Raw genomic sequence first — 72,089 nt, 5'->3', positions numbered from 1 at the left:
AGAAGCTGGGAATCCAGTAAGTTGGCAAATCAAATAGAACACCCTTTAGCCTTTAGGCTTCTAAACTGACCTTACTCAACCTGTTGCTGACCTCTGCTTGCAGCTGCGATGTTCTCCTTACAACGGTCGCTGGACTGAAACTGCTGCGTTCCTCTTTCTGCGATCCCAGCTTCCAGTTCCTTACGCTTCTCTTTACACTCATTTTTTTCCACTTTGACTGTCCACATGCCTCTGAGAGCTTCCTGCTTGACTTCTTCATCATGTCGATTGTCTTCCACAAGGTAAGGCACAGCCGATCGTATCCCGGGAGCCTGGTTCAGCTCACATCATTCAACATCCCAGAAACAGTTTAAGTTTAAACCAGGAGTTTCCATGGAGTTAACCTTTCCCACCCTCAGTCTCACTGCAGCCATCTTCCTTTCAATTCTGGGGAAAACTAGTCATGCAGCAATTTTCCTCAAAGTTTTTTACTTTCCTTAGCAGCGAGGGTACAGTCATGTGAGATTATAGGACACCCCACTCAACAAGAAGTGCAATGAAGTCCTCATTAAGCAAAACATAGAAACAAAGTTATATAATCTGAAATAATCTGCAGCTCGGTCTCTGAGTTGTGTTTGTACCACTCCCACTCGATTGAAAGGCCTCTGGGTGAATTTATTTATATATTTTAAGCCTTTTCCAAATTAGACCTTCCAGTATCTTATATATTTAAAAGATCATGTGAAGTTTAACAAAAACCTCAATATAATGGACTCTTCTATAGAGGAGAAGTTGTACATATTTTTTGTGAAACTGTTTTTGTGTTTCTTTAATTCTTTTGGTTTATCCTGAAAACATCTGTAACAAATGCAGCTACTGTGTTATGTATATAATTGCTCTTTTTGCTTTTTCGTCATGTGACACTGATGTGATGTTACCTTTGCACTCTGTTCCTTGTTGGATTGATAAAGGAATATTTGTACTGTTTTTTTATTTAAGGGGTTGGCATTTATAAGCCTTTTGCTTCAGTCAACTCCTTTGAGCAGAATAACTGCTCAAATGAATAAATAAAGAAATACATAGATAATGGTGGGTTCTATTTTGGTGAGTAGGCCACGTCCCTCACAATAAATTATTCTTTAAAATAAAAGAATGACAGCCTGTTGTAGAAGGGATATGAACATGGGGCTTGAAATTATATAAACACAACAAAGGTGCATTGGGCTGCATAATAGGGAGAAAAATAACATTAAAAGATATGTTAGGATAAAAATATTAAGCAAGCATTAATGGGTTGATGTTCACTTCAAGATAGGAAGAAAAATTAATCTGTTGCAGGATTTGACACCCATTTTCAAAGCTTTAATCTTATGTCCGGTTTTCCACCTGATTTGAAATCTTGACCTCTAAAGTCTGAGGGAGTGGAGCTCATATGGTTTTAGAAACCTCTGAGGTTATGTGTGTGTATCCCCTCAGCATACCATAGACGTGTGATGAAGTTTAGTCTGTTTTCTGTGTTTGTGTCCAGATGCGAGAGCTGCTGCTAAAACTCCACTTCATCCTGGTTTACATCGCTCCCTGGCAGATCGCCTGGGGCAGCGCCTTCCATGCCTTCGCTCAGCCTTTCGCCGTGCCTCGTATCCTTTCTTCAAACGGCACGCCATGTGAAAGCATTAGCAAGATGCAAAATGGGTTTCTGTTTTGGCTTTTTGGTCATTTTAAGTTTTCAGATCAACAGTTGGTTTTTTTGGAATAACAGAAATACAATCAGATTTCCTCAGACTATCAATGATTTATTATGGAGTGAAAAAAATTAAGTCCAACAAAAATTGACTTAAACTGGTTGACAGAATATTTCTAATTCAGCCAGACTGGCTGGTATTTAACAGTCTGTTTAAAATGTTAATAGGCTGAATATTTGTAGAGAGCTTTTTATTCCTACTGACACCTCAAAAAAGCACTTTATACCATAGCCACATTCACCAAATTGCACTCTTTAATGTGTATCTTATGTTTAGTTGTCCTTTTCACCTACTTTAAAGTCTCGCCTTTTGCACATTAATTAGATGATTTAACCACAGTTTTATTCATTGTGTCCGTTTTTTTAGCCATTCAGACTAGTTTGGCCTGCTGCTTTGATCTGGTTCGTGTCTTTCTTTATAACCCGAATGTACTTTAACTACTGTCTGGGCATTCTCCTTTTGGATTGTAAAGGTATAGTGGAGGATTTTCTTTTTCTGGGTGGATCACCAAAATAAGTGGTCCTTATCATTCTTGTGATATGTTTACGTAAGGCCGTCCTACGTGCTTGTCCCCATTTTCACTTACCGGTGATGAGTGAAAGTAAGCTTGTATGAGAGATGCAAACAGCAACTTTTAAACAGAGTGTGCACGATGGGAAATGGGCTCCGGTATGCTCTTGCACGCATATAACAGGCGTTCCCTCTCTGGAGTGGGTATAGGGTTGTGCATGTGGATTAAAAAAGGTACAGCCTGAATTCATGGCTTGCTGATAAAATAAACCTATTCAGAAATGCTCTGATGTAACACGCCTGTGCACGCCTTCTGAAAAGCTGCACTTATATAAAAATGTTCTACCAAAAATGTCAGAGAATCACTGAGATCATTTTGATAGATACACAGACAGACAGACAGACTGACTGACTTTGTGTTGTCAGATAGGTTCAGTTTATTAGCTCATTAGCTCCTAATTCTAGAGCTTAATTTCCAATCAGGTCAGGGTCTGGCCTGTGAAAAGGCCCCATATATTCCTTATTGTTATCAATTTATCATATAACAGTTTAAAATCGGACCATGATGATTCTGTCAACATTTGTCCATTCAAAAATCATAATAACACCTTTATAAAGCTACACCTACTCTGTTAAAATTATTTTATTGATCTGAAACCAATAACTAGGACAAAAAAAGCAAAGGATAAAAGCAATGTTTCAAGAGGAAGCTACTTTTTCACAGCACAACACACCAGGACCACCAGCTCTACCTTTTATTTTCCTTTACCCCCATCTGCGTGTGTCCAGACTCAGCCATGTTGCTGCTACAAACTCTGCTCACCACCGTCTTCTACACCCCGCTGGCTCCCTTCCTCGGCAGCGCCATCTTTATCTCGTCTTACCCGCGGCCCATCAAGTTCTGGGAACGAAACTATAAGTAAGGCCGTTACTTTGGGCTGAAAGCTGAGGGTTTGGAAAACATCCTTTATTTCCATACAGCTCAGTTTAACCATGAAGTAATATAAACCAGACATCAGGGGAAAAGGTTTTGTTCGTCTTTCTGCTTTTTCTTAATAAAAGGTGTTTATGTTTTCATAAAGGGAACGAGTTTATTTAATAGAAGATCTGCTGAAGGGGAAAAACAACCTTCTGTCTCTTTCCAGACTTAGCGAACCCGCCAACACTAAACAGATGTTCCCACTCTCACTTATTGATGCATATTTCTACTACAGACATCTAAAAATACTCTGGCGGCTTTGTTACGCAATCTCTCTCAGAGATTATATTTAGATCCAGAATGAAATCCTTGATGTTAAGAATCTCGAGCAGGCTCAGCTCAGCAGGAGTCTAATGAAAACAGCAGACAGTTTGAGCCCTGTTGCTGTGGTGACGGCTGGAGATTCTTTATTTCACTCTAAATATGGTGCCATGCATTGTGTCTGAAAATGTTTTTATGAGAATTCATGTGATAAACCGACCGAAATTTGAGGAAAATGGATAGAGGGCCTTTTTAAAATACAGTGTGACTTATCTTGATGTAAATTATTAACCTGCTGGAAGGTCAACCACCACCCTGGTGTGAAATCCTTTGCAGCATCTAAGAGTTTTTCTTCCAGGATTGATCTGAATATAACTTCATACCCATTTTACCAACATCTATGTTCAGCTTTTATGTTTAAGTTGAATAAAATGTATTAAAATAGATTCTTGCTCTAGCTGTGCGTTTCTGCTAGTGTTGCGCCAATGCCATTGTTTGGCCCCGATACCAATACCCGAGCTGGCTATGCAGTATCGGCCGATACCGATACCATCTGTTTGAAATTGATGTGTGTGTGTATATATTAAGAACTGCATACTACTCCGATGTAAAATAATTGCCATCATGGCTTTGTCAAGCTGCTGCCTGCCTTTGTGAAGCAGGAAAGTGAATCCAGTAGAACTTTTTATTGCCTACCTGGAATGGGTGACCATAGTTGAATAAACTTTTGGCTCTCAAAATGGTATCGGTGCCCTATTTGTTGGTACTCGCCGATACCAATATCACCATTTTAGTGCTGGTTTGGGGCCCTGTCCGATACTGGTATCGGTTTCGGTGCAACACTAGTTTCTGCAGCTCCTCTAGAGTCACCATGGGCATTTCTGCTTCCTCCTTCTGTTCTTGCTTCCTTTTAGATTGTTATATACTGCTTCATGAGCAGATTGAATCGACACTAATTTGTGTTTTTAATTCTATACATTTTTCAAGTTTATCTAAAGTTTTTCTTTAGACTTTGGCTGCACTCTAAATAGAAAGTTCAGCTCCAACTTAAATTAATAGCTTCGAATGGTAACAAGTAATTGAATTAAATTTAACTTAATTTATTTAACCTTTCAACTTATAAACTTAATAAATTAACTTAAATTAACTTGATTCAATTACTTGTTACCATTTCTAGCAATTTATTTAAGTTGGATCTGCATTTTCTTTTTACAGTTTTTTTAGTTAGATTCTCCGTCTAGTATCCTAACTGATTATGACCACTAGTCTCTAAAAATTAACTTATGGTGAGGAAGAGAAAAAAAGATGGATCATCCTCTGTTAATCATCTATTTTCTGCCCGGTTTTTGGCTGGATGTCTCAGGGAAATTCTCGATATACTATGGTATTTAACTTTGCCGTGTTTTTAAAAATCAGCTAAAGAAATTAAAAACAGTTATCTTTGTGACTGCTGATAAAATGTTTCATGTCCTGTTCTTCTCAGCACTAAGCGCATAGACAACTCTAACAGCCGGCTGGTGTCCCAGGTGGACAAAGAGACAGGTTGGTTCTCTCATTGATGGTTTCATCATTTATATTCTGCATCACTTTTAGCTTCTCTGTCAGCCCTTCACATCAGATACCATCAAACTACCTATGGGGGAAAAATAAAGAAATAAAGCAGCACATTGTGTGTTTTCTCCTGGCTTTCCTTCAGGTTGTGACGACAACAACTTGAACTCGATTTTTTACGAGTACCTGACTCGCTCGCTGCAGCACTCTTTGTGTGGGGACCTGATGCTGGGTCGCTGGGGCAACTACAGCACTGGAGACTGTTTCATCCTGGCTTCTGACTACCTCAACGCCCTAGTCCACCTCATCGAGATCGGAAACGGCCTTGTCACCTTTCAGCTCAGGGGGCTGGAGTTCAGAGGTACCGCACCACCTTCTGCTTCTCTGTGACAGCAAGGCGAAAAAAATAGCCTTTATGTCATGTTAAGTTTTAATAGAGAACATTGTTGAACGAGCAGCATCTTGGGGAGTAAGGGATAAAGTGGACATGTCAGGGAGAAGGTTGTGGTAAAATTGAAGGCTGGGTTGGGTTATTTCAACAATAACTTCAATTCTGACAGGCTGGAAAAGGGAGCAGTAGTTGGGTAATTAGCTAATGATAAATAGAGAGTGCAGAGATCCACAGCTCCAGTAGAAAAACGTCAATTAGTCTTGTACTCCGAAGAATAGGGGCATGAAGAAAGCCATGAGCTGAGTTTGCTGTTTGCCATAAGCCATGTAGGAAACACAGCAACACTATGCATGACTAACAATGTGCTTCACTCCATATATCAACATATTGGAGGCAGCATCATAATGTGGGAATGTTCTTCCCTGAGCAGGAACAGGGCAGAAGGCCAGACTGAATGTGAATACAGATGGAGCTTAGTAAAGAAAAAGAAAACACAGTACAGTTGTTGGAGCCTGTAGAAGGCCTGAAACTGAGTAGCAGGTTTCCTTTCAGTAATGCAGGGACCCATAAACATGTAGCAGGAGCTAAAGTAAAATTACTCAGATCAAAATGTTAGACCTGTGCTTCCTGTGCTTGTTTTTCTGGTTACAGTTTTTATGAATACAAAAAAGTCCACTGCAGTTATTACATAGTGCAAAACAATAAACCAAAAAAACCTTTAAATCACAAATTAAAAGTTTCATTGTTTAATTTACTGTCTAACAGAACACAAATTTATTAATAACACATAAAAAAAACCTCTCAAAATGGGGCGTTTATTCAGTTCATTTCTACAACACCAACATCCAATCGTAAAGCCAGCTGAGAACCTAGACTGCAAAAAGATCTAAAAATAAGTAGACAGTGCTTTAAATAACTGTATTCACCTCAATTTTGCGATCATTTGACATTATGAACTTAAAATGAGACAATGCAGTTGATTTTCCTTATTTCCAATGTAAATTGTCTTATTCGATTGGCAAAGGGTCTCACTTTACTGCTTAATTCAAAGAAAAATGCAATTATTTGAAGAGAAATTGACTTGCTTAGATTACATTTTTTGCAGTGTGAACACTAAACTGATGATACAATGCAAAAACGACCTAGAAATAATTAATTTGAGTAGGTAAATAAGATGATCTGCCAATGGAATGAGTATTTTTAATCTTTAAATAAGATAATTAGATAAAATGCACTTAAAATAATAAGACAATGCAATTGTTTTTTTCTGATTTAAATGTAAATTGTCTTGTTCCATTGGCAAAGAGTCTCACTTACATCCTCAATTCAAGAAAAAATTAAGTTATTTAAAGAAAAAAATGACTTATTTAGATTTAATATTTTTGCAGTGTAGGAGATTTTCTCCAACCGTCCTTCCTGAGCTGGAGCCGTCTTTACATTGATGAACGAGCAAATTGGTCTCCAGATGTAGGGAACTAGTACAGATTTACTTCAGAAGAGGCAAAAAGGGTTTTATTGAATATTTACTCTTGCTGAAATAAAAACACACACCACAGCGTCTGTTTTTTTTTCAAATTTGCCAGAGTTTCTTGAAAACATATAACATAATCTTTAGGCTGTTAGATATGTGAATAAGAAATGGGTGACTAAGTTGTGCAAAAATTAAAAAATAAATAAAACTTTATTTTCATATAGAGGTTTTTATTTTATTAGATGGTGAAGTATTCCTATATGTTAATGTAACAGTTACCCCAAACTGTGCAGTAGTCAGCAATGCAGGAGAGGTCTCAGGAGGGATGGAGGATGAATACAGAAGGAGGGATGATGGAGAAGACCTACAGTATGTCCTCACCACTGACCTGTCTGTTTCAGGTACCTACTGTCAGCAGAGGGAGGTGGAGGCCATCACAGAAGGCGTGGAAGAAGATGATGGGTGCTGCTGCTGTGAGCCGGGCCACCTGCCTCACATGTTGTCGTGCAACGCCGCCTTTAACCTGCGCTGGCTGGCCTGGGAGGTGACGGCCACAAAGTACCTGCTGGAAGGCTACAGCATCAGCGAGAACAACGCCGCCACCATGCTGCAAGTGTACGACCTCCGAAAGCTACTCATCACCTACTACCTGAAAGTATGTCCGCTCTTTATTTCACAGGCTCCAAATAGGGAGAGAATTCAATCAAACCCACCCTCTGCCTCTCTCTCTGCTCACAGAGCATCATCTACTACCTGGTCCACTCCCCCAAGCTGTGCACATGGCTCAAAGACGCCAGCATCCAGGAGGCGCTGCAGTCCTACACCAAGTGGCATCACATTGAACGGGATCCGCAGGTCTTCAGTGTGAAGATCGACGAGGACTACGTCCACTGCCTTCAAGGGGTGACAAGGGCCAGCTTCTGCAACGTCTACCTGGAGTGGATCCAGCACTGTGCTGGAAAGTTGGAGACGGTACCAACTGTTAAATACGTCTCACACATCAACACATGTCCTCACAGAGATTCACACCTCGTTATGTTTCTGTTTGTACCAAATGTCCAGCCGGTGGACAGCGACGAAGACTCTCCTCTGGTTACCTTGTGTTACGCTCTTTCTGTCTTGGGGAGGAGATCCCTTGGCACAGCATCCCACAACATGTCCAACAGGTAGAGGACTGCAACACAAACATGTGTAAAGATTATACATTTTCACAGGACTTTGTGTAAATGAATGGAAGGAAAAAATCTGGATGAAAAAGATGGCGGCTTTACAACAGCAAGAAACTTCAAGAAACACTTTGCTGTTCTCTTTGCTGTTTATTTCAATTTTGTTACTTAATGCAAAACTATATTTAACCTTTCAGAGACAAGAACTTTTTTTCAAATATTCTAAAACTTAAGCAATGTTCAATAAGGTCAGTTGAAATTTGTGTTTTGAGATGGATCTTCACAGGGAATATTTATTCCTCCTGAACAGAGCTGCTTCCATCCAATATTAATATCTGTATTGGTCATGATAACCAAGAAAAGTTTAGATTGGGTAAAACTGGGTCTGATCCATCAGGGCAGATCTATTCAGTCTATTTCTATGCAAAAAAAAAATTCTGCTTGAAACCCTTTATAGGCATCTTCTAACAAGATTTTTATTGCTTTATTTTCAGACTTTATACTTAAATACTTATATCTTTCTTATACTTGCCTTGGAAAAAGTTTCCTTTTTCCATAAACATTTTTATTCATATGCACACTTGCTTGTAGAGAGGTTATTGAAAACCTCCTTAAAAAAAAACAAAAAAATATAATGATAAGATTAAAGCAAACAAAGCTCTAGTATTGGAAAAGGATTGGGAGCTGCAAATATCCAAATGTAAGTATCTTAAAAAAAAGGTGCATCCCTAGCCTGAACAAACTCCCAAAAGTTCAAATTTTAGGTCAGTGGTTCTAAACGTTGACATTACAATGAATCATTATTCACATTATGAATGTGATACCTGACGCTGAGGTGGAATCTGACCAGAAGGTATTAAAAGTAAATTGAGTAGAAAAAAAAAGAAAAAATTAAAAATCCATAAACAAGCATGAAAAATTTGCTGTCATAATTTCACAGGACCGATATAGAGGAAGACAATTAGTATGAATCACTATTGAGTTTATATGTATTTTCAAATAGAGGATAAATAAAAAAAGCTAACTTGGTTAATATTTACATTCCTATTTTTCTATCACTGAGGTATCACCTTACTACTAGATTTTTTTTAAATTAATAGAATATTAAATACCTACCAACTGTAGGTCTGGACTTGATTAGTCACTATCTTATAGCTCTATAAACAGTTCACACTGTATCTAGAAATAAAGATGCAATAACTCTCTGCCAATCAGTGGGTGACTCTAGGATATTATTTTCTTGTCTTTTTGGAAAGTACGTAGATAAGAACCAACCAAGTAAATCTTTGTGACATCTTAAAAATCTCTCCATATCTGATGGAGCCATGTAGAAATGGATTGTGTAAATGTTCTTTTAATCCTGACCTGCAGCTAAAAACAAGGGCCAGAAGAGGGCGCCAAATCCTAAAGAAAATGTAACATTAAACAGATTTCTTTTTTTTTTTGCAGTAAAGCTACTTATTTTTCATACACTTTATTACCAAAAACTCTCATAATATTAAAACTACTAATTTTTTCCCCCCTGTGTTGTTCTTGCTGAAGCCTGGAGTCCTTCCTGTATGGTTTCAACACCTTGTTTAAAGGGGACTTCCGTATTGCAGCCAAAGATGAATGGGTTTTCACTGACCTGGACCTGCTTCAGAAGGTGGTGGCTCCAGCTGTCAGAATGAGCCTCAAGCTGCATCAGGTAAAGTTTACATAACTAGCTTCCTTATAATGATCTATATTATCACTGTCATTCATAGATATGGATTGGAGATCCTCAAGGTTGTGGTTTCCTACAAGTAACAAGTGCACATCTGGCTGAAAGTGTTATTAAAATGCTTCAATAAATGTTTTTTTTAATTATTTTACTAATTGGAATTCAAAAGTAGAAAAAGCTTTAATTTATTGTATTAATTGGAAAATTATGTTTATGTAATTTAAATTTCTGGATGTAATTTTAAGATGGGTTTTCTGCCCCTACCAGCACACATATATATACATACACACATTTATATAAATTTTGTTTCTTAACATGCGGTAAATAAAACTAATAAAAGTTTCCAGTAGTTCAGTACGCCTCTCCTGTCCTTCAGGATCACTTCACGTGCCTAGAGGAGACGGAGGAGGCGTCCATCCTCTACGAAGCCATCACCAACTACCGCAGCAGCCTGGTGATCTGTCATGAGAGCGACCCAGCCTGGCGTAAGGCGGTGCTATCCAGCCGCGACACACTGCTCACCCTGAGGCACATGATCGACGACGGCACGGATGAGTACAAGATCATCATGCTGTACAAACGCCACCTCAGCTTCAAGGTCATCAAGGTAACAGAGATAAGCATCGGCTGCAGCTTCCAGTGTTGGATAATCACAGCATGCTAGAAAGTGGCAGATATCTGGACCATCCTGGAAACTGTTTATCACATAAGTTTGACCCCAGCTGTTTGGAAAAACTGAACAGTTCCATAGATACATTTCAAACATAATCAGTAGTTTGCTAAAATCAAATGTTTGAAACATGGATTTTATGTGGTTCTATTAGGTAAGATTAATATTTGATCTGGTGGCTAACATTCAAAATGCTTTTTTGTGCACCCTACTATGAGACATGTTGATGCTTGTCATCGGAAAAGACATGGAAGCTGGTTAGAGTGGATGGGAGGTTTGATGGAGCTAAATACAGAACAAGAAACACAGTTGGCTGTAAGGAACCATTTAGCAGCACAGCCACAAGCATTCAGTCAGAGCTGAAATGGATGGCTTAGATCAAAGCTTATTTATGTATCATAGTGGCCTAAAACCTACTTCTGATTCTCAGTCCTGGATTATTATTTTGCAAATGGATATTCGATATTTTATTAAATAAAAGAAAAAGAAGAAGGAAAAAAAAAAAAAACGAGATTTCTAGTTATTAAACCAAAGTGTTTTTAAGTCTGATTAAACCCCCAACTGATCGATGTAGTCTTAAAGGTCTGAAACTGTCCTGTAATTTTTTTTACGTTAAAAGATGTTACAGTTTACTACAATTTCTCAAAAAAGTCTTGACAAGAGCACCCCCCCCCCCCCCCCCCAAAAAAAAAAAAAAAAAAAAAAAAAAGAAATAACTTTACTCTCTTTGGTAAATCAAATTATAACACAACACATTTTCTTCCATTGATCAATATACTCATTATCAAAGAGCAATCCTGAAGAATACTAAATAATAATAATATACTATATAAAATATTTGTAAAACATAATCTTATATATTAATATAAAACTTTATATTGATATTTCATTGCAAAATAAATAACTTTGCATGCATCTCATCCAGGTTGAGTTTAGTTTAAATAGTTATTCATCTGAATAAATATGTGTAATCTAACTGAAAGGTAGTTTTATAATTTTTTTTGGTCTTTGAAGGGGTTATGACATGTAAGACGTTATTGACTCGTCTTTCATGTGATTAAAGGAGATCTAAGCCGCCTCCTATTCATTCTGACAGCAGCTGAATTGTGGTCTGATCCAAGATGGCCGCCCTACAGGCATGTAGGCCGGCGTCCAATGAGGAGTCTCTAGTATAATGTCTATGGTCATGCCTGCTGCCAGCATGTTCTTGTGCTGAATTAAAATTAGCCCCGTTCTCTTTCATTTCCAACTTTGACTTCCCCCTCTGGCAGTTAGGAAAAATCCACAGAGAAGGCGCACCTTTTTTTAAGCTGCACGGTTCAAAGTGTGGGAAAAAAGTAGCGGCTTATAGTCAGGAAAATACAGTAATTAAAATTTTTTCTGAATCAAATTCCAGCAGAGAGCTGCATGAACAAAGGCTTTCCTCCTAAATGAAGTCAGAGAAAAAGTGGACAGAAAGAATCAGCATACTGTGTGAGCAAAAGTTGTAGAAGTCCACATTTATCAGGGTAATTGCAGAACAGATATAGGCTGGATGCAGGCCAAGTAATGCATTATTAATAACAGTTAACCAATAGGAATTCCTTTATGAAACCAAACCAGATCATTCCACCCATGAAAATAAATCACAGTGGAGTGTTTTGCAATTTCTAATGAACCTCAGAGAAGAAAAATAGACAGAGTAGCATGCTGATAACATTGTGATGAGGTAATCATCCACAAAACATCTCCATCGTTCTGTACAGTGGAGCTTCTAGACCAAATTTAGGGGGGGCAGGGCTGGGTCGGTGTTTTTTCATTAAGGAATAAAACAGGCCATTAGTTCATATTTTGATTTATTGAGTTTTACTGATACATACCGTTTCTTGCATATTACCGGTAGCAATAATTTTAGGCATCAGGGGGTTAAACCAATTAGATCTTTTTTTATTTTTCAAATTTTTGCTGGTGATTTCACCTCTAACATATATCCTTTTCATCCAAAACACAGCTTTGTGCACTTTTAACCGGAGTGTGTAAACAGCATAGCAGCAAAAACTTTATCTGTTGGTTCTAGAAGCTATTTTTCAGGTTTTTCTCTGAAGGAAAATCTTGAATATTCCTAAAACAAAGCAGAAAAACCAGATGTGACCTTTACTTACTGTTTTTTTTAATCTTCCATATTTTTCATTCTAAATGTATGTATCCACCTACATGCAAGCCTTTGGTAACTTTTAGTTTCTAATGTGTAAATAAAGTAAATACCGTAAATTCTCTAATATAGGCCCGGGCCTTTATTTCACTCAAGTGCATCGCGGTCCAGGCCTTTATTGGATAGAGGCCAGTATTAGAGACAGGCCTCTATTGCTATTTGAGCAAAACAGACTACCAGTGGAATGAATAAAAATGAGATTTTGTGTCTATTTGAACCTATAAAACACTAGGTTCATTTATTGAAAAAGTACAGTTACCATGTCTCGCTTGGTTTGAAGTAAAAAAAAAATATAAAAATCCTCCAATTCTGTTTAATTCTCCTCCTCAGTTTCCTCCTCCTCTTCATCTCTCCCTTTAATCTCCTCATCACTCGCGCTGCTCCTCCTGTTCTGCTGCGTGTCTGTTCTCTTCCTCGCGCAGACGGGCAGCAGCAGGGCTTGTCGTTCAGCTGCGCAGGGCTGTGGTACTTGTATGTTACTACCACAAGTATAATGTTGAGGTATGCCCAGAAAAAACGTTTATAGCCCCGGCCTGTATTAGAGACCGGCCATTATTTACCTCCTCTGACAGCGAGACCGGCCATTATTAGAGACCCGGCCGCAGCCGCTATTGGAATACAGGCCAATATTAGAGAATTTACGGTATATTAGCTATTTCAGTCTTTGGCTGTGCAGAGGTGGAAGAGGAAAACTCTCCAATAGAGCTGCATTTGTTAATGTATGGTCAGCTTTAAAATTGTAAAAGAAATACATGATATATATATATATATATATATATATATATATATATATTTATTTTAATCTGTTTACATCTGTCTAATAAACCTCATCCAAATACAAGAATTGTTTTTGTGGCTGTAACAAAAAACAGTATTATTAATACTTTTTGGGAGGTTTTAAATGAATATAGTTTAAGCAGATATAGCCTGTCAAAAAAATGTGTCTTGATCCCTCCAAAACAAAAAAATAATAGAAATTTGTCTTGTACTGAACTTTTTAAGTATTCCCTAGTGCTCTTCGTCCCTCCTGAATGCTTTCGTCTATTCCCTGCAGATCAATAAGGAGTGTGTGCGAGGTTTGTGGGCGGGTCAGCAGCAGGAGCTGGTGTTTCTACGGAACCGCAACCCGGAGCGTGGCAGCATCCAGAACTCAAAACAAGCACTGAGGAACATGGTCAACTCATCTTGTGACCAACCTCTAGGCTACCCCATGTAGGTGTGATTCTCAGCTTACAGCTGCAGCGAGGCCGACTTAAACCTGTTGTATGTTTTAAGACATTTGCATCTTTTTTTTTTTTTTTAGGTATGTGTCGCCACTAACGACGTCATTTGCAGGAACGCATCGTACACTCCGCAGCATTGGAGGCGGGGCTTTAAGCTTGGATGCCATTCGTTCCTGGCTGTGCTCTAAGTGGCTACGGTCAGTGTTTGTTTCCTCCCACTAGCAAGTTAAAAGCATGAGCCTGTTCCTCAGTCTTTTTTATTATTATTATGGGGGATCTCTTCATTTATCATTCTTTATGTGCGTAAAATAAACAGAGATTAAGCTTTTTTAGTTTGGACACAAGCTCAATTTCTGAGATTCCTTGAATGAGATGCTGTGCATAAAAAACTAGTCTCTTCATCATGAAAAGAGCCTCCAGAAACAACATGACTAACAAGCTTACCTGAATTCAGCTAAATTATGATTTTAGGATAACAATATTAACACCACTACAGATGCTGTTTAACTGCACCATCAAGCAAACCCTTACAGCTAATGCAGGAAAATGTTGCTAATTGCAATAGATGCATTTGGTTTTAATTCATTTAGATGATATTTGGTTTTTGGATGCAGTTCCTTGTTTTTGGTTTTGCATTATCTAAGCATAGTGAGAAATAGTCAGGCTCTCTATCAAGCATGGCCTGGGTTCTACAGTAGAACCCTTGAGCAAGGCTGGACTGCTACTCTGGAGTGTGGAGAGACAGAGGACGGGGGTATGTCTGCTTATCTCCTTTGAGCCCAACCGTCTCGCATTGGAGTTTACCCTGGTGGATTAGAGGGTCACATCTCTTCGTCTTCGGCACGGTGTAGGTGTCTGACTGTTGTTTCGCCCTATGGGCTGAACAGCGGTACAGAGTACCAGGCTTTCTTGGTGTCTTTGGGGAGGGGGTGTTGGATGATGCCCCTCGCAGGGATTTCATCTATCTGCTGGGGTACTTTAATGCCCATGTGAGGAATTACAGTGACACGTGGAGGGGTGTGATTGGAAGGAAAGGATCTGAACTATGTTTCATTTCTGGACTTCAGTGCAAGTCACGGATTATCCATAATGACCACCGTGTTCAAGCATAAGGATAACTTGTAGTCATATGTTCTGATCTTCGGTCGCATGTGTTGGACACTCAAATGAAGAGAGGGGTAGGCTGTCCACTGATGACCACCTGGTGGTGAGCTGGATATGCTGGAAGAGGAGGAGGCTGGACAGACTTGGCAGTCCCAAAGGAGTAGTGAGGGTCTTTTAGGAACTTCTGGTTGAGCCCTCGGTCAGGGACGTGTTCTACTCCCACTTCCGGGAGAGTTTGTCCCAGATTTTGGGGGCGTCTGAGTGGACCATGTTCTCTGCCTCCATTGTCGATGCAGTCGCTAATAGCTGTGGCCGTAAGGTCTGCGGTTCCTGTTGTGGTGGCAATCATATAACTGGGTGGTGGACGCTGGCAGTAAGGGAAGCTGTCAAGCTAAAGAAGGAGTCATCAAACCTTGTTGGCTTGTGGGGCTCCTGAAGCAGCAAGCACCTCTCATGGGGCCAAGCATGCCACTGCCCGGGTGGTTGCAGATGCAAAAACTCAGGCTTTGGAGGAGTTTGAACAAACTGGCCATAGAAAACGACAGTTGGCATTAAAACAATACTGGCAAACCGTCCGGTGCCACCGGAGGGCGAAGCAATGTTTCGCTAACACTGTTTTCAGTGGGAGGGGAGAGCTGGTGGTCTGGGACAGTGCCCCTGGATTGGCAGACCGGGGTAGAGTGTTCCACTGCCTAGGAAGGGGGACCAGAGTGTATTTTCCAACTATAGGGAGACCACACTTCTTACCCTCCCTGGGAAGGCCTATCCCAGGGTCCTGGAGAAGTAGTCTGACGGATTGTTGATTGTTGGCTTCAGGAGGAGTGGTGTGGTTTTCCTCCTGGCCGTGGACCAGCTCTACAACCTCTGGAAGGGGCTTTGGAGTTTGCCTAACTGGTCCATGTGTTTTGTGGACCTGGAGAAGTCATTCAGTCATGTACCCCTTGGTGTCCTGGGGGCGGCCCTCCAGGAGTATTGAGTCGGTGGTCTTTTAATAGGTACTATCCAGACGAGCGGAGCAGGAGTTTGCTCCACATTGTCGGCATCAAGTTAGACTTGTTTCTGGTGCATACTGGTCTCTGCAAGCCCTCCACTGCCCTCTATCACCAATCCTGTTCATAACCTTTAGAGGAAAAGTTTCAATCAAGTGCAAGTGTTTTGAATATGCTTGGTAATAGCAATGTTTAGAGGATCTGGCAGAGCTAAACAAAAAATAAAATAGAGTGGTCTTAATCCAATGTGAAATGTCCTTAGATTCTTGTAGTAGTCTTTTGTTTTATGTCACTTAACATACTACTAAATATAAAGTTGTTTAGTTGTCAGATGAGGCAACCAAATCTTCACCTCCCCATATGTCTGAATCTAATTTTCAGACTCATAGATTATATAATATTTTTTCCAGGAAATCGTCAAAAGTCCAGATAATTGTTACATGTTTTGAGCCATTTCCGAAGGCTTGGCTCCTTAAAACTGGAGGCAGAGTGTAACACGCATTATGCTAACTTCATAAAGCTCTCATTCAGCTGGTTGTGTTTTAGGATGAATTTCTCTGGAAAAAGGCTTCACTGTAATTGTAATGCTCTGGCTCCCTGCAGGCTGAGTGAGTGCTTCAGTGAGGATTTACAGATATTGACTCACAGCACTGGAGAGAGACTCGAGCAAGTTAATGTAGTTTTAAATGTACATACGGGGACAGTGGGGGTGTAGAGATGATTGGATTACAGAGAAGACGGGAAAGCCAAAATGGACTCTCTGCTGTTGCACACGTTTTGCTTTTTATTTCTGTTTTCTTGGCTTTGATAAATCCTATAGCAACTACTACATTATGGATTACTTAAAGATGTACATGTGTTTGAAATTGCACAACATTTTGTGTCATTTTTTTGTTTTATTATTGAAATGATTGGAGTGTTAACCTGCTGAGTCAGCAATCATCTGAAAGGTTTTTTTTTTTATTTTTACTGAGTATTAAAATATTTTTTGTCTCACTGTTGAATATACATTCTCATTAATAGTTATGTAATCTCCCTTTTAGTCAGAGGGAATGTGCTGAGCCACCTGGGATAGTGGGAGCTTACTGAATTTTTTAAGGCCTCCTGCTTCTGTGGCACATGAATAAATAAATCTGAGCTCTTTGTGTATTTTTTTTAATATCCTGCAGAGTGCGTAAGGACAACCTGACCAGCTGCAATAGCGGTGTGAACATGGAGGATGTGGACTGCGGCGCTGGCGGCTCATCGTCGCTGAGCCACAACCGGCCATCCTCCGTCACGTCCAACAGCCTGAGTCTCTACCAGCACAGAGCACGGACGACACACAGCCGCAGACATCACAACGCAGGTACTCTAACACACACTGTCTCTTTGCAAGTTTTGACAAACTCCTTTCAGGCTACCTGAGTAAAATCACTAATTCATTAGCAGGATTCTTTTTTATGTTGGGGTTTTAAAGAAATATTAACAGTTATTACATCTGGTTTAGCTTTCAACTCTTCAGTAGCCTTTAGATGTTTGGTATCAAACAAAGTTAAGCTAAAATTATGGTTTAATTTGTCAGCAACTATATAAATCAACCAGGCCGTATGTGAAAAAAATGACTATCCTCTTTTTTTATTATTATGTAACTGATGCAGTTACAGTTAAAGACACGGAAGCCATACTACATCTTATAATCTTTATAGGTTTTGCTTTCAATGTTTGCATACATGCATTTTTATAATCCATGTGATAGTCCCTCTTTTGTTGTGGTTGGTATTTGGTGTTTTTTATTTTTTTTCCTTCTCATTTCTTGCAGATGTGGAAGCAGATTTACCCTTTTTTTTTAATTCCTGCTCCTTTTATGTCTCTGTGTTCATTATATGTTTGTTTCTTCTCAAAGCCACTTTTAATATAAATAAATTCATACAGAATCACCAGGTGGCATCTTAAGAAGAAAGCCATGATGGTCCACTCATGAAAGTGAATCTGTTGGGCTATTATCCATCAATTCTCAGTGCTATATTGGCCAACAGGACACAAAAATGTAAAAAAGAAAAAAAAAAGGCATACTACAAGCACCAGCTTGAGCCTAATGTCCTTTATGTGAACAAACATGGAAGTAATTTATTTTATTTATGGGAAGTGACATGGGACTGGCTCAGAAATAAGAAGTTGGGATGGAACTGCTTCTCTTTTAGCCGATAAATTAGACATCTCAGTTTACAAGAAAGTGAAATATATTTAAAGAGCTTTCTTCTGACATATTGATGTTCAACCCATTGATGTTCCTGTAGGACTCAATGATGTGTTTCATATGGGCCTGGTTGTCTGCCTTTTCCTTCTGTAGAATAATGTATAGATATGCTTTTTAATACATATTTGCTCCTGATTGGTGATTTGGGTGAAATCAAAATTACAAATCCTGTTTCCTTCTTCTAATTATACAAAAACCCTTTTAAGCTCATGTTTGATTCATTTCTCTTGGTGTCAAATATTTGTTCTTTGGTTTAAAACATTCCAAACTAAACCATTATTCAGTCCAGCTAGAGTGTTGAAATGAAAATCTCTCTCAGAAGCAGCTTTGGTGGATTCTTGTCTGAATTCTTCAAAAGACTTGATTTATATCCCTCCGTGCTTCTGTGTTTCCTCAGGAAGAAGAGAGTACCGCAGTCGATCTGTGCAGCCTCAGAGTCAACGTCCTCCTGTAAGCAGCCAGTCAGGTCCCATCCTGGACTCTGGCTCCGCCCATGGGCTAGTCCAGCGTTTGTCCAACAGTCAGCTGTCTTTTAACACTTCCATAGCCTCAATATTCTCTCAGGTTATACACATTTTTCCTTTACATCTACAAGCGCTTTCCTAAGGTCTGACAGGAAGGAATAAAGAAGAGCTTTTTGTGTCCTCAGGTCCCTCGTCTGTCAGGAGCAGGAGGGATCAGCTCACAGCTCCAGGCGGCGCAGCATCAGCAGCGCTCCAGTCAGGTGGAAACTTTGCCTGCCTCTCACAATCACTCTCTACAAACTTGAAAGCAGGGCTTCACGCTTTGTTCCTGTTTCATGTCTCTCCACAGGTCTCCTCATCTTCATCTACACTCAGCCTTTTGTTTGGGAAGCGCAGCTTCTCTAGCGGCCTGGTCATCTCCGGATTGTCTGCAGCCGAAGGGGGCAACACCACCGACACGCAGTCTTCTTCCAGCGTCAACATCGCTGTTGGGCCTTCGCATAGGTCCAGCAGCAGAGCCACACAGGTAAGAAGATATCAGGGAAAATAAGAACCTTTGGAAACTTTTCAAATACCTCCAAACCTATCACGCTTTGACTTGTTACAACCGTAAACTTTGAGGAATTTTACTGGGAGTCATTTATGATAGTCCTACATTTAATGGCTCCTGACCTGGAAGTGGAAAATAACTTTTCACTCTAATGGTCCTAAATAGAGTGAATTACATTCAGAAAGTCATTATCTTAGCAGACTACAGTAGCAGCCATTCAGAATGGCCCCTTCTCAGTCTAAAGCCCAGGGCCCAGTCTGGCAAATGGCAGAATGGCCCCTCCAACTTCCAGCCACTGGTCTTCTTCTTGGCGTGCATTATTTTTTAACTCTGACTCCACCCTTTCACTGAATTACAGGGTCTGACCAGGAGATGACGCTTCGCTTTAGATCTTAAAGTCCACAAATCATGATAGAAAAAATATTTCAGTACAAAGATTGATGTTTAAAAAGGAATTGTAGGGGATCAGCCAAGGGCCCATCAAGGAAAGTGGGGACATTTTTAATGGCTACTACTGTATGTAGATTATGAATGAAGCGGTTCTGTGAAGGCTTTAGTAAAACTAATATGGTGAACTAAAGGTAGCATGTGAAAGTAGGCGATTTAGTAAGACTGTGACCAAAAGTGGAAGTTTTGACTTAAAAGCAAAACAATGTGCATCCTATTACAGTAGTGCATCATTCCAGTGGTGGCAGCATCATGCTGTGGAGACCTACCTTTTTATCTGACACGGGGGATGCCCAGACAAAATTTGATAAAGCTAAATACAAGGGAACTCTTGAAAGAGAAAGGTAAAGGTTAAAAAATTGGTCCAGTCCCTGAAACCCCCAAAAAGTTTCACAGATATAAAATCTTCTTAGAAGCTCTTGATAATTTCAGAAGAGTCAAAGTAGAGGAGAAAGAAACACTACCTATGCATTCAAAAATCTCTGTGTTCTAGGCAAAAGCGGTTGACCACTTTAAAAATGTTATTAGCTGAAAGTCTTCCTCTTTTCCTCAGTGGACCTCAGAGCCTTATGAGAGTATAGACGCGTCCAATTCCAACGCTGCAGTGACTGTGAGAGAGGGCGCCCAGTCGAGCGATCAAGGCTTCAGCCAAGGATTGGACAAGACCCAGGAGGAATCTGCATCTGCCTCAACAGCTCCAGAGCCAACTGATCAAAAGACCATCAGAGAAGGACTTACAGAGGAACTATAGAGAAAGCAGAAAGGACTGTATGGAGAGGAAAACACAGAGAAAAGGAAGGTTGTACGCAAGAGAGAGAGAGGGAGCACCCATGCACAAACCTGCCTTCTCCCTTTATCCTCAGCATGTGGTCTCGTCTTGTTTGAATGTAAAGTCAGAAAAAAAGTGATCTTTGATTTGGTTGATGAAATAAATACATTTTTGAATGAAAAAGGGTCACTGTGATCATTTGAATATTTTATACTTTCACCAAGTTTCTACTTTTTGCATACTGATCATCAAGGCAGAAAAAAAAAACAAAGTTTCACATCACTTAATGGAGTATTTATGGTCTAAAGAGTTGGTTTAGAAGGATACAAAGGCTTCTGCACTGCAAGTTTTTTTTTTTCTAGGAAAATTCCTGTTGTTCTTTTAAGCATTTTGTATAATAGCCTGCTATGCAGCAGCATGCCATGTTCCAACATCCATTATCACTTCTAATCCTCCGGGACTTGTTGATGTAATGTAGTGTTTCTAATACAGCTTGATGGGAGGGAGGTCTGAAATGAAAAGCTTTCATATGGCTGAGGATTACACTTGACATTTTTCTCCTATATCAATTTTAATATTATAACAGATTTTACATAACTGCAATACGCAAACAGCGCCATAGATATTAAGGAGAAACGATTTTCAGAGAGCAATTCTATCCTCAGAGCTTTCTGCTGTTGTGCTGGAAGTAGTTCCTATGTTAGAGGTCTTTTGATATCAAAAGGAAAATTTTTTGCTTTCTTTCCTTGTTTTTTTTTAATCTTCATACATACTGTGCTTGGTACATTTCTTAAAATCCCAGGTGAATTTGTTAAAAGCTATTGAAAGAAGAAGAGGCCCACAGCATTACAGATTCTTCTTTATATAAAACAATAGGAAATAGGGAATTTTCCATAATTCGTCTTTTCACATCAGGCTGACCCAGAGTGTTGCCAAAACCTCTTTTGACCAAAACATGTTTATGCTTCTGAAGAAAGATCAGAAAAGGCATTCCTTCTTTCAAAGAGTTTGAAAATGCAATACAAGCACCAGAATAATCAAAGCGAACATGTTTTGCCGACGGGTTTCAACATTTTGAGTTAATTTAGGCATTAATAATCCTTTTCAGAGGAGTGATCATAGCGATCTGCATCAGCAGTGCCGTGTCTCTCTCCCTCCAGCTCCCAGATTAGCCTCTGATTGGTTGATGTGGCACGTAGAGCAGAAAAAGTTAAATTTTTCCAACTCCAGCAGCTTCTGCATGTGAAGTGTCAGGTGCTCATGAGACGCTGCTTCGGATGCATCAAGATGCGCCGCTCCTGCTGCTCAAGACATGCTGCAGGACCTTTTAAAGCGTGTCATCCATTGACTTTGCATGTAAAACAGCTGCTTTAATCACCTATGGTGTGAACGTAGCATTAGAGTCATAGCATCAATTTAATCTCTTTCGGTAAGTAGGTAGCATACCCCCCAGTTGCCAGAGCGACCAGTGCTAATGCTAACCTTGGTTTACTTCCAGTATCAACAATAAAAAACCAACACAACAACATTTGGCAAAAATCTATGAATAAAGTCTTTATTGTAAGTTGTTACATTTAGATTTCTCTCTAGCAGCACTATTCAAATTACAGATATTCAAGGGCAGTAACCATAAACTGTAGTTCTCTCTTAATGCAAGATGTCATCATGTAAACAAAGACAGACACAGAAGATAAGTAGAATAAAATGTACCACAACATGGGCAAGCTGCTAATGTGACGATAACTCATTTAAGGTCCAAGGACGACTTTTCGTGTCTTTTGAGATAAAATGTGACTGGTCCAGCACAAAAATAAAGACAGTGTACAGCATCGCGTTACAGTTTTCGTTGGAAATGATGTGATCATTTGCCGCCCTTATAAGGCATGTTTGCAAAATGTATATCACCGCTTTACAGAGGTTGGTTGTGGGATGGTTTAGAGAAATGGAAGGAAGTTGTGACAGTGACATAAAGGGGACATGAAACTGGATCATTTTTAGTGCAACAGAACGTGATTAAACATTCCAAGCATTTCTTTGACCTCTTTACACTAAATCCAAAGACACGTTATAAATATGGCACAAAATATCCACCAGAAGTCTGTTGTACTTTGGATAGAGACACCGACCACAAAATCTCAATTTGTTTCCCACCTTTTTTTTTGTATTCAAACTATATTTTCTACGTTTTTTGAAGAACATTTTTAATATTGCAAAAGTGCTCATTTAAAGTTGGGTCAAGCTAGCAGCTAGTTAGTTTAGCTCAATATTTTCTGTCAAAGGAAAAACTTTTTAACCATGAATAAAAACTTTTGTTGGATAGTGAGTTATTGCCCAAATTGAAAAGGACTAAAAGTTGGAACCTATAAATGCAGAGTTTAAAATTAGCTATGTAGCGTTGGGACTAGCAAACTGCTGCTAGCTTAACTTTTAAGGGAAGAAATCTAAATCGAATATTGATTTGCTTCCTTATCTCAATAACATTTCAACACCAGTCTCTCTTACAATAGCTTTAACAGTAAATGTCTTTATCTAGATGTCTACCCAAGACATGAGTGCAAATGATACCCAAACTGCACCATCATGCACAAATGGCCAATGCTAACCCAATTTAGAAGAACATCTAAATTCTGCAAACAGTGATTTTTACTGTGTCCACACATATTTTTATGTCTGTAAGATGGTGGTAAATGAGTGTTTCATGCTACAGTTTGAAACATTTCCTCCCAGTACATCTGAAAGTCATGATGAAAAGCAATCAAATTTCAGAGAAACAAACCCCAGACTAGTAAGAGCACAATGCTTTAAGATTTTATCACCATGACTCAAATCTTCGATGCATAGAGGCATTAAAACATTTTAAAATCTTACTTCTGAAAGATAAGCAAATTAATGTCCGTGTCTACCTCCTCCAGTTTTACCTTGTCAATATATACAGTTGTGTTCAAAATAATCGCAGGCCAACACTGCAAACAAGATCGATACTTATTTTTTGGTAGAGATTATATTTCTCTTCAAAATGCATGCTCCTGACTCTTTCAATTGAACCACTGTTTGGAAGGGCTAATATAAATGGGTTCTTCCAGAAATCGATTAAGATGTTTTACTAGAGAGGTGAGAATGTATATTTATCTGTTAAGATAATCTCAAACACTTTAGATGGAAATATACCTAAGAGATGTCTTAGAAAATTAAAATAATCTAGAGTTAATTTGGATTGAAGAACAGACAGAATGGCTGAATCTCCTTTGCCTGAACAAATCATTGGCTGAAATTGCCATTTTGGCTGTTCTTCAATCAATCTAGTTTATTTTGTTTTCTACCACATCTTTTGACTGTGCTATAAAACCCAAAAGATGTGATAGAAAATGAAAATAAACTTGCCAATATGGCAATTTTAGCCAATGTTCAGGAAAAGCAAATGGTAATACGCTTAGGAATGATGAAAGCCTTATGACAATGTGTTTGTCAGATGTCCACCTAACTTTGAAAAGCGAGCCACAGCGTAAAGAAGCTCATTATTGGGATGTCTGTCAGGCCATGGTGTGAGGCCTATCCATCTAAGACAAAGAATAATGAAAAAGGTAAAATACATCAAGACACTAACAGCTTATGCTGCTTTACGTTAATGAGGGAATTGGCTGAATGGAGCCTCAACAAGACATAACCCCAAATAGAACAATAAATGAACTGCATTTTAGGTTCAACCCAATAGGAATTTTATGCCCTGGTCAGCGAAATCCCTAGGCCAGGGGTCACCAAGCATTTTTAGGCAGAGGGCTACTTCATGGGTACTGAGAACGTCTACCAATACTGACCAAGGAACTGGAGGGATCAGCGTTCGCCTTAACTTCATACAAAATAAACCTATTTATATTTTTAGGAGGAAGGAAGGAAGGAAGGAAGGAAGGAAGGAAGTGCAACAGAATAAAATCACAGTCACAAAGTCACAACGTTGGTGACCTCGGCCCTACACCAAAATTCAATAGAAACAAACATCTTGTTTCTGAGGGGAAAAAAAAAAATAGAAAGAAAATGGGAAAAGCGTTAACTTCATTCACCACATATGTGTATTATATGACAATAAATTTAGTGAACTATTTTTCAGTTAATATTGTAAAGTGCATTTTGGTGTGTAGGCATAACATTAATTATAAAGATTTTAAGATCTCACTTTTTAGATTCAAAAAATATTTTGAACACAACTGTAAGTTACCATAAAGATGCACATTTTCTACCTTTGCAGCGACAAAGCTTTTAGAATCTCATTAAGTGTACAATAACCTGGGTAAGTCATGAAAACGTGACACAGAAATCTTGATCAAACATCACTGTCATGAAAGCTTTTTGAATCATGCACATTGGAACAGCAAATGACAGTAGATTGTTTAAAACAATGAGGGTCATTTAGTCATTCTGGCAATCCATGAAACACTCAAAACTACAATTAAGTATCCATAACTGTCTCTATTAGTCAAACATACTAGAAGAAAAATATGAACCTCTTAAAAGAGTTTCTCATATTTTGAAATGTCTGCATACTGCAGTACTGGAATACATACTCATACAGTATCGTTTATAGCAAATAACTGAATTATTTCATTTATTTAGCACAAAGCATGCTGAATAGAAAAAAGTGTCACTTTAAATAGTCTAAAGTAACTATTTTTTTTTATATTTCTCGCAGTTCGTTTTTCACCGACTGCATCTATCTACAAAGGCATGACAAAAAGCAAGAATTTTAGGCATCTAAATCAATAAAGAGAAAGGTGATTGCCTAAAACTGTTCATCGCCAACTTCAAGGAGTACCTGCACAAACATATTCTCTCTCCTAAAAAAGCACAAACGCCTCAGGAAGAGGCACAAAAGAGACTGTATGAGGGTATTGGTAATACAGGATGCATGAGGAACACGGTATCAGTTTCATTTTTGCTGTTAAAAAGGATCATTTCTGCTTTCCGGTTTTCAATGATGTCATCTATGACGTGACATGCCACGAAAATCAAAGTGAGGTCCCGAGACACACAAGAAGTGAGACAGACCCAAAAGTGAGAGAGAAAGAGGTCTTGAGGTCTGTTATAAAGCATAAAGAGGCACTATTCTGAACTGAGGGAAACCCAAACCACAAATAGTCAACAAGCTTGATCTTTGCCACCGGTATGCACTATGGGCCAAGGGCTGACTCAGTTGGTATAACATTGAAAAAAAGCTACAACAAAGCAAAGTTAGGGGTCATCATGATACTAGTTGAATGAAGAGACTAGTTCAAAGGAAAATACCTGAATCTGCTCCATAACGCTACTGCATCGACACAGTGATAGTCTAAGTGGATGTGGCTACAAAATGAAGAAAAATAGTAAGCACTGTTTGCTGATGACACTGCGCTGTTCGCTTGGTTACAAACTCCAAACAAATATGCGGTGTTTTCTGACCAAACATCTAGAAGGTTAAAATTTTTCAAAGGAAAAAATAATTTCAATGGAAAGTTGAGTTTCTTATAAAAAGTTTCAGTGACTTGGATATAGACAGTGCTCATTTTTTAAAATAAACTATGAATTACTGCATTTCTTACTTGTTTCCCAGATTTTCTTCAAGTCAGCTCTTCCAAGCAAGACTGCGTAAGTCAAACAAGCGTACTTCTTACAAAATATGTAAGTCTATTTGACAATATAACTCCTCAAACCATTTATAGATAGAATGACTTCAGCATAATGCTGATAACACAAAGGGGTTTATGCTAAATTGTCTTTAAAAGCCAAAAATCAAAACAATTGTATTTGTTTGACAGGTGTTGGATGCTGGTAGTTTTGTCCTGTTGCCATTTTGAATCTATAGCTGGATTGATTTGGACTTTTTTTTTTTTTATTAAAGAAATTTAAAATGTCTGCCAATGCTAGTTTTGTGGTCCCCATGTGTCAGTTTGCATTGATAGTAAGAGTCGATTTGTATTTGTGTTTTTTCTTAAATTAAGCAGCTAAGCTAAATTACCTCTGTGTTTCACGATTTTGATAAAGGTGTCTAATTTCATCACTTTTTTTGAAGATGCTGCAGACTTCTGGCATAAAAGCATGTTTGCACAGCCGGTAGCTAAATTCCCACCACCACTTTACCACCATTTGTTTCAGAGCCAATTTACACTGCAGGTTCTTTGATCTGCATGTATTGGTGTATAATAACAGCTACAGATGATCTGGAAGTCAGACTAAAATAATTGAGGGAGGGACTAAAACAGTTTAAACTGCATCTCAAAAGAAACTTTGGAGGCAGTGAGATGCAGTATTGAATTTTATTGAATCCAGATAGTTTCATGAATTTCATGACCGATGGTGAGTAGTCTAGAGAACCTATGTTTGGTTAATTTAATGCATTTAGTGCACATATATGTTTAAATATATAATTATACATCTAGACAGAATATATGATCTTAATTTGATTTTTTTTAGCAAATAAGCATATTTAATAATAAAACATGACCTCAGAGGAAAATTGTCTTTCGTGAATTATTTTGAAAATATGGATGTTGTGCTTATTCAGTTCTCTGTTGCTGCAGTGATCTCTGTAGACTGACTCAGAGCTGGCTGGCTTCAGCCTCCACCAAAAACATAATCTGGTCAAATTTTGGTAGGTGGCTGTTTGCATGCAGATGCAACTCAGACAACAACTGGGGCAAGTTTACTGCAGTTTGCTGTAGTGTAATGAGCAGTGGGAGTTGTCGTGGGCCTGTTCCACTGCTCAAAGCAGGTTCCAAATCAACAACATATCCACACTGCAACTTGATCACCAAAGCACAAAGCCACAATTTTAGTTAATTGAATCCATTTTAATCATATTTAGGATTAGCCAATGTCAACATTTCACAATGTGTAGCAACGATTAGAGCAGCATCTTAGAGCCACTTATAGGGTAGCCAGTAGCTATTTTTGTACAGAGGAGGTGGCGGCTCTACCAGGACTTTGTTCAGTGTTTTATTGGTGAAGGTTTACATTTCTTAAGTTGTCCAAATAGGTATTGAAACTGCAATATTTGAAAATGGAAACCAATATAAAACCTAAGATTAAATTTACATTCTGTTGTTTGAGGATTTGGATAGTTATTATCATATTCAAAACAATTATTATGAAGACAGAAAAAAAAATCTAGTATAAGCATGTCAGTTCTACCTTAAATGGTTTGTTTACTCAGAAAGTGAAAATTAATAGGAAAAAAATGGCAATGCGCATATACAAAATAAGGAAGAGGCAAACTGACCTGGGACCAAAAACTAATAAGGTCTTACTTTCAGATAGGAAAAAAACAAAACAAAAAAACATGACAGTAGAAATGACACGAAGTCCTAGGTTTCCAAAATACCAACATTACCTCACCCACTGGGAAATATTGTTGTGCTGGAGAAGATCTTGGTGTGGTTGCTCCTTAAATAAATTGGTTTTCTGCCCCCTCAGTAAGCCAATACTGCACAGTTAAGCTACTCATGTTGTAGCCTAAGCAATGAGAGCTTTACTGAAAGTCTGTCAGCAGAATTCCAGTAGTTTGGTACCAAAAACTCAGCGCTAAACCACCTAATGTTAAACAAAACATTTAGTTATTTTCAGTCAAGTTCATTTTTTTGAATCATCCCAAAGGCATATGCTCTTATCTGTTGAAAGTGTATATATATATATATATATATATATATATATATATATATATATATATACTGTATAAGATTGAAGAATATCAGCAAAGGGCAATGTAAACCATGGTCCGTCTAAAACAGGTAAGAGGTGCGCAGTGCGTCCTCTCCGACTCACCCGAAATAACAAATTTGCATAGGCAAAAATGGGATTAGCCCTTAGACAGTGAATTCCTGAATTCTTTATAGAGATGCAAAATCTAGCTGAACACAATTGAAATCAAACAAACATACACATAAACAGAAATATTATCAATAATAATAATGTTGACTAGGCCAAGCTCTCTTTCCTCTCTGGTTATTTACATCGAGTCATTTTCTGTGCACATTTCTTTTTTTTTTTTTACAGTGTTAGGCTTCAAGTAGATCTAAAAAAAAAAAAAAAAAAAAAACTTGTACATTAACTATATGTGAAATAAATTAACCGACATGAGAGGTAGTGAAACACCTACAGAAATGTTTGTCTTCTTTTCTTAAAGGAAAAAAAAAAAAGAATGTGTCAGTAAGGCCAGAGCTTTGCGGGACCTTTTTCTTTTTTAGGCTCTAAAACTAGAGCCATGTCTCAAACATCATCTCACATGGGATCCGTGGGAATTTATAAACAACAATCTGAACTGATCAATCACCCTACATTACTTCACATCATAGTCATTGCTAATTAAACTCCACCTTTGCAATGCAGGTGTTAAAAAAACGAAATCTAAACACCCAAGTACACATCTCCCACTGCTGGAATAGCCTGGAAGCTGAAATACATCAAGAGGAACGGACGAAAGCAGTGCAAGCAAAGGGTTCTGCTTTCCCGTGTCCTTTATGTGCAACACCCTCAGTTTCAAACTCAGACCTGCTGGCTATTTACTCCCCTACTATGCTAAACATTAAAAAAAAAGTACACACATCCCAATATTTATGAATGTAAACTCTGTTTGATTGCACCATGATTTCAACATCTGGTTCCTGGTGAGACATTCTTGTGTTAGTTAATATATAGACAACATACAAAGTGTACTGTGCAGAGGAGGGGTCGGCCAGCAAGAGAGCTTTATGAGTGACTGAAAGGAAAAGGTATTGCAAGATTTGAAAAATTTGCCCTTGAAATAAAAGCTGTTCCAGATGAAAATAAACTTTTATTGTTAGATTTAAAAAAAAAATGTATTAACTGTATTTCGTTTGCCTGCATTTGCACAGCTCTTCATTCAAACAACCAAGTGACAGTCCCTATCTGGTGGAAATGTATTTCATCTGGATCTACGTTGTTCTGCAAAATATTCTGGGTAATTTATGTGGACTAGAGAAACATTGAGACTTAAGATTTATCCTTACGAGGCATGGGCCGGTCACGCTGTAAAGCTAAACCAAAGTATGAAAAAAAGGCTTAAAATTGCTGGATTTACCCCAAATCATGAGACCAGAAGCATGGCTAATTGGCATCAAATTCTAACTGAGCTTTTATAATAATTTTCTCCTTTTGTAATAATTTTAGTGTTACTCTTGTTTTGGGCAGTGTTGGCAAATCAGTAAATCTGAAACGCTTTTTTGAAGACCTTATTACAACTCAGCGGAAAATTATCTCTTTACACCCGGGAAAAATATTCATCGTCGCCTTACGTTTAGTTGATGGACATTTTTTTGGGTTTTTTTTCAGCTCCGCTCACCTTTTTAAGGCTGAAATCATCTCACTTTAACATGTGGGTGTAATTTTTATTTAAAGACGAAAATCTATTTTGGAATAAAGTTCTACTACTACCAAATAATTTATGTTTATCAATGAAATTTTAAATCCAAGAAAAAAAGCTATTGAAGGAAATAATGTTTTTTTTTTTCTTCCAACAAAACTGGCATAGACTAGAAAAAAAAAGATATGGTGACTGGAGTTTTCTCGGGTTGTATAAAAGAGATCAATCAAACCAGTCTTTCTCTGGCTGCTGAGCACTGCCACTCAGTAGGCTGAATAAAAAACAAAACTCCCCAGGCTAAGATTAGAGTTTGGCTGTCAGGAGCTTTATCGTGCACACACGGCATAAAAAACAAAATCTATCTAACCAAAAGGAATTCCGGGGAATTTTTCTACTGCTCAAAGTTTCCGTCCCTACCTCACTGTAACTTCTGTGGCCTGTCAACAATGACAGCATGAAGCACAGACACAGTGAAGCCAAAACAAAACAAGAGCTGTTAGATATCACCTGACTAAATTATATCTTTATTTAATGCAGGAGACTAGAAGTTATGTTCTGAGAATCAGGTGTCCCTCTAGTTATAGCGAGTCTTGACTGACTGGTTAGCTGATAGCTAGTGAAGCAGGTCGGCTGTAATTGACAACTGACATCTCAACAACAGAGACGTTTGGCAATTGAGCAATAATATCATGGATAACAGAGCAGACACTTGTGTTTTAAAAAGCTACATTCTCGCCTTAAAGAAAACATTATAAAAGTTGATTTTGGGCCACAGAAGGTGTGAAATATCAAACTTTAATCACAGTTTTTGCCATACTTAAGCTTCTGCTAAAATAATCCATATCGACCCTGCACCCTAACAACCCCAGGGTAACCTTAAAAAGTCCTACCCAGCCCTGAACCTCTTATCCCTGAACATGGAACCCTGGGGAAGTGAAATTACTCCGGAAAACCACTTTAAAACAGGCTGGACTTTCAAAATCCATGTGATGGTTGAAAGTTCCAGGTATTTTCTTTTCTTACAGCCACAATCAGAACATAATATCTACAGCTGAACAACATATTGAAAAATTATCCTCTTGATGATGAGTGACGAGTTCGAAAAGGACAATATGTATGCATGCTATAGTTGGTAGGCTATGGTGCTTCTAACGCTATGGACTGCATCTTCCTTTCTAGGGGTGTCTTTGTTCCATTAGATGGATTTTAACAGAGATTCTGGCTCTAAACTGAAGCATGAAGAATGTTTTCCTAAAACCATACAGCCTTACTCGTCTTATTTTCACGGCAGGGGAAATTATTCTGTTTAAAACTAAAGCAATGACAGATTTACAAATTTTTTTCTTTGTTTTTGTGTTAATACTGTTTCCACATACGGTTATATTAATGGCCCATGCCTGACCCTCTGCAGTCAGAACTAATTGTCTTTTCACTTCAATGCAGATCCAGATTGGCACAAGAACTTCAGGTAGCAAGAGAAGGCAGCAACATGGATGCCTCTGTGTATCTGCAAGTAATTAGCAGCGTTTATTTGACACGTCTAGCACTGCTCTACCCAACGACCAGATCATGTGGGACATATATTCATCAAATCAATGGACACAGAGGCTCATTGCATTAAAACTGCATATTATATGCTGCACTCATGCACCTTCTGCAAATCCATAGGCTTACCACAATCTATCCGTTAAAACGTTCACATATTTAAAAAAAAAAAGTGTCCATTTATATGCTAAACATTACATGACATTTGGCAATTTAACTTTTATTTTCCTGTTCGGTGTTTTACTGTATCTCACACGCACTCACACACACGTTATAACTGCATGCTTTCCAAGATAGTTTAGAAAAAAACAGACCAGAGTGTTTGAGGGCTGGCAGTGGGAGGGAAGATTAGCACAAGCATCCTATCATCTGCTTGTCTACAGCATGCTTAAACCCTTTTGGTTTCAGCTGAAAAGGCTTGATTGGAGCAAGACTATGCAGATTTCATTAACAGCCTGGGATAGTCCTATTTCAGCATTATTAGACCGGTCGTCTTCCCCCAAGCTCTAAAAAACAGGCTAGTAGAAATCCGATTCCTCCTCACTGGAAGTTTGAAGTCCCATTTGGCACCCAGTTATCCAATCCACTAAAATCTGATACCTCAAAGACAAGAATGTCAAAAGCTGAAGCCTTTCAAGGTTTAATAGCAGGTTGTTTTCACTTGTAGCAAGGAGATTGCTAGTGTTTTCTACCCACAATACTCATTGAGACAATGTACTGTAAGTGTCTTTTTGTATTTTTTTTTCCATTATGGGTTTTGGCCCAAACTTGGCACCTGTGCTTCTCAGGCTGTGGGAATCTTAAAGCGGGTCAGAGGAAAGGGAGAAAATAATAAAAAAAAAGGAATGGGAGGTAGGGATTGTTGGACAGACTGTGGTTGCTTCACAGCAGATCTAAAGCAGCACTTCTGCTGCCTTCCTTTACACATAAAGGCATTGTGATTTTTTATTTTTGTCTCAGCGGAGAGAAGTTTATGAGTTATAATATTAGAAGTAGCTGCCCAACCACAATTCTAGCCCTTACTTCTCCCAGTTAGATGAAGGAAAGTGCTCGGACAAAACACGTGGACGGACAGAGGAAGGGTTGGAGAAAGCAGCTTTTACATCTCAATAAAAACTGCAGTAAGCTTAAAACTGACAGAGATGTACCCTTTTTTCCGCCCCTTCACTGAACATACATAGTCAGGAGCAGCCAGCCTTAATATCTCTCAGAAAAGGTTGCAGTCCGCGGCTTATACTGTCAAGCTACAGTAGAGAAAGAGAGAGAGCTGCATGCAGAGAGAGCCGATGCTTCAACTGGTTAAAAAGGCAAAGATTCTCCCATTCCCACCAACCACTGGGTGTCATGTTTGGACAGTGTGGAGGTATAAATCAAAAAGAAATTCAAACAAAAAACAAAGAAATAACAGAAAAGACGTACGAGTAAAGACAGAGCAGTAGAGTGAAGGTAAAATGAGGTTCAAATATTACAGTACAGGATCAGTGGGTTTGTCCTTTATGTCACTCTCCGTCTCGGGGTCCTCGTCACTTGAGGAGTCCTTGTCCACGCTCAACCAACACTCGGCCGCAGGGTCGACCGATTCAACCAGTCGCTGTTAAGGTGGAGTCGGCCACTCAAATCAAACAAAACTGCTCAAATCGCTAGCAAAACAATCACTGGCCGCAAATAATGGTCTAAAACTGACCAATAAGCAGCCAGCGAAAGCTCGACCTAGCTCCAGTGAACAACTGGATTAAAAACTGCTTAAAAAATATAAATAAAAGAAAATAAAAAGACCCAACCAGCTATCTTGGATGTTATTTAAGTTTTTTTTTTTTCATCAAAACAAGAGCGAGACTTTTTTTTTCCCCCCAAACCTGACTTCTGGCACCATAGTAGTATTTGCAGTTTTAAGTAGTAGTCTCGTTGGAGTACGTTGGCAATGACGAACGGTGGGGAGGTTTAGGTGTCAAGGCAGGTGCGCCTCCTGCTGGCCAGGAGGTCTCTGTAAACGGAGGAGTTGAGGAAACGGGGGAAGGAGTCCCGGTGCATCAGGGTGTAAATCTGGAGCTGGGCCTCTTCGTACATGGTGTTGCTAGGCTCCGCTAAGCTCTGGTTTATTCCTTCTCTAACCCGAGAGTCCAGACTCACCTGGGATGGGACAGAATATGGCTTTTATTCTGAAAGTCACATTCACGTTTATTCAATGAATAAAATGTATGCTGAGTTTATCTCCTAAACGCAATCAGTCCAATCAATGAACTCACCTCTTTTGGCGACAATATAGAGACGTAATCTTCGTATATAATCCGGGCCTTCTCATCCACCACTGAGGGGTTCGTCTCCTTTTTTAACTCCTCGCAGGCCAACCAGAAAAGCAGGTTGTCCTCGCTGTACTCGGAGCGCAGGAACTCCCGGAAGATCTCCCGGCCCTCCAGCGAGCGCAGCATCATCTCAAAGCTCCGTGCCCAGGACAGCAGCTCTTCTAAACTGGGGTGTCTGTGGTGTAACAAACAGTCAGACAAGCAGAGGGACGGAGACACACAACGATGAGGACGCAAGGGACAGAGTTGGACTTCACTTACTGTTCTTCAACAGCTTCAATACTGCCCATCTTGGTGCAGGTTTGCCGTTCACTCCTCTCAATTCTATCTTCATTCCTGTAAATGAAACATAAAACAGCTCATGTGCAACTAGACAAAATACCACCATTTATTTCTTGGAGTTTAAGAATCAAATCAATTGATTTGATTTGTAGCTGTATACATATCAGGGTTCTTGCCAGCGTATTTCAGCTGGGGCTGAAACTAATGATTATTTTGCTAATTGATTAATCTGCAGATTATTTTTTAAGATTAATTGATATATAATCGGATTGCAAAGGATTCCTTAGAGAAGATCGGTGAATAAACCAGGTGAAAGTAAAACTTTTTTTTTTTGGATAGAGCAAGTAAACAGACAAAAAAAGCAATATTTAAATGCAAAATATATATTTTTGGTGGTTTTGATATAATTAGTGATCTAAGTAGATCTCTCTGTCAGCAAAATTCATGTTTTAGAGTCTATAGTGTTAAAGATTATTCGATCACTAAATTAGTTACAATTATTTTAACCCTTTATAGGGCAATCAGTGGAATACTTTTAAAATCAAAATTTTAAGCCAATAGTGTTACTGGAATCCAGGACAAGACCTTATTATCTTTGTAACGTATTTTGATGGCAAATAACAAGAAACGCCACCTTCCCCGAATACATTAAGAAAAATTACTAAAGTTGTTCTATTAGAAATGAATGAAAAACAATGATAGTGAAAGAAACAACACACATACATGTTAGAGGTGAGTATTGGCATGAGTGTTGCGATTCGATACATGTTGCGATACTTGGGTCACGATAAGATATTATCACGATATTGCAGTATCACTATATATTGCAATATTTTCCCCAGCTATCAAAATCAAATGATGAGATAAAACAGCAAGTGCTGTATATTTTCATCAGAAAATATTGATTAGGTATTATTATCCATGTTGTTTGGGGTTTTCTTCCACTGTGACTGCCTCAAATAGAGATTTGGTGCTGCATGCACAGTTAAAGGGCTCCACAGCGCTTTCTGCCAGAGTGGTGGTGCAGAGGTAGCCCATTTTCCCATCAATGTTTTATGTAACCATTTATTTTTTTTTTTAAATCGATACTAAGAACGAAAGATCGATATTATATTGGGCAGCCGAATATCACGATATATCGCCAAAACCATTATTTCCCACACCCCTAATACACGTACAACATAACCTTAGAGGCATTAATGCTGATCCTTACATTTATTAGTTTATAAACCTACATATAATTGTTAACTTTTAAACTATACTTTTAAAATTTTCAATTAGCTTTTTACCTTTTTTTGTTAACTTATCTTTTTTTCAGTCATTCAGCATCTTTGCTGAATGACTGGATATAGATCTTGTACTTCTAGACCTCACTGAGGTACGGGGGGGGGACTCCATTTGTAAGGGGTATGCAAGTGATCAAAAACGATAACTTGCCCTATAATGGGTTAATAATCGATTACTCAAGATTATTCCAATAAATTATTTCAGCTCTAGTTTCAGCGTAAATCAAAGTTCATAATGATGTTGAAATTACGCTGTCAATGGCCGCGGAGAGAGTGTTTTCAAACAAATGAAGTAGGGCTGTCATAATCCAACACTGATCTTATAAATTGGTCCAATATTAGCCAGAAACTTAATATCGGATAATATTGACCTGCATCTAAAAACATTGATATAAGAGAGCTAATAGAAGCACTATAGTTTAGTCGGCTACAGCACTTCCACCTGCCTGCGCTTGTATCCTGCTCACAGAGTCAATGACATCACAACAACAGGTGGTGCAAAACTTTTCCAGCACGTTTCCTCCAATTTATACATTTTTATTTTACTTTAATGGTTTTTTTATATATATAACTTAGACATTTATATAACCTTTAGTTAATAGTAAATGATGGTAAACATTACTCCACAGCAGTAGGTATTTCCTTTCATGCCGGCTTTACATTTAAGTCCATTTGCTTTGTGCGACTGCGTGGTGGAGATAACAGAGATAAAGGTTTTAAATATAGACCCAGAACTTATTCTGGGCAGATAGAAAATTGCTTCACAATCCTGATACTGCTGAAAACTGAAAGCGAGAGACAAAGATGCAGTAGAAGATACGACCTATACAGCTTTAAAAATTGTTCAAATGTTTGTTGGGATTTCACCCTCTTGCTAAACATGATCCTCTTGCATTTTGTAAACTAACTCCAAATAACAAAATACTAGAAGTCAAACAAGATGTTTTAGCTTAAAGTACAGTTTGACCTCTAGTTCTGTTTCAGCTTTAGCTGCAAGACTACAGAAAAATAACAGCAGCAGTTAGCCAACATAAACTTTGAATATCCTTCAAAAAGTCTGACAAAATGTTGATTTTACTTCAAAAATGGAAAAAAAAAAAAAAAACTCCTTAAAGGCCCAACATATTTGAAGCCGAGCTGTTAGTTTATTCCTCTTCTTGCTTAAGTTAATCATTAGTGGACACTAAGAATAAAGTTTCAGACTCATCACAGCAGCCTCTCTGTCTCAGATCTACTTGCAGAGACTACGTTGTAACAAACTGAGCAGTCTATTTTTGCCCCTCCATGGAGGATCTTTCCTTCCTCTTGCTGTCTCTTGTCAAAGTCCCTATTGTGCAGCAGTAATGGGCTAAGCCAGCCGCAGTCCCCCCGCCCCCCGGCGCCCTCACAATACGCCTAAATATACAAGCTGTTCTTCACAGCTGTTTTGCATGTGATGTTGGGATGGAAATAGAAGACACCCTGACCAGATAAGGGCCTTGTGTAAGACTGGGTGAGGATTCTCTCTCTGTTTGACCCTTTTTATATCTTCCTTAACATTTGGCTTCCAAAGTCAAACATGAACCAAAGTAGGAGATGGGATGTCTGACTCAGAGGCACGTTTCAAGCACTCCACTGAGGAGACACTGGGAGCATTCTGCCATTTACATGTAAGCCTGACTAAACTTTTACCCACGCTCAGTAAGCTAAGCAAATGATCCCCTCCAGCCTCAAACCAAAACAGTAAACAAACATATGTGTTACAGAGGAATTTGTTTTTTCAGGGCTTAGTTCGGGGGAACTGACACCATCGCTGGGCTCAAGCACAAACACGAGCGCACTCACAGTCCCCAAGCTGCGACCACTTCAGATGAAGTGCCGTGAAAGAAGCAGTGCATTCACCATTCACTGCCTGGAAACAATGTTTCATTCACTCCTCTCTCCTGGCAAGACCCGAGCCGCAGCCAGGCAGCTGGAGAAGCTTCACTTCAGCTCTTAGTTTTGGTGCCTTGCTCAGAGGTAAAGCAAGAGACTGCAACTCTCTGACCTGCAGAACAATTTGTTCAGTTTCCTTTTAGAAAGCCACCCCAAATACCGTTTTAATACCAATTACAAACCTAAACATAAAGTTTGGATCTTCATCCATTTTACAAAGATTAAACCAAAGCCTAGGCAAAGTGTATTTCCATTTCATGCTACTCTAATAATCTTTAAGCCCTTTATTTAGTCCCAGTTTGCAGGACTTAAGATCTGAGAGGAAACACGGTTTCCTTCACATGACTGGAGTTAAATTTCGATTTAAACAACGAACAGGAAATCTTTTGGATTTGTCCTGAACCAATAATCAATATTTATTTTGTTCTTGTTAAATTAATAAAGTGATTACATGACTTCATGCCTGTAGATCAGTTATCTCTACATTCTCGTGAATTTAGCTGTAAAAAAGGTCAGGTCATGTCAGGTACGCTGGTCATTGACCTTGACGAAGGCACCTTACAGTAGAACTACAGTCAGTCCCTGGACTGGCATGGCTATCATTGGTCCTAATAGTTAGGGACAAATGCAGAGGACAAATTTCCCACAGGGATCAGCTTCATAGTCATGGTATTTCTTTGATTTTATTTAGTTTGCTAAGTCTATTCATACGCCCACAGACTGCCAGACGTTGAAAGGGCAATGTTATTGCGATTAATGTTAATATGCAGTCGAAAATGTACACATTCAGTAATAAAATGTCACAGGGAATGGTATGGGGGGGATGGTCATTTAAGAAGGGGGATGATTTTTCATATTTTTTTAAGAAGGGGGATGCCATCCGCCCTCATACCCCCTCAACTCGAGTACTGATTGCTACAAATATTTCACTTTTTTATCCCTTCTTGCTCAAAGCTCAGTTTTAATCAACTTCTGAAAAGTGATTCTAAGGTCTTCAATGGCTAACCCTTGCCGGATATTTATGGTCGCTGACCTGCCGGAAGCTAAACAGGCTGCCTACTAGGACTGCCTGCATTTAGCTTCATGTTTCCTCCTCTAGCCATAGGGCTGGTGGTCATAGATTGCATTATAGCAGCCGCCACACCAAGCCGTCTATCATTCTCCCGCTCCATTCTCCCCTTACTCCTAAACAGGACCCAAAGACAGTTGAACTCCTCCACTTGAGGCAGGAACTCTCCCCCAACCTGATGGGGACAAGGCACCTTTTTCCGGATGAAAACCATGCCCTCGGACTTGGAGGAGGGTGTAGAGCTGGTCTACTGTTCCACAGCCTTACTGGGGAGGCTGCAGAGTGGTACTCCCCTATGGTTGGAACACATCCTCCGGTCCCTTTCCTTATGCAGGGGAACCACAACCCCAGTCTTCCAATCTAGGACCACCGTCCCAGACCTCCACACCGTGTTGAACAGCCATGTCAGCCACGACAGCGTTGAAATCATGCAGAGCTGAAAGGTACTCAGATTGGATCTCGTCCACCCTAGAAGCCTTGCCACTGTGGAGTTTTTTGACCTCCTAGGCAACTTCAGCCTGAGTGATGAACCAATCCAGCCCTGAGCACCCTGTCTCTTCTTCCCCACAGAAGGCTGTTAGATCGATCCTCAAAGTATTCCATCCACCATCCAACAATGTCCGCTGTCAAAACAGTGTTAGCAAAACACTGCCTCCCCCTCTGGAGGCACCGGACAGTTTGCCAGAATCACCTTTCAATTCAGTAAATTTCTCTATTTATTTGTTGTCAAACGGTGAATCGACTAAACACACTTTTCTAGTCAAAATGACCACAATTACATTAAAGTCTCATTCCCACATTAATACAGCAACACATAGCTGAGCGGGACACTCTGGGTTAAGTGACAGCCTGCGCCCAAACATCAAAGGGATCTCCTTCGCGGTTAGATGTTTTTACAGTGTAGAAATGCAGAGTGAGGCTCTGTTGTCGTGTTTTCCAGGGAATGTTGCAGTTTTCCTTAAATAGCACGCCACGTTTTTACATTTTTCATTTGAATGCAAAGTAGGCATAGAAAGCCTGTCAGCACCCTGTGAAAATAAAAACAACTAGTGACAGGAAGAATGGAACCGTATCCAACTATTGACTGATCTCTAGGTGCGCTTTTCATTTTTGTCTCAAAATCTGACCGCAGAAAACAGAAATGCTGATGTTAAAAACGCTTTTTATAAAAAAGTAAAAAAAAGCCTTAACAGTCATTTCAAACTAAAGAAACTACTTTTCAAAGACAAAACAGGAAATACAAAATACAGCATGTGCCTCCAGACGGAGCTGAACACTGAGAGCGACTTATACTCCCATTTTCTTTGATAGCTATATTTAGTCTTCTATTAATAGTTCTCAGAAAGAAAATCAAATTATTGATAATGTTACCAAAAAAGCTTCATGCTGCTCATCTGACAGAGACCCTACAGTGAGGCTACTGTTCTGTTTTAAAAAGCTGATATAAGAAGTTGTTTGGTGATCTTTAAAAAAAGCCAGTCAGTTTAGAAATGCAATTATTTATGCAAGCTCTTTCCTGGCCATTGGTGATGGGAGGTTTTGGTCCTTTGCTATGCTGTCTGTCCATCACCCAATTATATATAAAAAGCAGGAAATCATTACATTTTGTCTATGGTATACATTTCAGCAATGTTACAGAAGTAGAGAAGTGCTGAGTAGGGCTGGATATTGTTAAAAACCTGACAATTTCCTTCTATTTCACTTCTTCGACTCAATAATGATTCAATTTAAAAGCTTCCATATTGATTTTGTAATTACTGGTAGTAGAAATACCTGGGTGTTCACGTCAATGATAAACTGGACTGTTACAGCACAGTAGTTCTGTATTGTATGAACAGTTAGGTGAAGTTTTTATTTAAATTTGTGCCGTTGATCTTTCCTTTGTCTAATGATAATCACCTGCTGGCCTTGGGAAGGACACAGGTAGACTCCAAAAGGTAGATGAAGGTGCTGGATTGTTTGGAAATACACCATAGATAAACAATTCCGCTAAAAAAAGCATATTTTTATTTAACCAGGAAAAAATTTGCATTTAAAATCCGTTTTTTAAGGAGTCAGGAATTATGATATAGTATATTTACTATGAAAAAAACTTTACTATTGAGTTTATATTCTGAGCTTTTAATTGAGTTTTGTTTAATTTATAATGCATTTAAAGCGTGCAATACATTTTTATTATTCAAAATGGAAAAGAAATAACTAGACATACAAATAAATAAATGAATAAACAAAAAAAATGTGTTTTTGTCACAAAAAACAACTAATTATTTTTCTTTATTTTGTTCTTCATTTATTTATACATTAATATATGTGAGTTTCATATTTAGTTTTGTCATTTTTTTGTTCCTCATATGTTAAAACCTAAATAAGGAAAGAGCTAGATTAATTAATGAGTAAAATAATTGATAGCTGAAGCCCACTCTGAAATACATTATGGTTTGTGGTTATATCTTGTTTGATCTATTTCTATGTTAAACAGTGTGGTGAACCAGGCAGCAATATTCAACTGTACTGCTTGCTTACCAAAGACACTTGCAGCAGCCACACCAGCAGAGGCAGCAGGTGTTCGGTCGGGGCTGTCCGGGGGCCTGGGGTGGGGCCTCGATGTGAGCCGCCTGCCTTTTTCTCATCTCCACTCCACTCACACTGTGGGGCTTCACGACAAACGCATGCACAAATACAGAGCATAGTTAAAAATTATTCAAAACAATCGCACGCTAACAGAGAGAGCAGAACCAAATCAACCCTCGTGTTCCACTCTCCGCTCGCTGGAAACACGTAATCCAGAAAGAGGAGTGAAGCTGGAGTTGGGATGTATCCTGAAGGAAAGGATGAAGAGCAACAGAGAGAGCTGAGGGAGGAGGAGGAGGATTCCCATCCTTGTTTGGTACGAGGGCTTTCTGGCTTCGGCCCAAGTGTTTCACTCAGCCCTGACACACACTGGATGTGCATTTTAATGGCCGCAGACAGAGAAACTGGATCTGCATATCACACACATGGATGGGCACATGTGCATAATAAATATACTAATTCATGCACAGCTGTATTAACCCCTTCATTTTCAACCTTCATCATCTGTTCAGCATCAGAAGACGCAACATCTGTCAGCGACTGGCTGGAGATAAAGATTTGTGCAGAAAGCTTTTATAATGTGGGGCCTTTTTTCCTGGCACTGATTGATCGTTTTAATTGACACTAATCTTTGTGCCACAGCCGATTTTCTCTGCTAATGTTTTTGTTTCCTGATATGAGCTCTCCTTCTCATATAAAACCCTACAGGAACAGCATGGTAATTAAGCAGCAGGGTTTTCTGATTATCTAATGATGGCTGGAATACTTCTCTCCAAAAACAGATCAACTCTTCTAAATTCGGACTTTATTTTAGTTCAGAAGGACCCCTCCCGCCAAACGTTCCAGCCCTCCTCAATTCCTTGAACTATAAATAACGTAATTCTGTCAATTTGCCTCGTTAGACGTACTAATATCCAACCTTCTCCTCCCTATCATCATGAAATCACTCGGGTTGCACAGAAAGACTCGATCAAAGAGTCACAGCATCCTTTGCACTTATTGGCATCCATGCATTTAAAACTCTTTAAATTAATAACAGTATCTCACACTGAAACGTAACAAAAAAAAAACTTTATTGTAAGCACATGATTTGAAGGGCAATGAATCCCATCCACATCAAAATAAAGCCATTGTTACCAAACATACGGCACCCTCTAGCAATTTCTTTTTAAACAAATTACACTTTTTGACTCGGCTGCGAGGAATTTAAATGATCATTGACTTTCTGTTTCCTTGTGTTGTAAAAAAATAAAGAGACACAATGGCTGATTTCTGTTAACAACTCTGAAAATTTGCCAGAAAATCACTACTCTTTTACAACCATTGTTATCTTTACCCTAACAAATAATAAAAAAAAAAAAAATAAACTACGGTACACATTGAGATAGCACAAAAAAAAAATAAAAATCTTAGAAAACTGCAGCAGAGAATGGCTGCATGAGGTCAGCCAATTTCCATAATGGTTTTAGGGACCGCTGTAAAATGTTTCTGTGGTTAGTCTGCTCCCATTTTTAAATCAAATGAACTTTAAAACAGTGAGATGAGCAAACAACCTGATCAATGTTTGAGATTCTCGGTGGATCAGGAATATTTGAACCATTTAATGTCATATAATGTGAAGTTGGAGGGTGACCACGGAGCAGACTGGAATATGAATGATTTTATTCACAATTTTATGATGCCGTTTTTTTGCTTTCTTTAAGTTGTATAGTGCTTTATTTCAAGGGTTCACTAGCTGCCTCTTGGCTAATGCTAAGTGGATTTGAGTGTTTAACTTGTTGCCAACTTCTCAGATGTTTTCGACCATTAGATTTATAATCTTCATACATGGCCTTCATTCTAAGGATTTTTGACAACTTTCAATATATAACCTTAAGCAGTCATATTACTACAGACTGGTTAATTAAACGTCCCCCACAAATGTGCTTCTTTAGATATTTTACTGCAACTGCCTGCTAGCCTAATGCCCTTCCTAAAACTGAACAATTTTTGCAATCTTAGCAAAATATTGCATGTTCCACTATATTATGTGACACAATGTGTCATTTTATCTGTACACATCACAGTTTTCTACTGAATAACTTATGTCCTAAGACAATAGGCAACTTTATTAGTGAGCCACAGATCAGCGTTAGACATCCATCTGTGCCGCTAGTGTTGTCGAAACAAATCTTAGAATGAGGAATTTGGACGCAGGGATGTCTGAAAAAACAAAAAAACACTTGGGATGCTGGTTTACCTGGCGGGTTCAAATTAAGAAATAATATATTACCTCCATGGACAATATCACAATACCTCAGCCTGCTGGTTCATATGTGCATTTAAACAAAAATAAAAATTAGCCGCTTAGCCGCATCTTCATCCCCAAATTCCCCCAAAACATAACAATTAGATAAGCTCAATATCAAATTGTACAATAAAACATTTAAGGTTTCTTAGGGGGAATATGTTCAAACATAAATATAATTTTTTACATAAATTAATAAGTTTGCCAAAATGTAACTCAATATATAGAGCGTCAAAGTTTATTCAGTTATTATATATATTTTGGGTCAAGTGGGTGATGTGAGGAGTTGGTCTAGGGCCATCTCTGACAGCAGCTGCATTCCTTTTAACTGGTCGGTAGATGCAGGTTTTTGTCAGCTGTCAAGCTGTGCTTTTTAATATCAGACACTGAAATATGATCACTTTATGTTATTTTTGGTCAAAAAACCCTTAAACTGCAGTCCTAGAACCCGCCTCAGTGCAACATAAGACCACAGATTCAGAGTTATAAACAATAATGCCTCAACAATCTTTTGGCTTGATTTCGCCAAATAGCCATAAAATGGAAAAACAACACAGTGGAAAACATACTGGACAAAGGAACAGCACCTAGGTCAGCACCTAGGTCAGCTGACTTTGAAAGACTTATCTTATCAAGGCACAATTAAATACAGGGTAAAGTTAAAATATTAATTATCAATAAAAGCAGACTTTTTTTAACTGAACTTCGGATCCTCCCACTGACAGACAGTTCAAAAGGGGCAAAAAGCAAGATTAAGTTCTAAACAGCTGAATTTACCAACATAATTGAAAAAACAGAAGTAGAACCATAATAATTCAATAAATACATAACTGTGCCTCATTAATTGGTCCATAAATGAAACTGAATTTTAAATGTGGCTAAAAAAAAAAAAATAAAAACTTCACCTGCACTCCATTTCAGGATAGCTACGTTGCATCAGGGTGGTTAGGATCTATGTTTGCATAATTTCCTCCTTGATTTTGCCAGTTTTGGTCATCAGCATAGGATGCGCATATTTATGTGGACAAACATGGCAAGTTGTTTGCACATGCTGCTCCACTCGTTTTAGACTTGCAAAGCGATCTACTAAACCAGGTAGTAGATCAGCTTTGCAGAGGCCATTTAATTTGCAGGTGTTTTAAAAAGAAATTAATACATTTTTATGATCAATCGTTTTAAGTGAACATTTATAAAACATGCCCTGTGGATCTGTGATGCTATCAGCCTGTTTCTCTTTCAAAGATGGTTTTATGAGCTCTTGGAGGTAACCGATCAGTTAAACAAATAATCTGGTGGCCTAAGAAAAAAGGCTGAATCTTGTTTCATATTCTATATCTAAATCAAGATGGAATCGGCGTACCAGAGAAAAAAAAATCAACCATCCTTCATGGTTATCTAAGTTCTTAGAATAAAAACATAGAGAACGCCTCTAAAATTACTTAAAGAAAAGAAAGCAGAGACGATTTAAGTACGTAGATCTAGAGAGATTATAAAAACAGGAATTGTTTTAGTGAAATGGTAAAAGAGAAGATTAATAGATGTAGAAAGTGTGATAGTCATAGTACCGACCGGAATCGGAATTGTTTTTTTACAATAATTAGTTTAGCATCTATTGACCAGTACTGCTCAGATTGTTGATTAAATTCATAATAGAGGAAATTTTCTCATTGCCTTAAGTCTGCCAAAAACATTTCTAATGGTCTTACTCCAAATGTAACGGAAACCTTTTGTCATTTTTTTTTTTACTTTAAGCCTGAGCAAAGGTAAAGGATAGGCCTTCAGATTAGGACTGCAACTAATGATTATTTTGTACATAATTAAACAAGGTGAAACTCAAACTTTTCTACTTCAGGAGTTCTGGATATAGCATATTGACAAAATAAAAAGATTTTTTTTTTTTTTTACAACATAAATGTAAAACATTTATACATTTTTTTTTACAATGATGATTATTTAAGTAATCGATTAATCACAATTAATCCAATTGATTGTTTCAGACCAACTTCAGATTAAAAGTGATGTCTAAGGACATGAAGCTGTTCCAGCTTTGCAGGAAAACATTGTGTTGCACCAACACGGACATTTCCTCTCTACCCAAACTTTCAATGCGCAAAATAAACTATTAAGTGTACATAACTCACAAACACTTTCATTGGAAAGTGGACCTACAAAATCACTAAGGTAGCAGAGGCATTTTTAGACCTACTGGAGTAAGACTTTTATCCTTATTTCCTCTTAAAATGATACGCCACTAATGACTAAATGAGCAGCTGAAAGTTTTTGATGGAAGCAACTGAACGGAAGGAGCTACTTCTAAAACATGATCACTTTACTGACAATTAAATAATGACATCTCAGGTAAAAAAAAAAAAGCTACTAAAAAAACTACAAGATTCTCTAAGCAGGGTTTTTTTAAATACACATAAACAAATGAAACATATTAATACTGTAAACAACTATAGTCAATATAAAGAAAGCTCTTACTTGCAAAGTCATAATTCCAATATAATCCCTAAAGATCCAAATTACAAACAATATAGGCTTCTCCCCTCTTTATCATTCCCTTTTCTGAGCATAAGCGCATGTGATGGTTCACAATGGTGTGACAACGGGAGGTAAGCCAAGCACAACCTGCCTGATATGCAAATGCAGTCGTCAGACCAGTGTAGCGACCATCAGTTATTCAGCAACCAGGCAGCACAGTGGAAAACAGGCTGCCGGATGCAAATAACGGTGAGGGTTTGGCTTTGTTAAAAACCAGAAGCAAAGGCTGCTTTGACAGGAGACGCAAATGTTGGTTGGAAATAAAAATATTTTTAGTCACTCAATAAAGATGAGTGTCTAAAAAGGGACCCAGAGAGGTTACTTTAAAATAATGACAGGGAAATACTAATGGAAATACAACTAAAGTGCCTCATGAAAAAAGTATTCCCCAACAAATATTACTGCAAAAAAGGTGAGTTGTCTCTATGTTTTTCCCATTCCTCTATTAGACTGAAGTCCATGTGGCTGTGAACATAAATTTATTAAGTCTTTCTACAGATCAATAAATGAGTCTGGACTTTGACTAGGCCCTTTTCACTTCAGGTCTGCTCTTACGTACCATTGTAGCTACCCATCAACTCTGAGCTGCTTCTCTGGACGCACTAAAGAAAGGTTTCTCCATGGCACGATGCTGCCACCACCATACAACAGGGAAAGGTCAGGGAGACGAGCAGGTATTTTACTACCTGCAGTTTTGCAAGTATACCATGGGTTACGTTTAAGGCTCTAGCAGCTTCTTCCACCTATTCTTGATACTCCACATGTGGCAAATCCTAAACAGGACTTCTTCTGGCTTCCTTCCTATGACTTTTCACATTTTGCACAGCTTTAAGCCCTGAACACACCAAATGCGATTTTGCGTCCGATCCTAGAGAAAATAGGGCCAGATGACGTTGTAGCATTGAGAGTGAGTGGAGATGAACACATCCAACATGATTTTCTGCAAGAGGGCTTGCATAGCTCTGACTGAGATAGACCACAGCCTTTGTTGCTGCGTTCTTCTTTCCTTTAAACATAGTTCTCATTATAATTTTTTTATAAAGGCCTGAACACACCGATTGTTAACGACTTTTTACTCTTCGATCCAATTTTTTTTCAAAGTTTCACCAACTGTGTATAGAGAGGCTACGCTTAGGCAGGGTGGGCAAATCTGCAGCGATTTTTTTCACTTCTGTCTCTGTGCTATACACAAATAAAAAAAAAATTCCACAATGGACTTTATGACAGATAAAAAGACATAAAACAAAACACCAGTGCATTCTTTAAAGCAAAGCATCACTTAATAAGTCTATGCAACATCTCAAACCAGAACAGATAGAGAATGTTCATAGGAATTTAAAAAAATATGAGAGATCTACATCTAAAGATAAGAAAACTACAGCAATAAACGCTATGAGGTGGTTTATATGCTGACTGAGGAAGTGAGAGGTGATTCTCAGAGAGTAATCTGTGATGTTTATTGAAATTTTTCCATCTTTTTTTTTTATAGAGGGGGACAAAGATACGCAACGTTAACCTGCTTTGTCTGCCCCTAGTTATTTTGTGAGGCTCAAAGACAATCACTATTTTAGTATATCCGCTTTTTCCTCCTGAAGTTATTTTTTTCCCCCGAGGAGATCAACAAATAGCACTTTCTGTCCCTCGTTGTTTTTGTGAGGCACTAAGGGGATCACTAACTCGTCGTTTTCTGTCCTCCTGAACTCCTGTCATGGGTAAAATATTGTATTTTTTAATGTTTCATTGATGGTTTTTGCTTGCTATATATACAATGTGGGATTCCAAAACTGACTCTTTGCCCGTGTGACTAACAGATTTTATTTGTTTCTTTATTTATTTTATTTATATATGTATTTTCTCTTAAAGAGGATGTGTTTTACATTGTAACCGTGTCTCTCTTCCCGTCAGACAAATGAAATTGCCAGTGAATTGCTGTGAAAAAAGACCTGGGGTCTATCTTGACTTTTAGGGGAGTGGTGGCTTAGTGGTTAGAGCATTGCACTTGGGTTCCAGAGGTACTGAATTCAGGCCCCACTCCTATTGACAGTCACTCTGGGTCCCCGAGCAAGACTCTTAACCCCACACTGCCCCCCGGGCGATGCACAACGGCAGCTCACTGCTCCCCAAGGTGATGGATTAAGATTCATTATTTCGTTGCTTTGTACTTGTGAGTGTGTGATGACAATAAAGTGGAATTGTTTTCTGAATTCTATTCTTAGTCAGAGCAATGCAGCTCTCTTGCGTAAAATCATGTCAGGTGTGATCATCCCCATTAATTAAATGCTAAACGCAACAACCTCGTCCAACACGATTTCCTGTCATATTGGACGCAAAATCGGATTTAGTGTGTTCTGACCTTAAGCCTTTTAAAATCCTCTATCTGTTCTGATTTCTGATGCTGTGCAGCCGCCTGGTCATTAAGTGGGGCTTTGCTTTTTTGCTGCTATGTTTTATTTTCTTTATTTTTTGTAAAATAAGTTTTTAGAACCGTTCCCATTCAAACATGGGACAGTGTTGCAATTCATTGGGGAACAGAGACAGAAGTAAAAAAATCTGCACATATCGGGATCGGCTCACCCGGTGTATTCGGAGGCTCTCTATACGCAGTCAGTGTTATGTGGAAAAAGTCGGATCAGAGATTAAAAAGTGATGTGCAACCAGTGAGACTCGGCCTTTTCCCCAGGTCTGCTTACAGTACTGTGGCCCTTGGTCTTTGGCATACCGTTTGTTTATCACTGTTTTCTAAACCTCTCAGGCCATCAGAAAACAACTGGACTTATACTGAGAATAAGATCCACAAAAATGGACTTTATCTACTAAGGAACTGACTTTTGAATGCATTAACTAATTTTCTTTTCACAGTATTGGAGTAAAGAGCACATCATTTTTTTATTTTTTTTTAAGATTTTTATGTTGTTATTGTTGTAATTCCCATAATACAGCACTATGCACAGATCTAAAAAAGCTGGGCGAACCGGACAGCGGGAAAGATCAAAATACAGGCACTCCATGAGAACATTGATAATAGATGTAATGAGAAATAAGAAATTCCAGATATAGAAAAAAACAATATCAAAAAAGAACAGTGACTTTCAAACATGTAAATCAGAGAACACATACACACACGCATGTATATATATATATATATATATATATATAAATGACACCACAAAATCCTTCGTCATCTTCACCGTCGACAGGCTGCTGCCATGTTATGCTTCTTTTCCAGACATATGGAACCAGTTATATCCAATTAAAATTGTTTTTATAAACTTATTTTTTTTTTTAAATGAAAGCATTTAAAATGCCACGATAATCACATTTAATGAATTTTAATGCAAATTATGGCCATAATTAAAAAAAATTATAATTTAGTGACCTTTAATTATTTTTAATGACCCGCGTAAACCCTGTATTTTTATGTTAATTGAATGTGTCAGTAGTTAAATATTTAAATTATACACTGTGTAACTTTTAGCCACTAGGGGTGCTAGGCCTACAACTTTCAGATTTAGCTCCTCCTGTAGACCACTAGCAATGCTATTTAACTATAGGTCGAATCCGACCTATAGTTAAATAGGTGAGCTTTTGAGAAGGGCGATGTTCACGGAACGTTGATACCTGAAAATACCCAACTAACAATTTATCCAAACTTGTCAAAGATAAACAGAGGTTGTAATTTGGTTCTCTTGTTACATTGTGATATTGATGAAACCTTAGAATCAGCTTCATGCTTTATCTAAAAACCACTGTGCACCAATAAAAAAGGCGTTTATAGTAAAGCGGCAATATTAACAAATAAAAAAAATTCTCATTGAGTCTAATTAAATCTGCATTTAAATTAAGGAACTTATGAATTAGAATATATATAATATTAAAGAACATTTTTTTTTTACTTTAATGTGTTTGTTAAAAAGGCAAATAACCGTAAATAAACAGGGAAGTTTAAAGGAAACCAAGAAAAACTATTTAACATCCATGTTCTTCACTTTGAAATAACCGTAAACTTTTTTTCTGGCACTTTCCAGAACAGCTGTTATTAACACTTACCATGAATTAACGAGTTCCTAAACACAGGTCAGACAAAGCAGTCATGGCGTGAGGTAATCGGTTGCTGGGTGGTAGCAAGCTGCTTGACAGAGTCACTGATTGGTGGAGTGTCTGAGCGTGCTGGCTGATTGGCTCGCTGGAGCTACGGAACGAGGCGATGGGGTACTTTTTACCACGGCGAGGAGGAGAGGTTACTGGTGTCACCATCCCTGACCCTGTAGCACAGGAAGGAACACGAGAGACGGGGTGAGGCGGAAGGACGTCTCTCCTCTGGGTTCCTTCACTCACTTCCCCGTTCTGCTTCTGTTGCCGTCGGCTTCCTAGGACCTCAACGGAAAAGGATCCTTTCTACGCGTGAGAGAAGAGGAGGAGGCGAATGTACAGCATCTGAAAAAAACAAAACAAAAAGTGAAATATGATTAAATCGACTTTAACAATATAATGAAGCAGGTCCTTTATCTATTACCTATAGATCTATAACCTTCATTTAACTAAAGTTTTTCTATTACACATATTTTCCCGCTGAAATGGTATCTATGATCACCATTAAACTAGGCAATCACAAAAGTCCTAGTTGTTTAGGTGCTGACGTGATTTACGGCCTAATCAACGTGTCGTGTTACAAAGGAAAAACAAGACGAGCCTCTGGTCGGATTGTGAAAAAGCTAAATACTTCATGGTCACAAGTTATTTACACATTAAGACAAGGAAATAAAGTTCCTCATTTAGCAATGCAGAGCAGAAAGCCACAGGAAGTGCACTTGTACTATTATTCCACCTTAAACAGGATCATGCAGAGGGCGGTGAAGTACTAAATCACTGATAATACCTCCAAAGCATCCTAAAAGTGGTGGTTTTCAGTTTTGTTTTACTATCAAACTCTTGCAGGTGAAGCTAAAGGCTGTTTTTAAACTTTAGGAGGTTCAAGTTCAAAACAAGGATGCCCGATATCAAAATCTGGGTAAACACCTATATCTGTTATTACTATTTACGCAGGGCCGACAATCAAACAGATATTATATATTTTCCCTGCCTTCGGAAACTGAGTAAAACTGACCGGACTGCTGACATCGTTCCTCTGCTTCAGTTAAACGCCCACAATCTTCTGTTGCATCACCATCAATGTCACATGACCGGCTGACCTGAGTAGATATGACTGGATTTTAATCTGTTCAATCTATTCAAAACTTTTCCTAGACGTTCCTTTTGGTAAGAGCTAGACCTGGCTATCAATTACATTTGCAATATAATAAAAATTTAACACAACTATATTTTAAATAGCAGAATCAGTAGATTTTGTCACATTATATGTAACTAAAGTAAGACACTGACTTTCTCACTCAAGCCCTTTAGGAGACAGTAATGCAATTAAAGAGAGTTTGCTGGTAGGGCTGAAAGAATTAATGAGATTAATCATGATCAATCAATTATTGAAACAATTGTCAGCTAACTTATTAATCGATTAATCGTTAACTGGTATATAGAGACTCTAAACATGCCTTTAGCTGAGAGAGCACCCATTTAGAGCAGTAGGTATACCAAGATAGCATTTAAGTAAAAAAAAGAAAAGAAAACTTTCATCTCTCAATATGCTCTATCCAGAACTCAAGTTGAAATATTTTAATTTCACCTGCTTTAACTTAGTAAAAGAACCTTCTTTAAGGAACTTTTTCTATCCGATATTAAACGATTTGCAAAAATAATCCTTATTTGCAGCCCTATGCCACATGCATGGGAAGAGAGAGTTGCAGTTAGCGCAGTGATCCATGCGAGTACCAGTGAGCTCTTTTCGAAGCAACAGCAGGAGTAAAGTCCTGCAACAATGGGCTCTAGGCAAGCGCACTTCCAAGGTCCTGAAAATGAATGAAAGACTGCAGGAAACATCTACCGTACATGTTGGTGGACACTAGTGCAGAAGGAAAGCAAAATCTAACTGCAATGTTAGGAGATTTTGTCAAAATGGTTCAGCCCTGGTAACCATTGGTGTTGCACCGATACCGATACCAGTATCGGACGGGGCCCCGATACTGCCCTAAAATGGTGGTATCGGTATCGGCGAGTATCCAGTAGAACTTTTTAATAAAAAGTTCTACTGGATTCACTTTGTATTAGATTTTTTCCTGCTTCACAAAGGTAGGCAGCAGCTTGACAAAGCCATGATGGCAATTATTTTACATTATTATGGTATCGGTATCGGCCGATACTGCACAGCCAGGTATCGGGTATCGGTATCGGGGCCAAAAAATGGCATCGGCGCAACACTAGTAACCATAAAGCTTTAGTTGTACCATTAGTGGTCTGCGAGTGTATTGCAAGGGGTAGATGAAAATAATTAATTTCTCAGGTAACAAAATAGGGCTGGGATCTGTTCTACTTAAAACAACAACTTAAAACTTTTTTTAACCAACCTTTTTCAACCAAAAAGCATGTTCTTTTTATATGTTTGAATTCACCTTCAGCTTTGATATCAAAATCATGCAGAGGAACAGACTGCAAATAGAGAACAGCCTGGCATCAGCTGTTTTTCTACACCTGAGCTCATGAAAGCAGCTCAGGTGTCATGAATGATGAAAACAATGTAAATGGAGGTAGTCTGACAACAGAATTTTGTTTCCAATCTCTAATGTTTAAATATAATTATAGGGGAGTTACTTAGAGGAGCTCCAGTTTTATAAAGGCAGATTTATAGTATGATTTTATTTTGTATTTATTATTTGATTTTTACCTGCTTCTGGGAAACATATTTATGTTGTTTTTTTATTGGAGTTGGAAAGAACAACATGCCAAAAAATGTATTCCCCAAGGATAAAGGGATTCAATAAAATACTTTTAATTTTATAATTAGTTATAGTTCATTCCAGTTTTGGACAGTCACAAATATGTTTGACTGAGAGGGGGATTTAATGGTAAGAGAAATGCCCAAAGGGGTACACAAGACGAAAAAAAAAGGTTGGGACACACTGCTTTAGACGAATATAAGCTTCAGCGAATAACTTTACAAGAGGGAAAGAATCATTTATATCAGGAGCTTGAGGGAGACTCTTGAAGGCTGAGAATCAATTAAAAAAGAATAAAAATACTCCACAAAATCAAACATCAGGGTGCATTCACACTGCCTGTCCGGTCCAGGGATCGGTTTAACAGCAGAAAATTCACAACTTCACTTGGTGCAGCTTCTTTTTTTTCTTTTTTTTACACAGAGACAAAGCTAAACATTTTTTTGCACTTCCAAGATGGAGGAAAATAAAAACATGAAGAAGACAGCCACATGAAAACAGTTTGGCAGTCCAGGGGATTTCTCTTGCTACTTTGGTGTCCAAAACTTCTCGTTGCCCAACCACACATCCCCATGTCTTAGGATTGGTGCTGTTATTTTTCTTTTACTTAAACTTGCTGCTCTTTCATTGCACCTTCTCTTCCTGTTTTTGGTACATCCTGGGCCCGCCACACCGTCACTCAGCAAGCAAAGCGCTCTGCAGTTTGAATAAACCAAACCCCGTTCAGCAGTTGTAACCATGCCAGGGTACGGATGGGCTCAAAGATGTGTGATCGGCTCCAGAAACCAGACTGGTGTAACATGGTGGAAAACTTTTTTAAAAGGTCTAAATTGGAAAACATTGTTACTAGATTACGGTAGATTTGTATGGTAAATATGTGGCCCTTTATTAGAAAATCTAACATTTTCTTTTTGTTTTACAAAGCCGTTGTTTAGCATCCGCCATGTTTCAACACAAACAGCTTGCAGAGGAAAACTCTGATTTAGATTCAGAGTAAAATTACCCACCTCTAAAAGTCAATGCAACACAAATATATTGTCGGACTAAAGCTTTACAGAATAAATCGGTGTTCTGTCAGATGAGCATACCTCGTAAGACCAGCAATACCTATAGTCAAAACACAAGCGCAAGACGTCAGATTTGTGTTTATTCCTTTAGTTTTATACCTCAACGGGCCGTGTATCTATGGAGGACCAATCCTGCCACAATTAAAAATAAATACAGAAATAAATAAATGCTCAAAAAATATATAAGCATACAATTAATTGCCCCCCCCCCAAAAAATACAATAAATAAATAAATGTAGGTAGAAATGAAATTATACAGTGAGACATAAATATACCTCTTAATTAGCTTCTTTGTTTATTTGCCTTTGTAATAGAGTGAACCCTCCTTTATCATGGGGGTTACGCTCCAAAAAGAGCCTGCAATAGGCGAAATCCGTGAAGTAGAAACCTTTATTTCTTAACAGTTATTATACAATGAAATACTCCATAAAACATTGAAATCAAGGAACAAAAACTTATAAACAAATAACTACTTTTCTGTACTGTAACATAATATAGTTATAAATAAATAAGTAATAATTTGAATCATCAATACGAACTGAAGGGTATTGCAGGGATCAGCACTACCCCACCGTGACGGATTGGAATGGGAGAATTGAAATGAAAAATGATTATGAAAAAAAAATACAAAGTACAGTAGGAGAAATAGTGACTGACGTGTACAGTACAGTACACTATTTCACTGCTGTTCTGACGGAGCCGCTGCATCCTGACTCTGCTCTGTGGCGTTTTTTTCTTCTAAAGCCTGCGGTGCAGGTGTGTTTTTTGGAGAGAAGAACATAGTTTATCGGTAGTTGTTGTCCCTTTATTTTCTTCTGGGCCAAAAGATCCTTATAAACCGACATGCCACCATCGATTATGTTTGACAATAAAGTTTAACAATGCATGATACAAATCCGTGAAACAGCGAGACCGTGAAAAGTGAACCGCGTTATAGTAATTACCACTATTAATAGTAATAGTAATTACCTTATTAATTTATTGTCCTTTATATTCTTCAACTTTATTTATTTATTACTTATTTCTTTAAGTATTTATTTATGTGCATGTTATAATTATAACATGCAAATATAATTTTTGTCTGGTTAATTGTTCCTTTGTATTTTTTTCACCCTATTCATTTCTTCAATGCTATTTATTTCTGCCTGTCGTATTTACATTTCTGTACGCATTTTTGCCTAATTATGCATATGAGGAGAGGTGTGTCTTAAGGGCTCATCTTCTCCCCATTGGTGGGCTAGCAGCCACCGGCCACTGTCACAACAAACATGGCTGCCTACGATGAAGTGGTCAGTGAGCTGACATATTTTTAAATATGGCAGGAATGGTCTTCCATATTATCCCTTTAGTCTCAAAAAAACCCAAAAAAAAACAATTTAAGGTCAGATCGCCATATGCTTCAAAAAACACCAAAAAGAAAGTAACTAAATAGTTTTTTTGGACATGACTAAAGGGATAAACGCTCATTGAGGTGGTTGAAGTGTATTTTACGTACCAAACTAAAGGGATAAACTAAAGAGATAAAGGGGGATTGACTATGGGTATGCTGGTCTGACAGAGTATGCACTTTTGACAGAACACCGGCAGTTTTCAAATGATAGACATGTGCTATGGCTTTGGCCCTGTCTGAACAGCTGTTAGCTAAACTCTGTGCTATGAATTGGCTTCTTTTACTGAAACTGGGAGTGTGCAGGCAATTAAAGAGGAGTGAGTAAAACAGTTACTGCTCAGAGCCTCACTACAGCGCCCTGCTTGAAAACGATTTAACCATCCCTTTAAGGAAAGTTTTCCAACACTGAATCAACTAATACCAGCTACTTTAGGGAGCTCACGAGTTGATCCAAAACCAGAAGCTTGCTCTGAGCTATCACTAGTCTGTTAAACCTTAAAATAAGCATGAAAAATACACCTTATTTAATTATTAAAATACTAGTTACATCTTTATTTTTGGTGCATATTTAACCTTTTTCATTTATTTTACCTATTTTTTAATGCCAGTCCCTTAAGCTTGAAAACATTTTTTTTAAGCATTTATCAATTAATATGTTTGGTAAATTAACAGTATAGACCATTTCCATTTTTGTTATTTCTAGGTGCATCGAAATCAATAATATTTGCACCTTTCAACCAGCCTCCTTCTATCATATAATACATGCAGGATGAGTATTAGTCCACAGAAAAAAACAGCCCTGCAAAGGGAAAAGCCTTTATAACTGCTGATGGCAGTTTAAAAAAGCTGGGTTTTAAACAAAGGGTTCTTCTGTATTTTAAGGGCCTTTAAAAAGAGATTTTGCATAGCCGTGTGCAAAGATAAGGTTTTCGTTTGCATTGCACTTGAGAGATTTTCCACAGCCAATATCCAGGAAAAAGACTTCTCTAAAGTTACTTCCTCAAAAATGCATGTGCAAAAAAGAATTGTGCAAAGTTAAAACTTTAAGATGAACCTAATACTGATTGGTTAAGAAGCCTTTTTTGAAATACCTTCATATCAACCTATTTAGGAAAGAACTGCCTTCAAAGTTAGGTTGAATAATGGAGCAGGGCCACATTCAACACACCGCCATCCCAGGCTGGAGTCCCAACCCATAGAGACTGTTGCTTTATGTCTTCCTCTTTTCTTCACCCTGTTTCCTGTCAGGCCACTTTCAAAATAAAGGCTGTCATACTACAAAAACGAACATTTGTAAAAAATAAAAAAAAGAATAACTTTATTTCCTACTATCCCTATGCTTTAAACTTAATTTCATTATATTCCAGAGAATGTGCTGCAGTGAGTTTTTCTCGTTGAATAGTACATTAAACAGAGCTCTGCCCCACCCCCACATGCTGCTGTTCAGCTCTAGTTTAGAAATAGAAATAGAAAAAAACTTTATCGTCTACCATACAAAATGATGCTAGAAATTTGCCTTTGGCTTGCTCACGCACAACAAAGTAAAAATACATTAAAATACAATTATAAAAGAGTTAATTGCAGACACAGCAGCAGCAGCAGATTCACTTCATCAAGGGAAGACCGAGTAACATGACCCAAGTTTGCTGGGTAAAGAAAGCTACTATTTTCTTAATAGTAATGACACTTAAGTGATGCCCCCATAGAATCGCTCTTCTTGGGGTACACTCTGCAACCTAAAAATGACGTGTGTGAAGCAATCAACCCGAGGAGCTTCCGGATACAGAAAGCGCCCGTCTGCTCTTATTTACCCCTAATTTCTGTGTTATTAACTACTGTTATGGGGTAAAGAGAAGTACAGCAAAAAGGGAAAATGTTCTGCACAGAAAAAAATCTATTTATCAGGGGCTTACTCTGTATATTTGCTGTATCCTTAATATGAAAAACAAAATTATAAACTTGTGAATTATAACATTATAACTATCACAGCTGCATTGGGTTTTCCATTGCTGAATGTGTGTAAATCAGGGGTCTCTTTAACATTTTCCAGGCCAAGGACCGCCAAACTGATGGCGAGATGGAGCGGGGACCCCCTAATTATATATATTGTATGAAATTGTGTTATATCAAACTAGTCCTATAGTCTCTCTATTACAGATGGAGTAATGTAACAAAAGTAATTTCCCCCTGGGATTGTTAAAGTATTTCTGATTCTGATTCCCTTCCCATTGTTGATGGGACAGGTGTTGTGAATGAAATGGTGCCCAGCTTGACAGAGCTCCTGTTTGTCGCTGAATGTGAGCATTGATGACTGAAAGACATCTTCTGCCTCCATTTATCTGTTTACTACAGTGTGTTGATTTCATGTTAATGTGTATTTAAAGACATTTCAATTAGTGGAAAAAAATTGCAGGGGAAATATATATATATAAAAAAAAAAGTAATCAACCAAAACATTTGCGACCCCAATGGAGTAAGTGGACCCCATAGGGGTCGCGCACCCCCTGTTGGAGACCTCCAAATTATAAATATAAGATCTAAGATATGTTCCCTATCACTCATTCAGTTAAACAGACTAACAGCAACAAAACCAAACCCAAATTTAACTGAGAAATACATTAAAATGACTATACTAAAATGAATCCATCAGGCTTTCAGCATAATTGCTCAGACCAAACACCTGGTTTACTAATTAATCATTAGGTATTATAATGTTCATGTAGACATCCATAAGTTACATACATGTTTCAGATAATCTGGAACATGGTGATGAGAAATGTGTGTCTCCCATGTTTAAGTTGATCACCCAAGTTAATGGGATCATAGTGTCCTAGGATGCAGCTGGAACATAACCTGTGCTCAGAATCAACACACCCATGGGAAACTGCAGAGTGGCTGTTCCTTCAAGAGGACAAAATCATCTCACATAGCGGAAAAACAAAAGCTTCAAAGGCATAAACTCTGTGGGATGGTTTGTTTTAGACATGATCGGTGAACTGTCACAACCCGGGGTGTTTGGGATCAGTGTGTAAAGGCCTGTGCATATCTTCAGATGTGAAGTAGATCAGCTTCTGTTCTGTGTGCACTAGCTGCGCTGCTAGCCTCCTGCTCTGGGTCGCGTGCAGCTGCTGGAACCGCTGTGTGTCTGAAAGAGGGGAAGACCTCCTAGCTTTAGCTAATGAGTAACAAACCAGCCGGGGAGAGAGCTGCTCGGTGCCGAGTATCGCACAGAGGCTCTCCACAAATCAAACACCACCCACTTTCTCGCTGGCTAGCTTTTAGCCCGAGAGCCGCTATCTCTGACAGCGCGAGGAGGAGGCGGCGGCGGCTAGCCCCAGTTAGCCCGAACAAGCGGAGTCTTACCTCTTCCCGCTGGCCTGTCACTGTCCTACAGTGATGGGTGTGAAAACGCGGCGTCGTGACGCTTGTTTAGAGGCATGGTGGATGGGAATCCCACGGTGTTATCGTGTCCAGCGCCGCTGTTTTTCCTGCCATCCGCCCCGCTTCAGCACCGATCTCCGCCGAGCTCGCCTGGATGCACTGCGCATGCGCGCTGCTGCTCCGCGGCTGCAGACGGTGAGAGGATGCAGCGCCTGGGCTCCGCGCGCCGCTGTCTGCAACACACGCAGGGGCCACTACATCTGCTTCACCCACGACCCTCTCATAAACAGGCTTAAAAAGGGCAAATCTACTTCACACTATTCAACAAATGTAATGTTAAGTATAAATGTGCCCCATTTTGTCATGCAAATTATTACACAGATTATTATTATTGTAAACTTTCTTTTGCTGCTTTCAAAATAAAACGAAGATGTTATTTTTCAATAACTAAACGAAGATAAACATATTACTATGTAATAAATTAAATCACTCTTTTTTTAGTGTTCTCACACTGATAATTATTGTATTGTACTGATAATTATTATCACACTGATAATTATTGTATTGTATTATATGAGCATGTGTAATGACATGATTATCTTATTTTATAAATTAAGATGCACTATATTGCATCTTTAATAAAGAAAAATAAAAGTAGTTTTTTATTCTAAATTCAAAATTAATTAGTTCAAGCTTCGTCGGATAAGTGTTTCATTATTGTTTCTAAGAAGCGATCACAAAATACACGAAACCTTTATTAGTTTCGAATGAATCAGCTTTGAAAATTGTAAAAAGCGTTGATTCTCTAAAAAAGAAAGGAAAAAAAGAAAAGAACAAAACAAGAGAAAAACCCAACAATTCCAACTGTTAACACAAGGGGGCACCAAAGCTCTGTCCTCTTAATGGCAGAGATGCTCACAGATGCACCTGCTGTAATGCTGCAGTGTGTGCCTTTAAAAACGCTATTTGACTTAAAATAACCCAATAATTATTTCAGTTAGTGCTAGATTACCATCACTTATGTTACACATTAATTTTGCTGTGGATATTGTATTTGATTGCTTTTTTATCATACATTTTTTTTGTCTTTTATGAGCCTATATCACAATTTGGTCCCTGTAATATTATCTACCTATAAAGTTTGATTGCTATAAAGAGTTACATAAAAAGCTAGCGACATGTCAGGAATGATCTAACTGGTTGGTTTACTGACTCTTTATATGTCTGGAGCACTATTTATGGAGAGGTTTAACATCTCTCCTCCATATTTTTATAAAAGCAGAACACTGGGGATTAAGAACAAGGAAATTTCATCTCTTCCTCTCCAATATGACGACAGCTTCACTGACTTGAACATGATGAGGTGAAAAAAATATAGATTGACAGTTCAGTGTCTCAAACCCCAAGCTGTAAATTCAGAGCAGACGTTCTAGCTTGACCCTGAGTTTTCACTCATCTTTTTCTTTAAAGTGGTAAAATGTTCACTCTCATGCATATGGTGTTTGTGAGGAATAACGCTGTGCAAATTGGTGCTTGAGGGAAACAAGAATAAACTCCCCACCATGCTTAAACTGAGTCACTTTTGTTAGAGAAGATGCGCCTCCTTTCCATTTTATATTTATTTATTTATTATCTCGGTAAAAGCACCTAAAATGTTTATCCCAATGTACTTGCTGTTACAAACAAAAATTGTGTGCATTACTATTCATCCATATTTACACAAATATCTCTAAACAAAATCCAGAACATTTATCTAATAGATTGCTGTTTTGTGTAGTAATTTAATCTGTGAAATCTCAATTTAAATTCCATTTCTCTGTGAAGGCCTCAGAGGATTCTTAGAGATTTGTCTTTTCTTTAACATCTCAGAGCCTTAAGACCCTCTGTGCTTGAGCAATGGATTGTTGTAGTGTCTGACAATGCCCTCCTTCCATTTCAATTATTAACCCACAATTATATGGAGGGCTGTTGGATCCGTAACTAAAATACCTTGAATCAACCGCTAAAAATGTAAAATGAAGTTAATAATGAATAAAACATTTGCAACATTTTGCATCCGTTACTGCGGTGTTAAAATTTGCATTGTTATCAAGATAATTGGATAGCCTCCGTGAGTTGCTGAGAAATAAAATTTAGAGCTAAATGAGGGAAAATAAGCTTTTCTAAAGGCTTTATGCACAAATGCACAGCCTAAATTAAACAGGGAGAATACCACCACACGTCTCTTTTTAGTGCACTATTCTGGTAGAATCATTAGGTTATGGGTCATTTGGATATTATTTAGAGCCACCCACCTATGTACTGCTGCAGACAATGCTCAGCCTTGATGAAAACTTCCTACTGAGAGCTGCATCTATAACTGTGCTTCTCTAACTCCATCAACGAGTCCAACAATGCATTTGCAGGATCCTTGAAAAGTAACTCAACAAGCTCTAATATAGTTAATGCCAGCATTCTTTTGCATACATCAAAGCACATACCAGACATGTCGGGATCAATTCTTGGTCATTAAAGGAGCTATTCTCAGGCAATCACAGAGAGTTCCTGTCTGTTAGATGGTCTTCTTTTTCAGTACAAAAACTGCTTCTGCAATCTTTGTGCCTGAACCTCATGGATCAGAGACATTCTCATTCCTGCTGCTATCAGACTTAATAAATAGTGGCTATATGCACATAAATTACATTCATTTATGTTTGATTTGCTGAGATAATATTTCAAATTTACGTTTAATAAGTATATTCACAAGCTAAACAAAGCATAGACTCGACCCTTATGTGCTCCCGATTCATGTATTCTGAGCATTTAAAGCCATAGAGTATGAGTATTATCCTTTTGAACACTTTACCATGGCCATGGGACGTGGGGGTGCTGTACAGTAGCACTCCCCTGGTGGCGAGAGGGAGTCCTTTTTTCAAATATATTAAAAATACTTCAGACTTCATACTTCAAAAAGCCATCAGGAGATGGAGATAAAATAGGAAGGTGTAACAGAACATGTTAGAGATTGAACTAACAAATTCTGCAGAATGGGAAAGTAGAGATAGAATGAAGCAGATGAAAAAGGGTCCCTATGTCCTCCAGCAGTCTAAGCCTATAGCAGCATAACTATAGCACTGGCAATAACATGGCTCTAGATAACCTGAGCCACTCTAACTATGAGCTTTTTAAAAAAAAGGAAGGTTTTAAGCCCTTAAAAGTAGACAGGTTGTCTGCCTTACAGACTAAAGCTGGTAGTTGGTTCCACAGGAGAGGAGCCTGATAACTGAAGGATATGCCTCCCATTCTACTTTTAGAAATTCCCATAACCAGTAAACCTGCAGATTGAGAGTGAAGTGCTCTGTTAGGAACATAAGGAACAATCAGATCTCTGATATAGATGGAGCTTGGCCATTTAAGGCTTTATATATGAGAAGGAGGATTTTAAATTCTATTCTGGATTTAACAGGAAGACTTTGAAGTAAAAGTAGAATAGGAGAGATATGATCTCTCTTTATAATTTTCATCGGAATTCTGGCTGCAGCATTTTGGATCAGCTGAAGGCTTTTAACTGCAGTTTGTGGACTTCCTGATAGTAAAGAATTACAATAGTGCAGCCTGGAAGTAACAAATGCATGGGCTAGTTTCTTCCGCAGATGAAAGAAGGAAATTCTAGAAACCTCTTTGATATAGGATATAAATGACAGTCCTGATAAAAAACAACACCAAGATTTTTTACTTTATTATCTGAGATTAATTTAATCCCACCCAAATGAAGTGAATGACTAATGTGCTTCATTTTTTAAAGACTCTGGTCAAAAGACCATAACTTCTGTTTTGTCTGCATTCAGAAGCAGAAAGTTAAGAGTCATCCAGGTTTTTATGTCTTCAAGAGATGCCTGTAATCTATGTAATGGGTTAGCTTCATCTAGTGGTATAGACAGATACAGCAGAGTATCATCAGCATAACAGTGAAAATTAATCTCATGCTGTCTAATAACTCTACCGACTGGGAGCATGTATAAAGTAAAGAGAATTGGTCCTAGCACTGATCCCTGTGGTACTCCACAGGTAACCTTGGAGCATGAGGAGGAATTATTATTAATGTAAACAGACTAAAATTGGTCAGACAGAAACCAGTCTAGTGCTGTTCCTTTAATTCCTACAAAATATTCAAGTCTTTCTTAAAGAATATTATGATCAACTGTATCAAATGCAGCACTGAGATCTAACAGGACACCGCAGATACAAGTCCATTATCTGAGGCCATGAGAATATCATTAGTGACTTCCACCAGAGCTGTTTCAGTGCTATGATGAGCTCTAAAGCCAGACTGAAACTCTTCTAAAAGTGTATTATTTTTGACATCCTTATGCACAATTTATCTTACTATCATATCTTCCGTGGTCTATAAGATGTTTGATCTATTTTTCATCTTTTGCTCTTTTGGGCCACTGTTGATTTTTCCCCACGTTAGATAAAAATAACAAAAAGTGGTATTGAATGCAATTTAAAGTCAGGCTAAAGGTAGATCTACTGATAAAGAAACCAAGTTATCCTTGGATACGTGAAGCCAGCATGCTTCTGAGGATAAGAAAATAAAATAACCCTCAAACCTCAGGGCCTTCTAGCTCTAAGAAATGTCTTTTGTTATCTTCTCCCCTCTAGTCATTGTGTTTGTTTGATTTATAGCTTAGAGTCCAGACACCCCCCTGAGGCTATTCTGTGGTTAATTTGTTTGACTGCTGCTCATGTATGTGTGTGTACACGTGTCAGTGAGATAATCAGAGGACAAGCAAGAAAGGAGGTGATGAAGACTGATTAGCAGGAGACTGCAGTAATAGCTATGGAGCCTATGAGGTTGTGTAAAAGTTCCACATTGGAGTGATGAGGGTTGAATGCTGAACAGAGGAGAGCCACAGGTTGAGAGAAGCAATTTTATTCAATAGCTGTGGGGTTTTTTCACTGTAAGTGTAAGTGCAAGGAAATCCCAGTGGGACCAAGTTCCATCTGCTTATTGCAAGGCTGCAAAAAAAAAAAAACAAATAAAGCAAAAACACAGTTTTCTCTGTAACTTTTTCAATAGGGTTCAGTTAGCGCGTGTGTTTTAAAACCTAGATATAAATGCATCTAAAGCTCCAACAATTCACTATATTCTTCTTTTATTTTGTCAACAAAAGTCACAGAGATAAGAAATAGGTGGTCATGGATATGAATTATAGATGTGGTAATGTTCTCCCCAAATCAATCATGTTTGAAGGGTCATCTTTTATAGTGTCATTGGCTTTCTCAGCAGTCCTTTTCTCACAGTAACTGATTAAACACCTCCCAAGGAAAGTGGCAAGAGTTTATAATGATATCATAAACAGAATCCAATCATTATATTTGGCTTAATAACCGCTCTGCCTATCACCTTCTAGTCATTTTATAAGTAAAAAACAATTAAATGTTACTGTTAAACACTCTTTAACTCTGAATGCTCTAGATTTTCAAATTACTTGGGATTTTCTAGGATTATAATTTTCATCACACCATTTGCTCAAATATCCACAATTTGAAATATTTATAAATTATTTGCCCTCCGTGACAACCTGAGGGCACCTCAATCCGTTGAGTGTTTTAAAAAAAGGCCTTTAAACATTTCTTTTTAGCAAAGCTTTTGGTCCCCTTTAGATGTTTTTCTCTCTTCTAAAAATAGCTTTTTCATGCTTTTCTCTTTTTTACCTGTCGTACTTTGAGATATTTTGATGGAATGTGCAGTACAAATTAAATGTATAATTATTATTTTGCCTTTTAGTTCTTTTAATCTACACAAATGCTTACAGTTTTTCTTTCTTCTTATTCTAAGAATACAAGACAGAGGGAGACAGGAAAAGAGACACTTGGACAAATGAGGTGCCAACTATGATAACATCCTAATTTGGAGTTTGACAAACATGGATTGACTCATATGTTGTATATGACGCTGAAAAAAAAGCATTTCCATGAATCATGAAATTTGATTTCAGTCAGTTTGCAGTGGGTCCTCCTGAACTTTGTATTCTTCACCAATGCTGTTCAGCTGGTACCCGATGTCCTTGTCTAACTGTCAGCCTGTCAATTTAATGAATTTCTACAGGAGGAAATGGAAAAATAACTATAAGTCCCTTCATGGATGGTTTCCATGGTATTTTCATCTTACTCCCTCTGCAAGTAGAAATCTCAAAAAAGCTGTTTAGCTCCAGGCTGGATTCTAACTCAAAAATGTTAGAATAAAATCTCCTATTTTACTGAGACAGTCTGAACAATTTGAAATCACTGTTTCTTGTGATTTCAGCAGTAGTTTACAGAGTTTCAGCATGCTGCTGTCTGAAAACATAACTGTCAAAGTTTATTTGTCACACAATGACAGGCTTCTGAGATATCAGTACCTTATACATTTTCTAAGTATATCAGTTTTTTCTGTCTTTTTCAGGAAAGTTACATTTTGTCTTTGTCGCTCTGTTTAAGTTGAGCATTTCAGCTTATTGCTCAGATTCAGTTCTAACATATTAGCATTTTTTTCATCTTAAAACAAAAGTGAAATTTACTTATGTAACGATAAGAGATTATTTACAGTTCAGTTTTGAATAATTTATCATTAGGATGTCCTGAAACCCTGCAAGAATGGGTCAAAGACGGCAAACAGAATGCACACATTTTGGAGGCAAGAAAAACTAGTGACACAGAAGATGAGGTTGAAAAATGAGGGCAGATTGAAACATAATTTTTGATGTCCTGTGTATGCATGGTTTTATAAATCAGACTTTTTTTTACAATAAGGAATGTGGGGTGTACAATGACGCAGTGGGTAGCACTGCTGCCTTGCATCAAGAATTTTCGGAGTTCGATTCCCGGCCCAGGGTCTCTCTGCATGGAGTTTGCATGTTCTCCTGTGCATGCATGGGTCCTCTCTGGGTACTCCAGCTTCATCCCACAGTCCAAAAACATGATGTTAGGTTTATTGACTTCTGTAAATTCTCCTAAGGTGTGAGTGTGTGTGTGAATGGATTTTCATCTCGCGTCCTGTGCAGGGTGAACCCCGCCTCTAACCCATTACAGATGAAGATAGGCACCAGCACCCCCCCTGCAACCCCAGTAGGGATAAGTATGAGAGAAAGTGGATGGATGAATGGATGGATGGATGTAGGGAATACTCTCATGATTCATGTATAGGCTTGTGAAACTCTAGTAATACCTGTCTGTCACGTGTTAATGCTAATGTGGTTTAGGAGAGCCCACCTGCCCCCAACCATTCTCACGACCTTCTGCAGAAGTACCATAGAGAGCGTTCTGAGCAGCTGTATCACTTATGGCATGGAGGGTGCAGCGCCGCAGACTGGAAGAAGGTGGGAAGAATAGTGAGAACTGCAGGGAAGATCATTGGGGCTCCTCTTCCCTCCATAAAAGACATATAATCCCAGCGCAGCGTGGTTCGAGCCCGTAGCATTATCAATACCCTTCACACCCCCACCATGGACTGCTCTCTGTATACACTCTGTGTATAAAAAATGACAATAAATGTTGTCTTCATCTAAGTCATGAAAGCCACCAACCTGGCAAAGTTCAGTGTGAGCAAATGAGGAGAGGAGTGAAGTCCAGACGAGCGATACTCTGTTTCTTGTTACTGAGCCGGTACCAGAGAAGAGAGGCTGCGTCTTGCAGCAGCCAGAGAAACCGAAGGATCCAAGAGGGTAAATCCAAGCCGAAAGCAGGTCCAAGGTCGACAACAGGCGGAATCCAGATAACAGCCCAGAAACAAAGGACAGGCAAGAGCAGAACAGGGGCGGCCAAAACTCAGAGGTTCGAATAGTCTGGTACCAAATGCTTAAATAGCAGCAGGAACAGGTGGATCTAATGAGAAATAATGAGCGCGGGGCGGGAAAAAACAGACGAGACCAACAAGAACTAAAACCCAGCCTAAAGAGTCCAACATCATGACATGTTTATGGTGTAATGATGAGGCAGGCTGTGTATAAAATGCTTCCTTAACTGGTATTCTGGGCTGACCTTGTGAAGAAGCAAGCCTGGTGGTAAGAGCTGCCATTTGCAACTTGAGCCTTTACTGCTGAGGACAGTTACAATTTCAGCCAAAATCTAGTAATTCAATACATAAACCTTTTGTTTGTTCAGAGTGATGACTTCCCAGGAAAAAGAAAGCTTAAAGATGTAAACATAATGTTTTCCTTTACATAGTGCACAACATTATGACTTTTTGGTATATAAACACTTTTAGGATGGATCCTAGTTAGATTATAACAAAATCAAACATACGTTTTGTTTGTGTGGTGTCTCTAAAAGAACATTGAGGTAGAAAAAGCATTCGTCTTACACAAAGTTTGAGATGTGCACTTTGATAGATGACACCATGTTCCTTTACAGGCTCTTTTTGGGTTTGGTTTAATTGTCCTAAGATTGTTTGCTTCACCCTTGATTCACATTCATAATGTTTTTCTCCCCATTTGTCATTGCATTAATGCTTCTTTTGTGGCCACAGTAAAGACAGGTGGCCACTTTTTACTTTGATAACTCCCCTTGTAGGTCCTAAGTATTTTAGTTTCATATCTTCAACTCATAAATTGTGCAATTTGGCCATTGGAATTAGATCTTCACAGCTACAGTATGTAGGTGCTGCCGGTGACTTGACTAGTGGACCATTTTGCACCTTGACTGATGATTGGCTTTGAACGTGCAGATATTTTGATACACTCAAACCTTTTAAAGATCAGGTGGCTGAAACCTACCATTGTATATCACAGTGAAAACACTATACTCATGGTGGTATTGCCGTAGGTATACATCTTTTATTTAGCAGAGAGCAATAGGGAACACTTTTCATCTCTAAATGTGTGCATTTTGTTGAAACCTTCCACTGAGGATGTTTTTTGTTCTTTTGTGTAGATGTGAGTCATCTCTCTTTCCTGACAATTTCTGCCGAAAGGCTAGGCTTCCCATTGGCAGGTGGCACAGCAGTGTGTCATTCCAATCATCTCCTGCAGTGTTTTTAAGGAGCAGTGTTGCAGTCATTCTTTGTCTGATGGTCCCACATGGTTGGCACATTCTTCCTGAACTTCCTTGTGATCAAGAACTCCATATGTTGCTCTCCCATTTCTTTCACCTATTCTCTGCCTGCAGATTGATCTCTGTCAGACACCTTTCCTGTCGGCTTCTAAGAACTCCATTGCTGACATAAGCTTTGGCAGTATCTTTCATGGCTGTTAACGCTTGGTCCAGAATCCCCACTCTTCATCATGTCTGTGATCAGCAGGCATTAACCCCAGGATCTCAGTTCTTCCCTCTTGGCCATACCTGCATCTGGTCACATTCACTAAGATCCCATGCGTCAACTTGTTCAACTTCACCTTCTTGATTTGATTTTAAATAATTATGTTGAATTGTTCGCTGTATGTCACTTGAATTTTTTTTTTACTCGTCGGACTGAAATAGGACATACGATTGTGACAGATTTAAAGGAAATTTTTCTGTGGGGCACAATACAATGCATTTCTGATTTTTCTAGAGAAAAACATGAAAAAGTATGTAATAACTGCTACTTTGTGTTGCTTTATAACATATAATACTAAAAATCAAATAAAATAATAGGTTAAAGAAGTGTTACAACTTTCCACCTGTAGTTTATGGATTTCTTGTTTAAGTCTCCACTAATCAATCATAACTTTGGACAAGACACATCTGACATTGGTGGTCACAACACCAGGCTGTGCCAGTTGTTTGGAAGCTTGCCCAAATCTGTGGCTACAACGTAGCTTACCATCATCAGCGTGTTAATAGGCGAATGACTGAATTGTACAGTAAAGGGATTTGGGGGCCTTGGACTTTATTAATTACTGGCCATTTACAGTCCATATAAAAAGGCATCTCATGGAGTAAGTGGTCCACCCTCTGTAGCTGGTTAGTAACCACTAGAGCATTAAGTTTAAACCAAAGTTCTCAGGGTTATAAAGTCTTCCAAAAAGTCTTCTGTTCTGACTCTTGAAGGAGGCGGTCGCATTTTCCTGCTGCTATGCAACTCCCTGATCTGTCCCTGCTTTGCTGTGTCTTGTCTTTTCTGAGCCCTCTCTTCATATCAGCCGAATTCAAACAATGGTCAGCTGGTCTCTCAAAATTTCTTACTGGAAGACATGGAAAAGGGGAACCCTTCCTGTCCTGCCGAGACATACTTCGTGGGATACACCATAGACTCATAGAAGGCTTGGAGGATAGTGCGTTTTACAATGTTGTCAGTGGAGGATATCGAAGATGAATGGATTTTCGGATATATGATACTTGAATTACTCCTGCTTGGATTTGGAGGATACCTGATGTATCTACAATTACAGAGGAAATCGGGGGCAATTTGGGCATTGATCAGGCTGCGATTAAACGCTGTGATTAAACGCAGGATGGTGCGGTGGGTGAACTCAAAACGAGAAGGGATAATATCTTGGATGTGCACACTCGCTTTAAGGCGGAAAAGCCCAATGAATTTGGAATATTGGATTTGCCATGTAGAGCCAGCAATAAAAGACTCAAGGCTGCCGGAAAATTCCTGTGCAGTCTGCTCTTAAAACTATGGCTCTGTTCGAAAACCTAGGACGCATCCTTAGAAGACCGGATTCGAAGGCCGATTACGTCATAGCGCGGCGCCGAGGTCTAGTCGGATTCCAAGAGTCCTCGTTATGCGGCCTTAAAATGCGTCCTTCTTTTTGCCCGATTTGAAGGACGGGTCTGATGTATCCTCGGTATTCTTGGATATCCCAGGATTCATTGCGAGACCAAGCAAGCTGTGATCAGAGTAAAGGTTACTTGGCGCCGAACAGTGGTGAAAATTGGAAGTTCAGTTTAATATAATACAAGTCATTTAGTAGTTCCGTCTGAGATTAATGAAAAATAGTTGTTTTAATGGTTATTGAGTGAGATATGTGGCGGTAATGTTTGGTTTATCTAAAGGTTTTATCTGTTACTGTGTAAATGAGTTTGGCTGGAATTTAAGGACAGATTTTAATATATCTGCAGGGTGGGGACTATAAATCTGATAGGATTTTTATCTTTTTATTGCTGTTTTGCACAATATGCTTAACTACGTATTTTTTGTTGTTGAATATTAGAGATTTTGCAGATATATTTTTTATAAATACATTGTTTAGATTTACTTATATCTTTCTACCCCTTTTATAGAATAGAATAGAAAATCTCTTTATTGTCCCACAATGGGCAGATTTACAGCAGCAGAAAGATTATTGAAAATGGTCACACAAATGTGGACCTTAGAAAAATGTATAACAATTACATAATAGGGAAGAGTTAAAATATAAACAATACAATACTGTAAAGTGTTTTAACAATATAAAACTTGATGGATATTTGAAAATAGCAGCAACATCAGAGATGTGCAGAATGACAGCAGCAGGTTATTTAACTGACTAAGGTTTTTTATCATTACATTTGATTTTATTTGTTCCTGCTCCCGCTGGTTGGAACCTTTATTCCACTCTGGATTCTTGTGAGTGTAGTCTTTGTTCACTTCACAATAACAAAGAAATAAACAGTTTTGAAAACTTCTGTATTCATTCTTTTCCTGCTTTGTGTGTCAACGTTTACGGTTGCTAAGCAACAGAGCATACGGCGGTAAAACTCGCCGAAGGGTAGACCTGGTCGAATTCACAGCCTAAACTCTTCCGGTCTCCTTATTTTCAAGGACTTCGAAGGATCCAGTCTAGGTAGACCGCGTCCTTGGAGGACACATCCTAGGTTTTCGAACAGAGCCTACAAGTGTTATTCTGGATACTGCGTCCCCTTATCAAACCTCCCCTGGATGTTATGGCGGAAGGGCCCAGAACTGGCCCCCCCCCCCCCCCCTCTCCCTACCTCTGGATGCATCCAGAACTGTAGTGATGGTTGATGAACTTCCATCTTATCAAGGACAATGGCCTGTGGATAGGTTCATAGACAAACTGAATGCACTCACTCATACACACAAACAACTAATGATTAAATGTCAGATTGACTTTCATGTGGCTCTAGCCTCCGATGTGACCCTCTGCTGAAATGTTTGTTTCGTGTTTATATGTGCATTTCTTGTCCTGAGGTTTTTTTTTTGTATCCTAAATTGTACCCTATTCACGATAAAGTGTGAGATATGCTTTTTTTGTCCCCTCTGCCTTCCCAATGTGTCTCCTATCTTTCCCCAGAGATAAAGACAGCGCTATAGGGAACCGCCTCATGTTGGGGCCCTTGGCAGCCATAAGAATGCGCCAACGGCAGCGTTCTGTGGCAAGGCCTCAGTTAATCGTTCCCCCTGTCAACCCACCTCCCCCCTCCCCCCAGCCCAATGTATGTGATGTATGTGATAACAGGTAGTACTGAAACTGAAATCTCGATTACAATGTAAATTGTAGTTGACAATAAAGAAAATGATTGATTGATTGATTGAAACAAGCCCCTAAACTCTTGTTTTCTCCTTTTTGTGACACTTACTGTATACATCTTCAGATACCAGGTAAACTGATTGAAAGCTTGGAAAATCCTGGTATCAATAAACAGATTTATTTAGAAAAAGACAGTTTTTTTATTTTTTATTATTTTATTTTTTAGCTTGAATAAATATTTTTGAGGTCTGCATACTGATTCAGACTTAAACCTACGATGCACAGTAGCCAAACATTTATCAGTCTCTATTTTCAGATGTTTCAAGCTCAATGGTATATTGCAAAGACTCATGATTAGCTTAACACATGCACTTCTGACAAGGTTAATATAAGCTTTTAAAAACGTCCAGACACATTTTAAATCACCCAATGTTTAGATTAAACAGCAGCACATCAATATGACATATTATTATTAACAAAAACGTGTCTTTGTTTAGGAATTTCAAAATTATTGTGTTATTTAGTCGGGGTCAGGATTCAGGTCATTTTAACCAAGATGGTTAAAAGTTGTTAATTTAGACTTACATATTCATATGGGTAAGAAATACTTCATGAGAAATTGCACATTTGTTTTTGTAGAAGGATAAATGCTTTTAGAGCCTTTTTATGTACATTGTGGATATTTTACTAGATATAAAGCTACTTCTCTGACCTAATTCTTCTACTGAACTTCATCATAGAATGTGGAAATAAGCAATATATTGCTTATCTTCAAAAGTCTGTTGTGAAAATGTGATCTCTGTTATCATCTGCTTGGGTAGCAGCATCAGAGCAAATTACTTAGAGAAGCTCAAGAAGCTGATAAAGAAGGTTGATGCTGTTCTAGGACTTCCTTTAGAACAGGGGTCTCAAACTGGTTCCAGAAAGGGCCGTGAGCTGCAGGTTTTCTTTCCAACCAAGCAATAGCACACCAGACTCCAGTCATCTCATCAAGTGAGTCCAGTCTTAACATGATCACTTGGAGATGATTTCATTAATAACATAATGGACGCAGTAAACATCTTTTTCGGAAGAGTCTTTAACAAAAACAGTGTTTTCTGTCAAAGGCTTCTCCAAATCTGATTTTTCCTGCCTATATAGCTATAAACACCTACAACGACTGGTTAAGTGACTGCAACATTTAATTTCCAATAGAGATCATCCATCCATCCATTTTCTGACATGCTTATCCGAGCTGGGGTCGTGAGGGGTGCTGGTGCCTATCTCCAGCTGTCAATGGGCAGGGTCCAACCTGGACAGGTCACCAGTCCATCACAGGACAACACAGGGACAAACAGGACAAACAAACATGCACACATACACTCACACTTAAGGAAAATTTAGAGAAGCAAATTAACCAGTCATGTTTTTGGACTGAGGGGGAAACCTGGAGTACCCAGAGAGAACCGACACATTCACAGGGAGAACATGCAAACTCCATGCAGAAAGACCCCGGACCAGAAATCGAACCCAGAAGTTTC

At 38.5% G+C, this 72,089-nt stretch overlaps 2 protein-coding genes across 2 annotated transcripts in view; one reads left to right on the top strand and one right to left on the bottom strand.

Annotated features, from left to right (window-relative positions):
* The window catches only part of pcnxl2 (pecanex-like 2 (Drosophila)), a 45,144-nt gene extending 24,591 nt beyond the window's left edge, over positions 1-20,553 (top strand). The window contains exons 23-40 of the mRNA XM_015395610.1: positions 1-16; positions 104-281; positions 1,508-1,616; positions 3,021-3,150; positions 4,955-5,013; positions 5,168-5,383; positions 7,286-7,539; positions 7,623-7,856; positions 7,947-8,050; positions 9,593-9,737; positions 10,129-10,359; positions 13,668-13,825; positions 13,917-14,033; positions 17,099-17,277; positions 18,566-18,732; positions 18,818-18,892; positions 18,982-19,158; positions 20,183-20,553. The exon at positions 1-16 is cut by the window's left edge and continues 126 nt beyond it. Of these exons, the coding sequence (XP_015251096.1) occupies positions 1-16; positions 104-281; positions 1,508-1,616; positions 3,021-3,150; positions 4,955-5,013; positions 5,168-5,383; positions 7,286-7,539; positions 7,623-7,856; positions 7,947-8,050; positions 9,593-9,737; positions 10,129-10,359; positions 13,668-13,825; positions 13,917-14,033; positions 17,099-17,277; positions 18,566-18,732; positions 18,818-18,892; positions 18,982-19,158; positions 20,183-20,380 (2,747 nt within the window). The 3' untranslated portion in view covers positions 20,381-20,553. The remainder of the gene's footprint in view (positions 17-103; positions 282-1,507; positions 1,617-3,020; positions 3,151-4,954; positions 5,014-5,167; positions 5,384-7,285; positions 7,540-7,622; positions 7,857-7,946; positions 8,051-9,592; positions 9,738-10,128; positions 10,360-13,667; positions 13,826-13,916; positions 14,034-17,098; positions 17,278-18,565; positions 18,733-18,817; positions 18,893-18,981; positions 19,159-20,182) is intronic.
* Positions 20,554-30,840: 10,287 nt separating this feature from the next.
* Positions 30,841-58,363, bottom strand: LOC107098122 (regulator of G-protein signaling 17-like). The gene is made up of 6 exons (XM_015395600.1): positions 58,190-58,363; positions 49,593-49,979; positions 40,667-40,797; positions 33,854-33,928; positions 33,536-33,767; positions 30,841-33,419 (listed from the first exon to the last, which is right to left on the bottom strand). Exons 2-6 carry the CDS (start codon positions 49,593-49,595, stop codon positions 33,231-33,233), a joined length of 630 nt encoding a protein of 209 aa, XP_015251086.1. The 5' UTR covers positions 49,596-49,979; positions 58,190-58,363; the 3' UTR covers positions 30,841-33,230.
* Positions 58,364-72,089: the final 13,726 nt, after the last annotated feature.

This window comes from Cyprinodon variegatus, unplaced genomic scaffold (genome assembly GCF_000732505.1).
Source record: "Cyprinodon variegatus isolate N-32 unplaced genomic scaffold, C_variegatus-1.0 Scaffold749, whole genome shotgun sequence".
NCBI lineage: Eukaryota > Metazoa > Chordata > Actinopteri > Cyprinodontiformes > Cyprinodontidae > Cyprinodon > Cyprinodon variegatus.
Note: the sequence above shows the minus strand (reverse complement) of the source record. Positions and strands in the feature narration are given on the sequence as shown.

Coding starts and splice junctions, on each gene's coding strand:
- LOC107098122 (XM_015395600.1), bottom strand. Junction 33,929..40,666: donor GGCTGCTGCAAGTGTCTTTG/GTAAGCAAGCAG, acceptor TTTCATTTACAG/GAATGAAGATAGAATTGAGA. Junction 33,420..33,535: donor CTATATTGTCGCCAAAAGAG/GTGAGTTCATTG, acceptor GTCCCATCCCAG/GTGAGTCTGGACTCTCGGGT.